The sequence below is a fragment of the Globicephala melas genome, chromosome 6, assembly GCF_963455315.2.
Source record: "Globicephala melas chromosome 6, mGloMel1.2, whole genome shotgun sequence".
Lineage (NCBI taxonomy): Eukaryota > Metazoa > Chordata > Mammalia > Artiodactyla > Delphinidae > Globicephala > Globicephala melas.
In genome coordinates this window covers 108,139,850-108,211,938 of record NC_083319.1, presented here as the reverse complement: position 1 = coordinate 108,211,938, position 72,089 = coordinate 108,139,850, and the positions used below count along the sequence as shown (strand labels likewise).

At 37.1% G+C, this 72,089-nt stretch overlaps 1 protein-coding gene across 1 annotated transcript; it reads left to right on the top strand.

Annotated features, from left to right (window-relative positions):
* The first annotated feature begins 43,684 nt into the window (after positions 1-43,684).
* On the top strand, positions 43,685-45,853 carry ADAM29 (ADAM metallopeptidase domain 29). The gene has a single exon (XM_030879242.2). The coding sequence runs from the start codon at positions 43,685-43,687 to the stop codon at positions 45,851-45,853; it is 2,169 nt and encodes a 722-aa protein (XP_030735102.1).
* The last annotated feature ends 26,236 nt before the right edge of the window (positions 45,854-72,089 follow it).

The window sequence follows — 72,089 nt, the reverse complement described above, 5'->3', positions numbered from 1 at the left end:
GTCTACCAATGTTAGCAGAAAGCAGAACTTGTAAGTGATGAACTTGTTTGTTTAGCGGAGGAGATTTCCAAGCAAAGTGGTAAATGTGCCACCTGGTTTCTTCCTTCTGCTTATAATAAAACTACAAGTGAGAGAAATTGAGGGTAAACTGGTCAACAAAAAGGATCGAGGACTTGATGAATTTGGAAATCCTCACATGTTCAGATGGCAAACGATGCTGCAGTTCAGGCATCACTTCTGAAATCTTGGCATAGGGAAAAAGCCAAGGATGGTGACTACATAAACTTCTGCTAAAACTTCAGCAAAAAAGTATCTATTCTCACACAAAAAACCCTTGAAAAGATTAAGGGTGTGCCTCTTAGATCCTCTTAATCAAACCTCCAGGAGGCTTAAGGGCACTGACCCTTATCCGTCTCCACAGGAAGGTAAAACAGAGAAGGCAACAATTTGGAAAGATCTGTAGAGATGGATTTTGTCAAATGGAGTTAACTCCATTGAAGTCCAGGGAAGTCCTACAAAGTTTTTAAGAAGTTTATTTCAAAAAACAAAAACCCACTGATCATTGGACTGAAAGGGGCAGAGAGAGTGTAAGATGAAAAGAAGTTGTCAGATCTCCAAAATTCTGCTGGCAGGAAGCAGACTGATAAAATAATTCAGCTTTAGAAGTGTGCAACCTTCTATCAAAAAGGAGGAAATCAAAGAGTAGAGCTGAATGACAGGGAGGTTTAACCCCAGATTTTGAAAACTAATCAAGAAATGCAGGGCTTACCTGGTGGCGCAGTGGTTGAGAGTCCGCCTGCCGATGCAGGGGACACAGGTTCGTGCCCCGGTCCGGGAAGATCCCACATGCCGCAGAGCGGCTGGGCCCGTGAGCCATGGCCGCTGAGCCTGCGCGTCCGGAGCCTGTGTGCCGCAACGGGAGAGGCCACAGCAGTGAGAGGCCAGCACACCGCAAAAAAAAAAAAAAAAAAAAAGAAATGCAGAAACATTTGCCCAGCTGTATTTCAGAACTGCTGAACCATTGGCCCCTTTGTACCTCCCAGTGTCCCTCCTTTTTGACTGTTGATGCATAGCAGAATATGCCACCCCAAAACATGACTTTCTGGCATAAGGATCATTTTGACCTGACTCATTTGAATAACTGCAGACACAGGAGAAACTCTGAAAACAGAGAGGTTACCCTTTACTAAAGGAAATCTACACTTATAAACAATTTTTACATTAGAAAGGGGTTCTCTACTAGGAATGAAACCGAGCAGGACCCTGTGGGGCTCCTGGGCATGGAAGCCTGTCTGTGTCCCCCATTTCTTGTTTTTAGGGAACAGACTCCAGTCTCCATGACCTTCTCTGAGTTCCAAAGGGCAGATTCAAACAGTTGCTAATCAGGGAAGGGAGGGGTGGCAGAGACAAGGGAGGAGCAGTCAAGAAACAATAGTGCACGCTTGGGGCAGGTCTTGGTTCTGCCTCAAGGGATACACACATAACAGTATCTTTGAGCTCTTCTGCAGAACTAAAATCCCCACCAAATGGAAGATGTTAGCATTCTTCATTCCAGAGAAGACCACCTGAGGCCAGATTAAAGAAGTGCAGGCCCTGCCCATGCCCTAATCCTTAACAGCAACGCCACCCTTGAACCATTGCTATAGAACTCCTCATCAAATCCCCCCAGGTTGGGACACACAGTTTCTGAGGGCAGGAGCCCACTGTGTCCCCTTTTGTTTGACAAAGCAATAAAGTTATTCTTTTCTACTTCACCCAAAACTTGGTCTCCAAGATTCGATTTGGTATCGGTGCACAGAGTTTTTGGCATCAGGAAGACAGCTATTAACAGAGATAATTTTTTCACCTGAGAGACTTATCTGCAGGGCAGGGCAACCTTTGTTTATCAAACATTTTCTGCACTGGCCTTCCCGCGAATTTCCTCTCCCCTCCCCTTTTTCTTTCTTTTGTCTTTAGCTGAAGATGATATTTAAGCTGGTGGCTTGGGCCAATTCAGGGAATTAGTTTTCCTGGGTATCTCCCATGTATACATGAAGTATACGTGCTAATAAAACTTCTATTTATTTTTTCTCTTGTTAATCTGTCTTTTATTATGGGGGAGGGATGTCTCAGAACTAAAAAGAGTAGAGAAAAAATTATTTTTTCCCTTTCACACAGTCTTTAGCTTTTATTCTATGTTATTCTCACCATTTTATATTGGTGTTGTGGATGTTGACGGCTTGTCTCTAGTTTTGCAGGTGCACAGATGGAGAAGAATTATGCCCTAGGAACAAAGAATTACCTCACATTACAACCAGGAGTCTCCTCTGCACCTGGACCTTATTTAGACGATGAGATTTTGGACTTTGGGTTTGATGGATGAATAACAACCTTGAGGCACTGAATGTATGCTGCATGTAAGGAGGGACACAAATCATTGAGGGGCAGAAAACAGACTCTGGGAGCACAGACTACAGGATGACGCTCACTCAATAATTCCTTCCTCTTGGTGTACATTCCCCTGTATAATCTCTTTCCATTGATCATGGGCATTGTGACAGCAAAGGTGATGTCATCCCATGATTATTTTACAACCTTATATGGCAAAGGTGATGAGATATCACTCCTGTGATTATATTGTGATATCCACATGTTGCTGGCCTTGAAGAAGAAGTGAGCTACTGTGTAGCAAGGAACAGTGGGGTTTTTTTTGTTTGTTTGTTTTTGGCCATGCCACAGCTCGTGGGATCTTAGTTCCCTGACCAGGAATTGAACCAGGGCTCCCTGCAGTGGAAGCATGAAATCTTAACCACTGGACCACCAGGGAATTCCCAGGAACGGTGGTTTCAAGAGCTGTGGGTAACCTCTAGTTGCTGAGGTAGTCGCCAGTAAGAAACTAAAGTCCTAGTCCTACAGCCACAAAGAAATAAATTCTTCTAATTATTTGAGGAATCTTGGGTGCAGACTTTCCCTCAGTCAAGCCTCTGATAATACCACAGCCCTGACCAATACCTGAACTTCAGTTGATGAAACCCTGAGCAGAGGATCAGTTAAGCCATGCCCAGACTCCTGACCTACAGAAATTGTGAAATAATAAGTGGTAGTTGTTTTAAGCTGCTAAATTTGTAAAAATTTGTTATACAGCATAGAAACCTAATACAAGGGTGATGAAGGAAGGAAAGCCTCAGCGTTTTGGGAAGGAACAACACAGACCCCAAGAGGGAGGGAGAAAAAAGGACATTATTATTTTTTTATCTTTCTGACAACCCAAGGAACTTTTCTTATAAAGAAAAATGCCTTGATATGCTCTGTGATGGTTAGTTGTATGTGTCAACCTGACTGGGTCAGGGGATGCTCAGACAGCTTGGTAAGACATTACTCCTGGATGTGTCTGTGGAGGCGTCTCTGGGAGAGATTACCATGTGAGCCAGCAGACTGAACAAAGGAGATGCCCTGCACACGTGGTGGGCACCATCCAATTGGATGAGCATCTGAGAAGAACAAAAGGGGATGAAGAGCAAGTTCACTATCCTTGCTTGTGCTGAGACACCATCTTTTCCTCTCCTTGGACATCAGTGTTCCTGGTTCTCCGGGGTTCAGGCCTTCAGACTTGGACAAGGGTGTCACCACTGGTTTCCCTGGATCTCAGGCCTCCAGGCTTGGACTGGAAGTAAACCCCTGGTTTTCCTGGGCTTCCAGGTTGGTGATGGCAGACTGTGGGACTTTGCAGCCTCTATAATCATGTAAGCCAATTTCTCATAATAAATCTCTTCTTATATCTCTCTATATATCCAGTTGGTTCTGTTTCTTTAGAGAACCCTAACACTTGTTCTCACAGACTGTTGCTAGCATCTTAAATTTTATTGACTGCTGGGAATTCCCTGGCGGTCCAGTGGTTAGGACTCCAATCTTCCACTGCAGGGGGCACAGGTTCCATCCCTGGCCAGGGAACTAAGATCCTGCATGCAATGCAGCTCGAAAAATTTTATAGACTGCTAGGTCTACAAATCATCACCAGGTGACAAACACAATCTGATCATCAATCTCGTTGATAATTCTACTGAAAACTGCAGAGGATGGCTCCAGACCCTTTACCTGCCTCGGGGTAAGTAATAGACTGTCCATCATTTCTGACTCAGGAATTTTGTGCTTTCTGTCTGTATCCATGAAGTTGTGGCAGTCTAAGCTGTGAAGTTACAAGTAGGGAAAACTCAGACCTTTCATAGTTCTCAACAAGGTGATATGTGTCACTTCTGGGCCAAGACAGAGGAGAAAATTGTATGCATGTTCTCTCCCCCCGCCCCCCCCCTTTTTTTTTTACCTCTATTAGGCAGAAGAATGCAATGAAAGGAACTGTTTCTCTCAATCACTTCATGAAAGACAGCCCCCAGGATAACAGGAAAAATTGGTTGTTCTGTTAGATAAGAGAGAAATGATTTTTTAGTATACTAACTCACTGAAATATTGGGATTTATTTGTGATAGTGGTGGGAGGTGTGCATTAATTTGACCAAAAAATGACAGACTGACAAATGTGAGTGGCTGGACAGTACACACATGTGGACTCCTGAAAATACTTGTGGAAACCAGCACTGATGAGTGCTTAAGGCATTCCATTTTAGTAGGCACCCGAAGGAGTGATTCTGTTTACTCATCTGCCAGGTTATATAAGCTGTAATGTCAAGGCCTAAAGTTCCATAGAGTAAAGGCTGTGGGGAGAGGAACCAAGAAAAGACAGGCTTGAGAACGATTTCTAAGAAAGAATTTTGGCATGGTTCCTGGTACTCTGAACTGGCTAGAAGCAAAAACCTTCCCAAGTCATAGGGAATTTTATCGCCGAAGAAACCAAATCCCAGCATAGAAAGCCTTCGACATTTGTTCCTTAAACTGCCACCAGATCCCAAAACTTACCAAAGCAGAAAGCAGTCTGCCAAAGTTACCAGCATGGAGTATATAAGTAACATTCACCCTACCTGTGACTCTACAGGAAAATGAAGAAGGAAAAACTGCAGAACATAGTCAAGGTTCATAGAGAACAAAGTTCTGGGTCATTAGTTTCCAAGAGCAGAATTGTGATCTAATCAAGTAAATTTTCCACCTCTATCAGGGCAGGTCTTTGTGGTGCCTTCCCACAGGATTCCCTTCTCTGAATGTCCAGGTGTTTTTTTCCATATAATGGATCTCTTGTCCTTGCTCTGTAGCTGTATAGTGGATGGGTGAGGGGATAAGGGTATATGATTATACCTGATAGCAAGATCCTGGATTTTGAGCCCAGAGCAGACTGTCTGAGCCAAAATTTAGAAGCAGTCTGAGTGCCTGAATCGTCAAGTAGAAGAAAGAGCCACATGAATAAATTTGTGAGAAATGCAGTTCTAGTATGTTAAGCCACTGAAATTGGAGATTTATTTCTTACAGGACTAGTGTTACCCTAAGTTGGTGATTCTCAAACTTATTTTCATTTTCAGCCCGTAGAAAGCTTTTTTTTAGACTTTTTTTTTCTAATCACAGCCTCTGCATTAAATTTTAACACCATAGATATAATCTATATCTGTTTACTTACTATATGTGTATGTCACTGTGCTTTACAGAGTAAGATTCACCTCCTTCCCAACCCAGAACCAATTTTTGTCCCCTTGGGGGCACTGTTGCCCTGGTTGAGAACACATGCCATAAATGATAGTAAAATGTATCTGCCTCCTGTTCATCTCTCTTACCTCAAATTTCCCTCCTGTCCCTGCATACTGATCATTTATTTTAGCCTTTTTTCAATTCCTTGAACATACCAAGCTCTTCTGAACCTTAAGAATTTTTTTCCTGGCTTCTTTTTTTTCCCCTTGAAAACTCAATTTCAGGATGCACTGCTGCCTTCCTCTAATTTTTCATAATATTTCTTAGCATTTTCTTAAATGATACTTTTGCAGAGAAACCTGCTTTTAAAGTGGTTTTCACATTTGTCTCTTAGTACTATTGTTTTCTTTAATACCACTTATGACAATTTATAATAATATATTTGACTGTTTTGATACTTTTCTCTCAGTATTGTTGTTTTCTTTTAATACCACTTAGGACAATTTATAATACTATATTTAACTGTTTTGATACTTAACGTCTGTTTCACTCACTGAGAGACACTCCATATATACTCAGAACGTAGTGTTGAAATAGATTTCTAAGCCCAAGATAGAGCTGCTCCTACCCGGGGTGCTGTGTCAGAAGACTGAAACATAGGTAACTCTAGTGTCCCTGTAAATGCTCCCCTTGACTAGAAATGCAGTGCATGTAACCAGGCAGCCGATTCCCAACTGCCAAAAATCTGTAATGATTTCCTGGTTCTAAATAAGGTCAGATATGCAACCCCAGCCAACCAACTGAAACCAAATACTCTCTTATTTCCTGATCGGCCTGCTAGCTTTTAAGGAAACCCCTGACCTCCTAGCCATTCACGCCCTGTTTCTGCATACTACTTCCAACACTTTACAAAACTCACTCTTCCTATACATCCAATGACAAATTTAAATTATGAAGGAGTGATCACAGTTCAGGCGGACAAAAATAGAGTCAGGCAGCCATTGAGGATCTGGTCTCAGACACGCCTCTGCACACTGAGAACTTGAACTTTCTCTGAACTGTACCACGTTCAAGGACACCACCAGCTGTATTCAGAACACCTGCCAGCTGCAACCTTGTGGTCTCAAGGTCTCCCCTTATAACTATGGAAGCTTTTCGGACCCCAACCAATTCTTTCTTATCCAGCATCCCCACTTCTTGCCAGGTCCAATTATAATTCTTGGTAAACAACTCATGTAACTCTCTGTAACCTTGCAGTTTTTTGCCTTTATAAGCCTCTCCCATTTTGTAGTCCGAGGGAACATAATTCAAGTGCTTCTTGAATCTGTGCCTGCCATACTGCAATCCTAACAAGCCTCAAATAAACACCTTTTAATTTCAATCAGGTCTCTGTTTCTGAAATTTTGGTTAACACATCCCTTGGGAATGCTCCACTGCTTGTGAGGCACTGTACTCATCCAATCCATGGGTTTTCCCTTGAATAAAGGACATCAAGCTCATTATGAAACTGAGCAGGACCTTGTGGGGTCTTCCTGGGTACAAGCCCCTCCATGTCCTCCACTGCTTGTTTGGCTTTCCCCAAGTCCCAAAGGGCAGACTCAAGCAATACATGATTAGAGAAGTGGAAAAGGCAGAAATGAAGGAAAGCAGTCCAGCAAGAGAAGTAATAATAGCTTGAACAATAGTCACAGGACTCCTAGTTCCTCCTGAAGGGATATAAATAACAATCTGATGCATCTCTTTGAGTTGTTCTGTGAGACTAAGACCCTCACCCAGTGGAGGATGATGACTACATGCAGACCACAAACATGTAGACCCCAGACTGGTTGGAACCGGAAAGTCAATGATTAATATTCTCTAAACATCACCCTATTACCTTACCACCAACCAATCAGAAGAATGTCCATGAGTTGATCACACATGCTGCAACCCTCACTCCAAACCCTTCCCCGGAAGCCATTTGGAAGTTCTGGTCTTTTGAGCATTAACTACCCATTCTCCTGGCTTGGCGCCCTGCAAATAAATGCTGTACTTTCCTTCACCACAACTGGTGTCAGTAGATTGGCTTTGCTGCCAAATCTGGACCAAGTTCAGTTCTGTAACAATTTCTAAAAATTTTTTTGCTATTTGACCATAGCTAATTAATATTGAAGAGTGGATATAAAAAAGTATAAGTGAAGAAACAAAGGCAGGAAGGAAGGAGGGATAAGAGGAAGAAAAGAAATCGACAGCAGGTCAATTCCATTCTTACTTTTATAACCTTCTCCTTCCATTTTCTCTTTGCTCTCTGGAGTTCAAAGCTCATATCTTGAGTAGAGGAGGAGAAATAATTTTCCCTCTGCCCTTCTGAGTTCTTGACTGAGACCCCTTGTAATAAAAGACAGATTAACAGAGAAAAGCAAACAGAAGTTTATTAACATGTATAACTCATGCATACACAGGAGATACTCAGGGAAAGTGCATAAGTCCCTGAGATGGCCCAAGCCACCCACTTAAATACAGTCTTTAACTAAAGACGAAAGAAAGGTGTGTGTGTTTGGGGGGGCTATGGGAGGTTACAAGGAAAAGCAAGGTAAACAAGGCTAACGTTTGTTATGCAGTTAAGTCATATCCTTCTCCATTGATAAAGAGCTTCAGGTGTTACAGAGTTAATTCTTCTCCTGGTACAGAGAGGGAGACACCCTCAGAAATGGAGATTCCTTCATAAATGTAAATTTCCCTTACAAAACGGCAACTTCTATTCTTGTTTTTAGAGCTTCTCTTGTGTCTGCAGTTTCTCAAACATGATAATCTAAAAATAATCCTTGTGCCAAAGAGGCATACTTTGGGGTGGAATATTCTGCTACTCTTCACTACTTATGGTGGTTTGTCGCTAATACTGCAAAAACATATGACGTGATGGGTCTAACAATAATCAATACATGCTGGACAGTTTCAACCACATAGTCATTTGATGTTTCACAATCAGACACTCAGCCTCCTACAAGGTCCCCAATCCAGAGGTTGTACACAAGTGGTATGCAGTTCCCTGCTGAACATGGGAAGGTCAGATTCCACAACCCTAGTGGTCTGTGCTGTGACTCTCTTATTCAATTATTCCAAAGACTCTATGCAATATTCTTTTCTATAGCAGGGGTCAGCATACTCTAGCCCATGGGCCAAATCTGACTCAGGGACTGATTTTATAATTAAAATTTTATTGGAACACAGCCCTATCATTTATGTATTATCTGTGGCTGCATCTGGACTACAACCATGGGGTAAAGTAGTTCTGGTACAATAACAGGGTTAAATAGCTGCACATCAGCAGAATTTAGTAGTGGTCACAGAGACCCAATGGCCCTCAAAAGCCTAAAATATTTACCATCTGGCCATTTGCAGAAACAGTTTGCTGACTCCCGCTCTATAACATCATCGAATCCACTAGATCACATGACCCAAGTGGTAGAGCTCTTTGTACTGTAGCCTAGTGGTCTCCAACATTTTTGGCACCAGGGACTGGTTTCGTAGAAGACAATTTTTCCACGGACGGGGGTGGGGGTGTTGGGGGGGATGTCTCAGGCAGTAATGCAAGTGATGGGGAGCAATGGGGAGCGGCAGATGAAGCTTTGCCTACTCGCCCGCTGCTCACCTCCTGCTGTGTGGCTTGGTTCCCCAACCCCTGGCACTGGTCCACAGCCTGGTGGTTGGGGCCTCCTGCTGTTGCCTACATCTGATGCAGCACCTTCTGCTCTGTACCCCACTTGAAATTGGCAGCCTTCTAAGTCACCCTATAAATGAATTAGAGCAATATTCCTAAGTATGGTATATGCTCTTCCAAAAATCCAAAAATATCTACCAAGCACAGTGACTCTTTCTTAGTGGCAGAAAGTTCCAATGTCTTGGCATGTACCAGATCATCAGATCCTTCAAAAGTTTTACGAATGTGGCATAAAACTTCAAAAGTTTTATGAATGTTTTATGAATGTGTCTCGCAAGCCCTCAACTTACCAAGTCATACAGAGTATTTACTACTTCTTGCTTACTAAGTCCTCAACAAAGAATCAGAGAGATGTCCCACAGAATGTTCAGGTAATTGAGACCCCTTCAGACTATACTCTGACAGAATGCAGCAGAGTTAACACAGTCTAGAGCAGGACTGTTTTCTTTCCTGATGGGGAATGAAATGAAATGCAGATTATGTAGATGAATAGCTACTGTATTAATTTTCCATTGCTGCTATGACTAATTACCACAAACTTAGTGGCTTGAAACAACAGAAATTGTCATCTGTAGATCAGAAATCTGACACAGATGTCACTGAGCTGAGAGTAAGGTGTCAGGTGGAGGGCATTCCTTTCTGGAGGCAGTAGAGGAAATTCCTTTACCTTGTCTTTTCCTGTTTCTATATTCTGCCCATTTTCCTTGGCACTTGGCTCCCCCCTTCCACATTTTAGATTCAGCAATGTTGGGCCAAGTTCTTCTCACTCTGCCATCTCTGTGATTCTGTCTTCATCTTTGCTCTTCTACTTTTAAGGACCCTTGCAATTACATTGGGTTACTCAGATAATCTCCCTATTTTAAGATCTGCTGCTTAGCAAACTTAACTCTCCTTTGCCAGGTAACCTAACATATTCACAGGTTCTGGGGACACAGACATCTTTGTGGGGTCCTTATTTTGTTTCCCACAGCTAAAAATCAAGGGCAGAATCTATGTTGCTCTGTTCTAGGAAATATACCACATCTGGCACAGCAGCTGTGAGAATGGGTCTATCTCTTGGTTAAACGTGTGAAACTCCACTGTCACCTGCCATGACCTATGTGAATTTTCTTGTATGTGGCTATTGGTGAATTCAATGAGGATATAAATGAGGATCACAAAACTTAATTTTTTAGTCTTTTGAGTTTGGCATTAATTTCTACCGTTTGACTTGAAATGCAGTTGTGCTTCTCATTTACTAGCCTGACAAGGAGGAAGAAACAGTATCAAAGATTTCTGCTTATTCTTTTCTTTCATAATGGTCCTCATTCTGATGCCGAAAGCTCAGCCTCTGTACACCAGTGCCAAATCGAATCTCGGAGACAGAGTTTTGGGTGAAGTAGAAAAGAACAGCTTTATTGATTTCCCAGGCAAAGGGGGACACAGCCAGCAGGCTCCTGCCCTCAAAAACTATGTGTCCCAACCCAAGGGAGTTTGGTGAGTTTTATGGCAATGGTTCAAGGGTGGGGTTGCTGATAAGCATTAGGGTGTGTGCAGGGCCTGCACCTCTAATCTGGTCTCCAGTAACCTGATGAGTTTCTGTGGTTCCTTTAATCTGGCCTCAGGTAATTTTTTTTTTAATAAATTTATTTATTTTTGGCTTTGTTGGGTCTTTGTTGCTGCGGGCAGGCTTTCTCTAGTTATGGTGAGCGGGGGCACGCAGGCTTCTCATTGCAGTGGCTTCTCTTGTTGCGGAGCATGGGCTGTAGGCACATGGGCTTCAGTAGTTGTGGCTCGTGGGCTCTAGAGCACAGGCTCAGTAGTTGTGGCACACAGGCTTAGCTGCTCCGTATCATGTGGGATCTTCCTGGACCAGGGCTCAAACCCATGTCCCCTGCATTATCCGGCAGATTCTTAACCACTGCGCAACCAGAGAAGTCCTCAAGTAATCTTGATGAGCCTCTCTGGTTCCTTTAGTCTGGCTTCAGGTGGTCGTCTCTGGTATGAACAATGCTGACATCTATCTTCCTTTTGCTGGGTTTTAATTCTACAGAAAGCTTAAAGACATTGTTACGTGTGTCCCCTGAGGCGGAACCAGGACCTGCCCCAAGGCTGCACTATTGTTTCTTGGCTGCTCCTCCCTTGTCTCTGCATCCCCTCCCTTCCCGGACTAGCAACTGTTTGAATCTGCCCTTTGGAACTCAAGGAAGGTCATGTTGGCTGGAGTCTGTTCCCTACAAAAAACGGGGTACATGGAAAGGCTTCTGTGCCCAGGAGCCCCACAGCGTCCTGCTCGGTTTCAGTCCCACACACAGAACAGGGAACCAATATGAGGGTTCTCTCAACTGCTTAGCATATTGATGTCAGCACACTCAGGAGCCAGGAGGATGACCACAGAGGGTCTGCTGATCTACTACTGTACATGAACTGGATCCAGGCATGCAACATCTAGCATCTATGCCCTCAACCCACTTTAACAGGTGAGTTATGATAATGTTTTGTTTTTCTTTGGCTGAACTTAGCTCAGACTTTATTTCCAACGGCTCTAGGAAGATCTTCAAATTCTTCTTTCTACAATATACAATTACTTTGCATATTGGATGGAGGTCACTTAGGGAAAGACTGGGAGACTATCTCCTGTACATATTTATTGTGGAATCAGGATCCTTCAACCTAAGGACCTGATTTGCCTTTCAAACTCCATTAATAAAATTCCTGAACGGGAGGTAAACCTGCTTTGTCAAGAGCGGTATTTCTCTATAGAGACATTAGTGTTGCAGAACACATTATTAACAATAGACTTTGTGGTAGCCAGAATTCCAAGTTGGTCCCCAAGATTCCTTCCCCCTGGTGCATGCATTCTTATATAATTCCCTCCCCTTGAGTGTGGGAGAACCTGTGAATATGATGGGATTTCACTCTTGTGATCAGGTTCTTATCAGTGGACTTTGAGTTAATCAAAAGAGAGATTATCTGGGTGGACTTGATCTGTTCAGGTGAGCCCTTAAAAGGGACTGAGAATTTCCTGAATTCAGAGAGACTGAAGTATGAGCAGGCCTACGGAACACCTGAAGGCAGCATCTACAAACTAAGAGCAACCCCGGGCCAACAGCAAGGAAGAAAAAGGAAACTCAATCCTGCAACTGCAAGGAAATAAATTCTACCAACATCTGAATGAGTTTGGACAAGAACCCCTAGATCCTCCTAAGAACCCAGTCCTGGCAAACAGCTTGTTGTCAGTCTGTGGGGACCCTGAGCAGAGAACACTGAATTTATGGTAATTTGTTATGCAGAAATAGAAAACGATGGGTGCACATGTCATTCATTTAACAAATATTTATAATGTTCTTGCCAATAAACTAAACAAAGTGTTACAAAATTTTCTGCTTAAATTAACCAAAATGAGTCTGGCAGTCTGCATTGGTGTGTGTGTGTGTGTGTGTGTGTGTGTGTGTGTGTGTGTGTGTGTGTGTGTGTGTGTGTGTGTGTGTGTGTGTGTGTGTGTGTGTGTGTGTGACAGATATTTTAAGTACTTTTCTATTTATGGGAAATCTTTTTAAAATTAATATGATTGCTATAGTCTGAAATGCTTGTGTCCCCCTAAAATTCATATGTTGAAATCCTAACCCTCAAAGATGACGTTGTTAGAGGTGGGGCCTTTGGGAGGTGTTTAAGTTATTAGGGCAAAGCCCTCTGGATGCGACTGGCGCCTCGTAAAAGAGGCTCCAGAGAAGTACCTAGCCCCTTCCACCATATGAGGACACAGTCAGAAGGCATTCACGGTGAATCAGGCAGAGGGTGCTCACCAGACTATGACCATATTGGCTCCTTGTCTTGGACTTCCAGCCTCCAAAACCATGAGAAATAAAATTCTGTTGTTTATAAACTTCCCAGTCTATGGTAATTTGCTATGACAGCCTGAATGGACCAAGATGATGATCATAATCAAAACCATTGGGACATTTCTTCGTGGTGGTCTTTATGAGCATATGAAATACCTGGTTTCTGTTGACATACATTTTCTTTTTACTCATATGTATCTAAAGTAATAATGTTTGAAGATCTATTTCATATTTTAATTGCCAGCATTTTCCTGTATAATGAGTGCAATTTTTTTTTTTTTTACTCTTATGCTTAACTAGGAGTCTGAGATAAAAATGTCAACTTCTTGTTTCAAGGAAACTATTTTGCCTTCTCATCTGTGATACACATTTCAAAGAAAACCTGGCGTTATTTTATTTGCTCTAATTTTAGAAGTAAATATATAATACTTTATTTGTATTAATTTAAACATATAATTTCCATTCTATGCTCTATTTTTATGTTTGGTTTTTTAAACTTTGCTTGCATTTTCATAAAAATTTACTTTTAGAGTACCTATCTTTTTATCTTTAAAGATTGCTATCACCTATAAGAAGTAAGAAAGGAATATTTAAGGAATACACTGTAATCCTTGACTTCCCCCACGAAATCTCCTGCCTGGTGATAATTGGAGTAATATTGCTTCAGGTGACTTGCTATATAAGGTAACACAGCGAGTCAGTGGGAGAACCAGATTGTCTTAAACATAGTTCACTACTTTTGACCATATCAATGGCTTTTTAAAAATAGAAACGACACATATGACAGAGAAAAATTAACTTATCTGTCCCTAATAGTCAGCATGCTATATAAAATAAATTGTCCTTTGGAAAGTGAGATGCTGATGCAAGACATCGCAAAATAAAATAAAACAAAACAAAAACAAAATTCTGAGTTTCCAGCTAATAATTCAATCAGACCACATCACGTTAAATACCTGAGGTATCCTGTAAGCTCAGAATTGTTGAATATTAAATATATGGAGTCTCTCTCATAGCTTCTAATTCACTATCCGCTACGTGTATTATATGCAGATTTTTCTTACTTCACCAAGGATAAAAAAGTAGGATGAAGCATCACTATCTTTAGAAAGTACTTTACTCACCATCCTTAAGAGTCTGGGCATGCTGGACAGAGGGTTTGCCTTTGGAAAGGGATTTCTGATCTCTATCAAATGGAGGTGCCCAGGGAATCTGAGCCCCGGGTGGCAGCAACTCACTGGAAGCAGAGTAGTAGAATCAGTGGTGTGCTTGGGCAGCCTCATCTTGGCTTGCAAGAGCTGACTGTTAACATTTTCAGAAATATTGTGAACAGATTGTTAAACTGTGTGTATCTGTGTGTGTGTTTATATGAGTGTGTTATAAATATATACATGTATATATAATATGCATATATGTTTATCTGTGCTATGTATATATAACATATATGTGTATCTATCATATGTTTATATATAGTGTATATATGTATACATAATTATATTAAAAACAAAACAATTTGGAAAAAAATTTCTCCCTCTCTATAATACAACTAGGCAGAAACACAGATATAAGCAAGAACATATATATATACACACATACATACATATATATATATATATAAATACATATATATATATATAACTTGTTTTGCTGTGTCTCAGGTAAGAATTCCTATAGCTGAGCTTTTATAGATGCAATGGCAGGCAGTGTAGAATTGAACAGGAAGTATTGCGAGAGAAGACATTCACAAGAGGAAATACATAATTCATGAAGGAACAGATGGGTTTGTAAAGTTCAGAGAAAATAAACAGCTTTGTTGACTTCAGTGAGAAAAGAGGAAAAACTGGGAACTAAAAAGATGAAATTGTTTAAGTAAAAGTACATACTGGAGTATGTATTTGACGCTTGAATATTTAGGCCATTTAAAGTATCCTCCAATGAATAAAATGTAGACTATTTCTCTAATACTCAGATAAGCAGGTGCAAACTGGAAAGTAGGAGGGGGATTTTAAAAAGTTACTAAAAAAAATCTTTTCAAAAAAAAATAATTTTCCCTCATTATTTATTCTAGGTCCCCATCTCAGCTGTTTATTTTTTAACAGATGATTCAAACGTATACAAGGTAAGTACATCATGGATGGTGGGAATGGGGTTTGTGGGTTGGGTGTGGTTCTCACATCAGGCCCAGCAAACTGCGGGAGGGTACCATCTCTAGAGTCCATCTTCCTGGTTCCTAATGCCAGGTTAAGCACCTATTACAGTAAGTCCCCTACTTACAAACTTTCAAAGATGCAAACTTGCACAGAGAAAGGACGAAGAGAGACAAGAGGAGGAAGAAGTAACTGAAGAACCGAAGAGATTCACGACGCAGGAAATGGCATGGGATTTTCTTGATTTGAGGAGGCACTGTTAGTTTCTAAGGCACAGGACCTGAACATAGAATGGTACACGAAGGTTGCAGCAGCTGTTCAGAATGCAATCCAGTGCTACTATTCCATCTTCAACAAGAAAAAAAGAGCTACTACCCAGACATCACTAGATTGTTTTTTTCAAGAGGTTAGACAGCATTGAATCCAGCAAAGAACCAGAACCTGTGCCATCAATGCCAAGCGTGAGTGAAATTGCAGCCTGCCCTCCATCTTCTATTGCTGACCATCCTTCAGCTCTACCATCTCCCACCTCCCCTCCCTCCTCCACTCAGTAACTCTTCTTGCCTGTTCACTTGATGCCAGCCCCTGTATGTCAGCTGTTGTACTGTACTACTGTACTTTTCAAGGTATTGTACTGTAAGATTAAAAATGTTTTATTTTTTGCCTTTGTTTTTTATGTATTATTTGTGTGAAAAGTATTATAAATCTAGTACAGTACAATATAGTATAGTACTATATAGCCGATTGTGTTAGTTAGGTACCTAGGCTAACTCTGTTGGACTTAATGAACAAATTGTTCTCAACGAACGTGCTCTAGGAACAGAACTCGTTTGTATGTAGGGGACCTACTTGTAGTGTCTCACCTGGGGAAAATTACTTAACCTCTCATTCCTTGTCTATAAAATGTGGATTGTAGGATCTACCTCTCAGGGTTATTGTAAGGATCAAATGAGATAATATCTTCAATGCCTGTAAAAGAGTACCTGGTGCATATTAAGGTCCATATGAAGATGTATTAAGTGCAAATAACTTGATTTGCTGCTTTTACATTTAACAGACCCCATAGGGTAGCAATCACCATATCACATTCCCAGAAAAGGAACAATATGAAATTTTTGGAAAGGTCATAAGACTTGAAATAACTCAGTATGAAAGTATGAAATTAGTTAAGTAAGTTTGTAAAATGTGTCATAGTTATTATGTAGACAATAGTAAATGTACATTAAGAGAAATACTATAAAGAAAGGAAACATAATCATACCAAACCTGGTGGTACTAATTGGTTTACCACTATTTTATACTCTCTCCTAAGTGCCACATATATATATACATAGATGGAGACGGTGACCTCAATCACATTAGCTGAACAATTTATAATCATTATATCCAAGTGACATAAAATATCAGCAGAAAACGAAATTAAAAAATGAGGATGCGGGCATCCCTGGTGGCGCAGTGGTTGAGAGTCCGCCTGCCGATGCAGGGGACACGGGTTCGTGCCCCGGTCCGAGAAGATCCCACATGCCGCGGAGCGGCTGGGCCCGTGAGCCATGGCTGCTGAGCCTGCACGTCCGGAGCCTGTGCTCCGCAATGGGAGAGACCACAACAGTGAGAGGCCCGCGTACCGCAAAAAAAAAAAAGAAAAGAAATGCAGATGCTTACCCAGTTGTTTGATCTTCTTTATACCAAACATACAAATCTGTTAATATCTTTGCATGTGTCTATATTTTAAAGTTATCTCACATTTTGACAAAGTATAGAGACAAACATTGAGAGCTTTGAAAAATTACAGGGATTTGGGAGTTAAAACAATTTCTGAAAAGTGTTCCTATTATGTAACAATTGTTTGGCATCAACACTAAACCATACTCAATACAAAACAAAGATTTAATCATAGGTCAAGACTATAATCTTTATTAAAGTTCCACTAATGAGCAACTGCTAAGGTAGTATTTCATTCCCAAAACAAGAAAGTTCTAGTTTCCAATTTAAATGCATTTAAATTAGCATGTAAATGTATCCTATAAACATGTATCAGGCTGAGATATTATTCAGTATGATCACTGTTGTGGTGATTATTATGTGCCATTTAGTGAACATTCACTGTGTACTTGGAGACTTGCTAAACACAGTGTGTTTAATTCTGTGGATTTCTGATGACTTTTTTCCCATGGGAACACAGAATACATTATAACATCTCCCTTCAAGCATAACACATAGTGTAAAAAGGTTAAAGGAAACTGATGCATTTTTTATTTTTGTTTCTTAACAGTTTTGTCTATTCACTGGAATTTAAGAACTCAGGAAAATTTAATATTTTTAAATTATAACTAATTGGCTGCCTGGCTTGCTATATTTCTTGTGAATTTTATGGATTTTATTCTGAGACTGTATCTTTTTTAAAAACTGAAACATTTTAAATATTTTTATTTTTTATCTAGTTATTTGATTAGTATTCTCTGTACACAATGCAATTTCTGTTTTTATCTAATATATATTATTTATATTTTACAATTTTAATTCAAATATATTTTTATTAATTTTGAAAAAAGCACACTACAATTATTATATAATGTTACTCTACAAAACACTATTGAATATCATAACTGGAACAGTATTTTGTGTATCAAAAACTGCTTTTTATTTTGATTAAATTACAGAATATTTTTGTTGGTGATCTTTCAGTGCTCTCCTTCAGTTACTTGGATATCAATGCATTTGTTTATAGACAAAAACTCACTGAAGAGCTGAAACAACCACATTCAACCACTTCCCTTGTTCCTGTGAAAGTCTATAAAAAAACAAATTGAGAAATAAACAGTCATCACAGAATTAATGTCACTGAATACCAAACACTGTTTAATATTAAATATTGTAGTTGGAAGTATATTAACTTGGACATTTCTTCAAAGTTAGGAACTTTGCTAATGTCAAATCATTTGACTGGAACCATTATCGTTCAAGGGTTTTGTTTAAAAAAGAAATCTTTCAAAACCTAGCTGTTGTGAATCTTCTCAGTGAAACAGTGATCACATGGTTCATAAATAAAATATTTTGTGGTATGAGATGTTAGGCTAAAAATCCACAAATGCAACAAATAGCAACTCAGTAAGATACAGAATTGTGTTACACTTGATCATCTTGTAAGTAAAAATCATTTATCACTGCATTAGGGTGCATTTCTTTATTTATGTATCAATGAAAATAAATAACACAAATGTATACGAAAAGGCATTATATATTTTCATTAATAGCTATTTTGGGGGCTTCCCTGGTGGCGCAGTGGTTGAGAGTCTGCCTGCCGATGCAGGGGACACGGATTCGTGCCCCGGTCCGGGAAGATCCCACATGCCGCGGAGCGGCTGGGCCCGTGAGCCATGGCCGCTGAGCCTGCGCGTCCGGAGCCTGTGCTCCGCAATGGGAGAGGCCACAACAGTGAGGGGCCCGCGTACCGCAAAAAAAAAAAAAGAAAGAAAAAGAAGAGTTTATTTGAGCAGAAAATCAGTTCAAATTGTGCAGTGCCAAACCAGAAGTGGTTAGGAGCATGCCATCGACAGGAGTTGGGAATGACTTAAAGGAAAATGTGGAAGCAAAGAAATTATTTAATTGGCTCTAGCTTAAAGCCTCCTTGGTTGTGATTGGTTGTCCTTAAGTTTTGATTCCGTAATCTTGAGGCATTTACAGGCTTAGATTTTGGTTTACTCACAAAAGCCACCAACGTATTAGAGCCGCCTCAGTTTAATGGCCACCTTGTTTAATTAATTTAACAATTCTTCCTTTTTGGTCATTTTCTCATACATGAGAGATTGACCAAAAATTTGGTATTAGTGTCACTCCCAGTCACCATCAGGTTTAAGTTGTTCTATCATGAACAAAACACATAATTAGTATTCCTGAAAAGAGTCTTACAAGGATAAAATCAAGATGTCAGCAGAGCTGTTTCCTTCCGGAGGCTCCAGGGTAGGACACTTGTCCTTGCCTCTTCCAGCTTCTAGAGGCTGCTGGTGGTTCCTTCCCCCATTGTCAAGGCAGCTGCGCAGCATTTTCTGTTCTCTCTGACCAACTGCTATTTTTTACAAGGACCCTTATGACTACACTGGACCCACCCAGATAATCCAGGCTGGTCTCCCAATATCAAGATCCTTAAACACACCAGCAATCCTTTTTACAATATAAAGTAACATTCACAGGTTTTCCATGGATTAGAATGTGGACATCTTCAGAGAGACATTATTCAGTCTATCCTAGTTATAACAGAGTTTCTTTCCTTCATAGCAAAATGCCCTAGTAGTACATGAAAAAGCTGCAGACATTTGTTTATTTAGCATCCTCTAATAAAGGGAAATGGTCTTTCTCCCTGCATATACTGACCTCCAAACAAAATTATTCAGTTTTTGAGAAGCAATTTACTTCAATTTTTCACGTTGAACTCTGTTAGCTTCCCTTTTGTTCCTAATTTTTTTTTTTTTTTTTTTTTTTTTTTTTGCGGTACGCGGGCCTCTCACTATTGTGGCCTCTCCCGTTGCGGAGCACAGGCTCCGGACCCGCAAGCTCAGCGGCCATGGCTCACGGGCCCAGCCGCTCCGCGGCACATGGGATCTTCCCGAACCGGGGCACGAACCTGTGTCCCCTGCATCGGCAGGCAGACTCTCAACCACTGCGCCACCAGGGAAGCCCTGTTCCTAATTTTTGATTAGTAGGTGGTAGCAATGAAAGCAGAATGGAGAAAGTGTGTGTGTATCTGTGTGTGTGTTGTGTAAAGGTCACACTCATTTTTAGCCTTCTAGGATGTAAGCAGGAAATATAGATATACCTTCTGTGATAGATCATAGAAATAATGTTATTTGATATAATTCCTTGTAACTGTGTTCAGATTCTAGATGACTGCTAGCAGTACAGATTTATGAAACTACAATTTTGTCATTTAGAAGTTGCTATAGACTGAATGTTTGTGTCTCTCCTAAATTCATGTATTTAAATCCTAACCCCCAGTGATATGGTGGTAGAGGCTTTGGGAGATGCCTAGGTCGTGAGTGTGGAGCCTTCATGAATGGGATTACGGCCCTTACAGAGAGATTCCAGAGAGCTCCCTTGCCCCTTCTGCCATGTGAGGGTGCAGAGAGAGGACAGCTGTCTGTGAACCAGGAATTGGGTCCTCACAGACACTAAATCTGCCAGCACCTTGATCTTGGAATTTCCAGCCTCCAGAACTGTGAGAAATAAATCTCCGTTGTATTTAATAATAGCCTCAGCTAAGACAGGTGAAAATAATTGGGCAGACTATAGCATGCGATAGTATTGACAATTTCATTACTATACTGTTTCACCTTATTTCTGCTCTGAACAATCTGACATGCATCTCTTAATTCTTTTTATGTCCCCAAATATTAAGGTTAAATATCAAGTTTAAAGAAAGTGAAAGACTACGTAATCTATCATTCTTACTCCATGTAAAATACAACAATAGACTTGGTTCTTTACACATGGCAATCAAATATATTTTATACATAGTCTTTATTCACAAACCTGAAGAGATCAAAGAAATGCTTTCACATTCAAATTTGAAGAATAAAATTATGTTAACAGCTTTCTTTAGAAGTCCTTCTGATTTCAGACTACTTTTGCTCATCAGGTGCTCAGATATTCAATTCATGGGGGTCCCCTTTATGCCAAATGAGGCACCCGTGTTTCTTGTCCCTCTCATGATTGTTCATTCTTCACACCCTCTAATGATTGTTCATTCTTCACACTTGGGGTCATCATTGAAGCTCTCTGTTTTCTGGATCTACTCTGAGGATTCACTGTTATTTTTTCTCCCCTATAATTTCCCCACAAAATGCTGTCTGATATCCTTTTTTGTTTTCTTCCAGTTTCTATAATCAATACTTTAGCCTGTTGAAACTGCTTCTTGACTGTGTTTCCTGCTTTCAGTATCAACTTCATTTACCAGTTTGATTACTCCTTCTGGACTTGTGAAGGCCTCTTCTAGCCTGTCATAAGGAGCTTTGATCTCAGTGTACGTAGATTTTCATGCCTATTGTAGTAATCATGAGGATTTAGTTATAGTTCAATAGCAGTGGAATTTTTCAAAACCTTGACTAAATATCAAAGGATATAACAACTCACTACTAAGTTGTCTGTAGTCATCACATGTAAATATATAATAATAATGTAACAGGTGAAGTTACAACTTGATGTTTGGGGATTGACTGATGGACATGCTGCATTTCTGGTCAAGTGGGGCATTCACAGGGACATGAAAGTTATCTAAGTTTTGGTTTGCTGATGCAGTACCTCTGGCAGAGGTGGTTCCATCCTGGGCCTAGGAAGTTATTTCAGCAGATGCAAGCTAAATGCCACATTAATTACTGAAGGCTGCTTAAGGCAGAATTTTGTTTTTGCAATTTAATTATAGTGCTGTGATTGGTTTATTTTGACTAGTATGGTTGCAAAAATGTAGAGTTTATTTTGTAATGTTTTCTTATAAACTTGTATAGAGTGATTTTCTCATAAAAGTGGAGAAAATGTATTTCCTATTGATGGGAAATTTATTTAGAAGAATTATGTAAAACTCTCAAAAACTTAACATAAAATAACTGCTTTAGGTAAATAATAACTGTACTTTGTCATATGATAAAGCTCAGCTTATTCAAAGTATGTTTAAGAAATTATTCATCGAAAATTCTTATAGATTAGAAAGCATAGCTGTAACATATAACTCTTTTGAATTAGACCTTGTAAATAATTACTAATGGTGACAAAAATAAAATGATAAACTTGAAATGTTTTACATTTCTCTGAACATTTTGTAAGCTCATTTTACATTTTGAAAGTTTATTTATCTTTGCTTACACATGAAATTATAAATGACAGAAGTTATTACTCTGCAATACCTCATAAATTATTGAACGGCTACAATTAATAAATTAAAGGTAAGAATAAGAAAATTTTAAATAGATTATAATGTGTCAATAGATGCTACTCTTTCATATTATAAATTTATAATTATTTGATTTCAACACAAGAAACCTGTAATTAACTTCTGTTTATTTATTTATTATTTTTTCATGGTATAACTTCTTTTATTGAAGTATAGTTGATGTACAATATTATATGTTACAGGTATACAATATAGTGATTCACAATTTTTAAAAGTTATACTCCATTTGTAGTTATTATAAAATATTGGCTATATTCCCTATGTTGTACAATATATCCTTATAGATTATTTTATACATAATAGTTCGTACTTCTTATTCCCCTACCCCTATATTTTTCTTCCCACCTACCTCTCCCCACTGGTAAACACTAGTTCATTCTCTATATCTGTGAGTCTGTTTCTTTTTTGTTATATTCACTAGTTCGTTGTATCTTTTAGATTCCACATATAAGTGATATCATAGAGTATTTGTCTTTCTCTGACTTGTTTCACTTAGCATAACACCCTCCAAGTCATCCATGTTGTTGCAAATGGCAAGTTTGATTCTTTTTTTATGGCTGAGTAATATTCCATTATATATATATACATACACACACACCACATCTTCTTTATCCATTCATCTGTTGATGGACACTTAGGTTGCTTCCATATCTTGGCAATTGTAAATAATGCTATAAACATTGGGGTCCATGTATCTTTTTGAATTAGTGTTTTTGTATTCTTTCAATATATACCAAGGAGTGGAACTGCTGGGTTGTACAGTAGTTCTATTTTTAGTTTTCTGAGAAACCTCCATACTGTTTTCCACAGTAGCTGCACCAATTTACATTCCCACCAACAGGGTACAGGGGTTCCCTTTTCTCCACATCTTCAACAACATTTGTTTTTTTGTCTGTTTTTTAAATTTTTATTTATTTATTTTTAAAATTTATTTTATGGCTGTGTTCGGTCTTTGTTGGTGCGCGCAGGCTTTTTCTAGTTGTGGTGAGCAGGGGCTACTCTCTGTTGCAGAGAACGGGTTTCTCATTGTGGTGGCTTCTCTTGCTGCAGAGCAAGGGCTCATGGGCTCTAGAGCACAGGTTCAGTAGTTGTGGCGCACAAGCTTAGTTCCTCCATGGCATGTGGGATCGTCCCGGACCATGGATTGAATGCATGTCCCCTGAATTGGCAGGATTCTTAACCACTGCGACACCAGGGAAGTCCCTTGCCAGCATTTGTTACTTGTGGGGTTTCTTTTGTGTTTTTTTTTTTTTTTTTTTGCGGTACGCGGGCCTCTCACAGCTGTGGCCTCTCCCGTTGCGGAGCACAGGCTCCGGACGCGCAGGCTCAGCGGCCATGGCTCACGGGCCTAGCCGCTCCGTGGCACGTGGGATCCTCCCGGACCGGGGCACGAACCCGCGTCCCCTGCATCAGCAGGCGGACTCTCAACCACTGCGCCACCAGGGAAGCCCTGGTGAATTTTTAACAAGAAAGAAATCCAGTATCTTTCATCTAGAATTTAAATGTGGATTTGTTAAAATTTAGTTGGATAACACATCACATGCAGGTAAATAACCCGTACTGCTCATTATACTCAGTGTCACTCTGGGTCAAATATTTTAACAAGGAAGGGACTTTGTATAAACCCTATTTTTTAGTATCATAGCCGTGTTAACTAAAATATTTGGCCTCTTAAACATTCCCCAGCTTCACAAACCAACATTGCACATGGTTTGATGATTTAATAAAGGTGATCTCATGCACACACACACACACAAACGCACACACACACACCCTTTCTGTTTCCCCTTGACTTTTTAGATAAGCCTGTGGGCTAGTTGAGTTTGAGAAATGAAATGACAGATTTTAGTTCCTCTGAGGACTTCTTACACTTCAAATTATTTAAGAAAAGGGAAATATAAACCTATTTGAATTACTGTGTTTAACCTGAGAATAACCCATAAAAAAGACCCAGATAGATATGTAGAAACTGACATATAGAGCTACAGATATTTATATATAGATACGAATGTATATGTAAATAAAACCCACTGGTAGAATCAGTGGGAATTATCTCTCAGTGTCTTACCAATGATTTTAATCTGAAATGACATTTTCCCCTCTGATATTAACATGAATTATTGAGGCTAGGATTTTAGTCAAACTCTCAGTTTTACAGAGATATTAATTTTAAAAATTGACTTATTATATGGACTTGTAGTCTCATAAATAGAGCCACTGTTAACAAATTACCCACTACCAAATATGGAATGAAGAATTAAAGTATAAAATTATTATTTCTGGTTCCATCTAAACAAATTCATTGGTTTTTAAATTAGTGTTGAGTCATATAATTAATAAAAAAGCAAGTTCATTTTTTGATGTATAAGCAATCTCTTCATAAAAATTGATTACAATAATCATGCAAAAATGAAAACAGGAGCTTAGAATTTAGCACTACTTGCTAATTTACTCTATGATTTATTATAATCTCCTAACCACTCTACACAGCTAGTGATCAGCTGACTTGCCAGAGAAAATGGCTTTGTTTAAGACACAGTACTAGAAAATACTTTAGATTCAACCAAAATGGTAGGAAAATTGCATAAAAACCAGCTGCTGCTAGGTTCTGATGTCTTCTCAGAGATGTGGAGAAATAGATAGTGTTCCCCCCCTTACAATAAGAAAAAACCTTGAAAAATGGAAATTAATAATTTTTTCAATTAGATAATAAAAATTTCAATGGAAAACATTTTAACTAAAATCAGGAATGTGAAAAGCACTCTCGGGGAGACGCAGGATCCAGCAATTTGCTTAGTTGAGACATAAGATGCTGAGTGGCATATAAGCTGGTAAGAAGAATCAACCAGATTTTAACTAATTGCTCAAGTCTGAGGATAGGTGAGCCTGAGAGCGACACGAGCAAATTAAGTTTGCACCCTTCTGCAAACTTCCCCTCCAGGAACCCCACAGGTACTCACAGGGAACACTGGAAAAAAATCCTAAGAAAGTTTCCCTCCAGGTGCTGTCTGGGGAGTGAAACAGGAAATACCAATATGCAAATACCAAATACCTAATGTCCACCCATCTCATCTTTCTTATCTGTCCTATGGAAACAAAGCCTTAATATGCAAGGTCCTCAAAACCTGATGCCCAAGGACACAGATGGGAACCCACTATAGTTACAGAAAAACGAGGAGAAAAAAAACCCTACCCCTTGTGAAGGGTGAACTCATACTAAGCCCAGCATTACCTCTCAAGAAGGGCCAGGATCACTCATGAAGACCTCAGATCTGGGTCCCACTGTTTATAGTACCTGCTTAGGACTGCAGCTTAAGGAGAACTTCAGAGAATGGACCTTCCTGCCCACCCCCCTGCCCCAGCAACCAGCTACCATATTCACAAGATTTGAGTAAAAATAAAAGTGGAATATAGCTGAGAGAGAGGCAAGAGAGAGATCGTTTCTGGTGAGAAAAAGTGAAGAATAAAATGTGAAATTTCATATAGAAAAAGAGTGAAGCTAGAATTTGACAGTAAAACTGTATTAAATCCTGCCTAGCAAAGGCAGGAGACTGCCCTTGAAAATTCTTTCTTAAAGACTCTTCCTTAACTCCTCAAATGTGTACACTTTGAACAGAAAGAGTATTGGAAAAATAGCTGCACCGTTTTTTTAGCTAAGATACAAAAGGAAAAAAAAAATAAAGTGGGGCAATTAATGAAGTTTCTCCAAGGGGGAATCAAGTGACCAATTTCCTTTTATTTCAAGGGCCAATTTCTCTAAATACTAAAGAAAAATCTTGCAAATTTTTGACTGATAGGTTGTATGACATCTGTCATATTTCCTGAAACTCTTCTCCAGCCTCTCACAGGGAACCAACAGCTATCATGTGCTAGGTACTTTCAATACCCTTCAAACACTTTGCCTGGCCCAGCTTGTCAACCTCAGACCTTCAAGAGAGAAAATTCTTTCCTCCTTTGTGACATCACACCCACTAACTAAATGGAGTGAGATGAAGGATTTACTTTAAAATAGATGCTCTCCTGATGGCCTATTCCTGGACATTCATGAGGACTCCTAGATCATAATCAGGTCATAGATAATTTAAACATTGGTTTCCCTGTACTCTTAATAGAAATTAAATGTCTAAGGAATAATCATACTTCTGGGCATAAATTATGCTGATCTTCCAACATTATTTGAGCTGAACCTATCAGACTAAACTCTCCAAATATCTCCCCAGGTTTGGGCCATACCCTCTAAAACCAGAACCAAAAGAAGTACTAAAATCAAAAAGATAAAAACCTAACAGAGAAATGAATCATTAACCCTTGTATCATTCTTTGTAATACTTCTATTCTCTAAGTTAAAAAAGGAAAGGAAAAAATAATCCAAAGGGCAGGGATACAGATGCGTTCAAAATCTCAGGAGTATAAATCTGATAATCATTTCCTACTTCCTTATAGTACCAAATCCAAATATTCTCTTATTTTGGTGCATATGTTATAGCTATAAATCTGTTTTCTGTTCTTTAACATCTTTTTTATTTAGTTATTTCTTTGCTCTCTCTTCGGAAAATCAATAAAGTCCTCAACCAAGACCTGAGTTACATTCCTTATATTTTTATCTCATATATTGGTCATCTTTTTTGGACTCAAGTTCAGTTGAGCTCTAAAACTGATTCCATCTATCTATTTATTGTTTCTTCTCTATTAGGCTATACACTTCCTGAAGAGAAGTAAAATTTCCGTCAAAGTAAAGTATATTTCTTGGGTCGTAATTTATGTTGAGGAGGCAAATTTCTCAATTCTGAAAAATTGTAACGATTCAGAATTTTTCCTGGTTAGTAACCAACATACATTTATAATATCACAATGCCCATGGATTAGGAATCCAGGCACAGTTTAGATGGGCCCCCTGCCCAGGGTCTTACAAGCTGAAATCAAGGTATCGGCCACACTGCTGTTCTTGTCTGGAGCTGGAAGGCCTCTTCCAAGCTCGTTAGGCTATTGATAGGATTTAGTTCCTTGTGGTTATAGCATTGATGTCCTCAGCTCTAGAGGTTGGCACCCTCCACTGGCAGCTTTCAACCTGGTTGTTTCTTTCTCTTTGAGGAAGAGCCTCTTGCTTTTATGGCTTTCACCTGATTAGGTCAGTCCCACCCAGAATAATGTCCCTTTTGAATCACTCAGTCAACTAATTAGGGATCTCAATTACACCTGTAAAATATTGTCCCCTTTGCCATATAACAAAATCTAGTCACACAAGTGCCATTTATCATGTTCACAGGCCCTACCTACATGTAAGTGGGAAGGACTATACCAGGGTGTGAACATCAGCGAATCTGGGGGAGGGGCTATTTTAAGCATTCTGCCTACCACACCAATTTACAGGAATTGCTCCAATACTGTAAGACTTAACCATGTCTTTGTTAACCAAATCTCTTACCTGGGAATTTAAGCATGAATAGGCAGTTTGTGCTTTAAAAAATCAGCTCTTCAACAGCCTCTCACTATGGGCCTACCTTGTCATAAATCTTGCTACGTATTTGTACATAAGAGATTTGGACAAGCCCTTGGTGTTCTGACTCAACTTTATGGAATCATCACAGATCAATACCAGGCAACTGTTTTTCTAGTATTAGCCCAGTATCAAGATCCTCCTCATTTAAAGCTGATTGCCAACATGGTGGAGACTTCTGCTAACATAATTTCTTTTAGAGTCTGTCTTAAACCTAATGGTTTAAGTTGCCAAACTTTGCCACCCACTGAAACAATGCAATATTTACCAGTAAGAAGGCTTATTTCCTATCAAGTCATATTTCTTACTGCATTTCCATTCATCCTTGTAATACTTTAAATTCTACTTCTCTTCTTCCACAGAAGGGAAGTTCATGACTCCCTAATTGCTGTTTTTCAAATATCTAATAGATTTATCAAAACACTCCTAATAAGTTTATTAAAACATCCCTAGAAATCTAGATTTAATCTTGCTCTTCAGTCATCTCTTAATAACAGAGCCAGAAAATATCAGGCTGAATATATTATAGCAGATCTCAACTCACCACTAGAATATGACTCCTTTCCAGAGGCAAAATCTTCCCAGATGACAGAACTTGTTGCGATCCCAATAGCTTCCTGGCTAAATAAAAAGAATAGGGTTTTATACACACACTAATAGTAGAAATACTTTGGAAATAGTCTATTATTTCTGAAAGCTTTAGAGAAAAATAAAGCTGCTTAACCTAAGTAGGAACCCTAGTTTAGAATGGCCAGCATATTAGGGACATTTTTTTTTAACATCTTTATTGGAGTATAATTGCTTTACAATGGTGTATTATAAAAAAGTGAATCAGTTATACATGAACATATGTTCCCATATCTCTTCCCTCTTACGTCTCCCTCCCTCCCACCCTCCCGGGACACTTTAATAGCTATAATTTTTTTTAAGGAGTTGGCTATTTTCAAGATAGAAGCCCATTCAAAGAGAGATATCTAAGCAAAAGGAAATGACCTTGTCGATCATTGTGCCAAACAGGCAGTCACCACCAAGATCCCAAACCTCACAATACTAAAAGAGACCATGACTTTGGAGAAGTTCAAAGAGAATATCATGAAATACTGTATGATGCCAGCCTTTGGTCCAGAGTAAGAAAAAGCCATTTATTACGTGGAAATAACTCTTTCCACACTTAAAGTGGCTGCTTGTGGCCTCAGAGAAAATCCTGAAAATTTTTACATGATATATATTACCCACACATCTAGGATAAATTGGCCACTGTATTCAATCAACGTTAGTGAGGAAGCAAATTTCATTGCCTGTTGTTAATGAGTGGTACCCAAAATTTAAAATACTTCTGGACAAACCCATGAGGGCATTTTAATAAAAAATCGTTGAGTGCTCCCCAGCAACTGATATTGAGTTGGGAATACAAAAGCCTACTGGCTATAATCCAAATTATTATCCAAAAACTGAATAGGGATGTGTTTCCTTGTTAAAGATGCCTGCCTTAAGGATAGTAGCTGAGGACATCACCCAGCATCCATTTTAGCTCATCAATTTCCACTCTCATAAAGACTTAGTTAAATGAATTCAAGAGTGAGATAATCTGGACCTGGATTTTAGGACCAAAATCCTAATCACCTAAGGGGAATTTTGGATTTTTCTTCTCTGCTCAAGCCTCTTCATTTCATGCTTTACAAAACAACCAGAAATAGGATGAATTCTATATGCTATGGTTCAGAGGCTAGCCAAGGGCAACTAGACAAAGCCACCAACTCTTATCTAAAAATGTCACTCAGTTGGACAGGTAGGTAGTAGTTGAAAATACAGCCACTTTAGATATAATAGTGGCTTTTGAGGGTGAATCTATATGATTTGAGGAGAAAATGTTTGAATCCCTACAAATCTCTCTGGCATTTTTAATATTACTAAAGTAATCTGAGAATGAATGAAACCCAGCAAGGAAGTACAGACGGTTCCCAATATATGATGGTTTGACTTATGATTTTTTGACTTTACTATAGTGAGAAAGCCATACAAATTCAATAGAAACTGTATTTGAATTCTGAGGTTTGAACTTTTTTCAATATTTGGTCTGATCCTCTCTTGTGATGCTGGGCAGTGGCAGCCACAGCTACCCATCACCCACGTGATCACGAGGGTAAGCTAACCGAAACCTACTCACCACCATTCTCTACCCACACAACCATGCTGTTTTTCACCCTCAGCGCAGGATTCAATAAATTACATGATAGATATTCAGCAAATGGGCATTGTGTTAGACGGTTTTCCTCAACAGTCGGCTAATGTAAGTGTTCTGAGCATGTTTAAAGCAGGCTGGGCTAAGCTATGATGTTGGGTAGGTTAGGTCTGTTAAATGCATTTTTGACTTAAGATGTTTCCAATTCACAGTGGGTTTATCAGGACATAACCCCACTGTAAGCAAGGAAGATCTGTATTTCCTTTGAAGACAAGATTTATATATGAGAATGCTCTGGAAAGAAACCTATTTTTTTAACAGTAGCAGTGATTTCAAAGGTAAATATATAGCATTGCTCAAAATGAAATTGTGAAGAATGAGGTTAAAATAAGACTAAAAAAGGTGAAGAGCATATTTGATAATGTGATATCATTTTCAAATATAGGATATTTAACTCCCAGAAGCCACTTTAAACAGAAATGGTTAATGGTCCTTAAAATTCTCTTCTACATAGTGTAATATTGTTATACACTTAACTGTAGTACCTTTTTTTCATATTAATATGTTATATGGTGCTTTTCGACAGAGTACTAAAAGATATATATAGAGTGACATCAAAAGAAAAAGTTACAAAAACGACTATGTATTATACTAACTACATACATGTTCCTGCAGGAGTAGTTGTTGTGGTTTTAGTAATTATTTATTAGAAACTAATGTAAGCCACAGAGCAACCAAGGCTCTCCCCAAGTGTTCCTTTGACTCATTCTCTAGCCTGAAATCTCCTAGACCCAGCACACACTTTGTACTGTCATACTCAAATACTTTCAATTTTCTATTCTTGATATTCTTTTTTTTATTAAGGCAAATTTTATTTTATTTTTAAAGGTTATTTTTATTTTTTTTTAATCTACTTTATGTATTTATTTTTGACTGCATTGGGTCTTCGTTGCTGCACACGGGCTTTCTCTAGTCGCGGCAAGCGGGGGCTACTCTTTGTTGCGGTGCACGGGCTTCTCATTGCAGTGGCTTCTCATTGTGGAGCACGAGCTCTAGGTGCGTGGGCTTCAGTAGTTGTGGCACACGGGCTCAGTACTTGTGGCTCATGGGCTCTAGAGCACAGGCTCAGTAGTTGTGGCGCACAGGCTTAGTTGCTCTGAGGCATGTGGGATCTTCCAAGACCAGGGCTCAAACCCGTGTCCCCTGCTTTGACAGGCGGATTCTTAACCACTCCACCACCAGGGAAACCCAAGGCAAATTTTACTATTTTTTTTTAATTGAGGTATAGTCAATATAAAACATTAGTTTCAGGTATACAAAATAGTGATCTAACCCTGCAAAATGATCACTACAATAAAACTAGTTAACATTGGTCACCATACATAGCTGTAATTTTTTTTCTTGCGATAAGAACTTTTTTTAAAATCAATTTATTTATTTATTTTTGGCTGTGTTGGGTCTCTGTTGCTCCGCGCGGGCTTTCTCTAGTTGCGGTGAGCGGGGGCTACTCTTCGTTGTGGTGTGCAGGCTTCTCATTGCGGTGGCTTCTCTTGTTGCGGAGCACGGGCTCTAGGCACGCGGGCTTCAGTAGTTGTGGTGCACAGGCTCAGTGCTTGTGGCTCGCGGGCTCTAGAGCACAGGCTCCGTAGTTGTGGCGCACGGGCTTAGTTGCTCTGCGGCATGTGGGATCCTCCTGGACCAGGGCTCGAACCCATGTCCCCTGCATTGGCAGGCAGATCCTTAACCACTGCATCACTAAGGAAGTCCCGCAATAAGACCTTTTAACATCTATTCTCACCATCTTTCAAATATGCAATATGGTATTATTAACTATAGCAACAATGCTGTATATTACATCCCCATGATTTATTTTGTAACTGGAAGTTTGAACCTTTTGACTCACTTCACCCATTTCATTCATCCCTCACCCCCTGCCTTTGGCAAACACCTATCGGTTGTCTTTATGTGAGCTTTTTTTTTTCTCTGTATTTTTGTTGTTATTTTACCTTGCACATATAAGTAAAATCATGTAGTGTTTATCTTTATCTGGCTGACAGTTCACTTAGCATACACACACACACACACACATACACACACACACACACTTCTTTATTTGCATTTTCTTTATCCATTCATCCATCAATGAACAATTAGGTTATTTTCATTTCTTGGCTACTTAAATAATGCTTCATGAACATGGGAGTGAATCTACTTTTTGAGTTAGTGTTTTCGTTTTCTTCAGAAGTGGAATTGCTGGATCATATGGTAGTTCTATTTTTTGTTTTTTCAGTAACCTCCAAACTATTTTCCATAGCGGCTGGACCAATTTACATTCCCACCAACAATGCACAAGGGATCCCTTTTCTTCACATCCTTGCCAACACTTGTTATTTCTTTTTTTTTTTATTTTATTTATTTATTTATTTATTTATTTTAACATCTTTATTGGGGTATAATTACTTTACAATGGTGTGTTAGTTTCTGCTTTATAACAAAGTGAATCAGTTATACATATACATATGTTCCCATATCTCCTCCCTCTTGCGTCTCCCTCCCTCCCACCCTCCCTATCCCACCCCTCCAGGCTGTCACAAAGCACCGAGCCAATATCCCTGTGCCATGCGGCTGCTTCCCACTAGCTATCTACCTTACTACGTTTGTTAGTGTGTATATGTCCATGACTCTCTCTCGCCCCGTCACAGCTCACCCTTCTCCCTCCCCATAACCTCAAGTCCGTTCTCTAGGAGGTCTGCGTCTTTATTCCTGCCTTACCCCTAGGTTCTTCATGACATTTTTTTTTCTTAAATTCCATATATATGTGTTAGCATACTGTATTTGTCTTTTTCTTTCTGACTTACTTCACTGTGTATGACAGACTCTAGGTCTTGTTATTTCTTATCTTTTTGATAACAGCCACTGTAACAAGTGTGAGGTGATATCTCATTGTGGTTTTAATTTGCCTTGCCCCATGATGAGTGATGTTGAGTACCTTTCCACGTGCCTGTTGGCCATTTGTTCGTCTTCTGTATGTATGTTTAGGAGCTACTCGGTCAGTTTTTAGGTTTTTTCCAGAGGATGTTGTTCCATATGTAGCTGTATATTCAGTGTGTCTGTCAGAGGAGGTGAGTTCAGCATCTTCTTGCATTGCTGTCTTGAACCCCACTGTGAAACTTTTTTATATGCTCTGTGCATGAAATTTTCTTCGAGCAGAAGCTTTTGATAAATTCAATTTCTCTGACAGATCAATAGCAATTGAGATTTTCTATGTAATCTTAAATTACTTTTGATAAATTGTATGTTTCCAAGGAAATTATTCATTTCATGAAGTTATTCATAATATCCCTTTTATCCCTTTAATGCCTGTAGGGTCTGAAGTGATATCACCTGTTTCTTTCTTGAAATTGGTACTGTATGTTTTCTCTTTTATTTCTTGATTATCCTCACTAGAGGCGTATCATTTTTATTAGTTTTTCCAATGAAGAAAATTTGGCTTTGCTAATTTTCTGTTTCCTCGGTTTCTACTCTTTATTATTTCCTTCCTTCTGCCTGCTTTAGGTTTAATTTACTCTTTTTCTTCCCTGATTGAGTCTTTCTTATTAGAAATTTTCTAATAATAGCATTTTCTAGTGTTTTCTAATAGCATGTGTCTAGTATTTCCTAATAATAGCATTGCTTTAGCTGCAAACTACATAATTTAGATGTTTTATTATTCATTACCATTCAGTTTGAAACAGCTTTTGAATTTCTCTTGAGATTTCTTTATTGACACATAGATTATATGGGAGTGTATTGCTCAGTTTGCAAATGTTAAAGGCTTTTCTAGATATCTTAGTATTAACTTCTAATTTGATTGTTATAGTAGATAACATACTTTAACTATTTCAAAATTTTGAAATTGATTGAGTCTCAGTTTATGGTCCTATAGATGGTATATCTTACTGAATGTTCCATGCACACTTGAAAAGAATGTGTGTTTTACACAGATAGGGCATAGTGTTCCATCAGTGTCAGATCAAGATGTCTGACAGGGTCATTCATATTTTCTATGTCTTTACTATTTCTGTGACTATCAACTTCTCATATAAAGTATGTTTTCAGACCACTACAGAGTTAAGCTAGAAATAAAAAATAAAATAGAGGGCTTCCCTGGTGGCGCAGTGGTTGAGAGTCCGCCTGCCGATGCAGGGGACACGGGTTCGTGCCCCGGTCCGGGAAGATCCCACATGCCGCGGAGCGGCTGGGCCCGTGAGCCGTGGCTGCTGAGCATGTGCGTCAGGAGCCTGTGCTCTGCAATGGGACAGGCCACAGCAGTGAGAGGCCCGCGCACCGCAAAAAATAAATAAATAAATAAATAAATAAATAAAATAGAAAATTAGCTGGGAAATTTCCAAATATTTGGAGATTTAAAAATTTGCCAATAGCTCAAAAAGATGAAAAAAAAAACTTAGGTTTAAGTATAACAAAATATGTGCAGGATCTAAGTGTGAAAAACTAAAAGACTCTGATTAAAAAGATCAAAGAACATCTATGTAAAAAGAGAAGTATTTCATGTTTATGGATTGAAAAAACTAAATATTATTAAAATGTCCATTCTTCCCAAATTGATCTATACATTCAACGCAATTACAATCAAAAACCCAAGAAGTTATTTTGTAGATATTTATAAACAGATTCTAAAGTTTTTAAAAAAGGCCAAAGACTTAGAATAACCCACATAATTTTAAAGAACAACAAAGTTGGAGGACTATGCTATCTGGCTCACTTTATAAAGCTATAGTTAAAAAAAAAAAAGCACATGGTATTGGTGAAAGAATGTGCACATTAATGAAACAAAACAGAGAGCCTAGAAACAAACCCACACAAATATAGTCTACTGATTTTTGTTGCAGTAATAAAGTCAAATCAATGGAGAAAGATCATCTTTTGACAAACGTTGTTGAGAATATTGAACATCCAAAGACACAAACCTTACAACTTCCGTAAGTATTAACTCAAAATGGATCATAAACATACATATAAAACACGAAACTATAAAACTTCCAGAAGAAAACATAAGACAATGTCTGGATGCTTTGACAACAAATTTTTAGATATAACACCAATAGCATGATTCATAAAAGAATAAAAATGACATATTGGATTTTATTACAGTTAAAAATTCTGCTCTGTGGAAAACACAGTAAAGAGAATTTTAAAAGTTAGTCACAGATGGGAGAAATTATAACAAAACATATATATGATAGAGGATTTGACCCAAATACAAATCACCCTAAAAACTCAACAATAATAATACAAACAACCCAATTTAGAAATGGGAAAAAAATCTGAACAAACACTCAGAGAAAATGTACAGATGGCAAATAAGCAGAGGAGGGGATTCTCAACATCATTTGTCATGAGGAAATTGCAAATTAAAACAATGAAATACCCCTACATACCTGTTAGAATGAGTAAAACCCAAAAAGCAGACAATACAAATTGCTGGTAAGGACACAGAGCAAGAGGAACTCTCATTCATTACTGGTAGAAGCACAATGGTACAAACACTTTGGAAGACAGTTTGTAAGTTTCTTGCAAAGTTAAACATAGTTTTGCCATAAAATCCAACAATCGTACTCCTCAGTATTTATGCAAGTAATTTGAAAACTTATGTTCGTACAAAAACCAGAACATGAATGTTTATAGCAGCTTTATTCACAATCACCAAAAACTGAAAGAAACCAAAATGACCTTCAATATGTGAATGAATAAACATACTGGTTTTATCAACACAAGGGATAGCATTCAGTAATAAAAAGAAATGAAGCAACAAAAAGACATGGATGAACCTTAAGTACATACTACTAAGTGAAAGAAAATCTGAAAAATCTACCTAATATATGATTTCAGTTATATGACATTCTGCAAAAGGCAGTAAAAAAACAATAAAAGAACTAGTGGGTGTTAGGAATTTAGAGGAAGTGCATAATTCCCCATTCCTTAGATGTGGGCTGTGCAAAGTGACGTCCTTCCAAAGAGTACAATATGAAAAAAGGGAAAAAAAGAGTAACTGTACAGTGGAGAAGTTGGACAAACACGAACAAGCTAGATGACCACCATCAACAGTGATATCAAGTTGACAGGAGGCACACTTGATATGATGTGATGAAACGGAACTTCACCTCTGTGGCCTTCCTTACAAAAACTTATAATCTCAATCTAATCATTTAAAAACTCAGATAAGCCTCAATTGAGGGGTATTCTGCAAAACATCTGCCCAGTACTTCTCAAAACTGTCAAGGTCATCAAAAACAACAATGCCACAGCCAGAGGAACCTAAGAAGACATGATGTCTTATCATAACATGGTGTCCTAGATGGGGTCTTAGAACTAAAAACAGACATTAGGTAAAAATTAAGGAAATCTGAAATAAACATGGACCTTAATAATGTGTGAATATTGGTTCAGCAGTGAAAAGTGTACCATTTAATGTAAAATGTTCCTTATGGGGAAAGAATGGGCATGAGCATATATGGGAACTCTGTACTATATCTGCAGTTTTTCTGTAAATCTAAAACTGTTCTAAAAAGCCGTTTATTTTTTTTAAATACTATTAAAATATCATAGCTGTCTTGCCCATTTCATATGTTCATGCCTCCAAGGCTAAGAAATATAGAATTAACTAAATGGATCTTTTGTTAAAGATGAGCTGAAAGGAAAATACCTCACAATGAGACAGGGGAAATGACTTTAAACTATGCAGTTTTCCCTTTTAAAACTGTTCAACTCAAATGTTCTCAGAAAGATTTTGTTTTACATTATTAAATCTGAAAGAGTTTTCATACCTCTTGTACTTATGCCAAAATTAAAGGAGCCAGGAAAAGTATCCATTTCAAAGGAAAAAGGAAGTGACTCTCCAGTTTGTTATGCAAAATCCTGTGCTCCTGAAAAACAGAGAAGTGAACAAAACAGAAGATAAAATGTTAGAGGAAAATTGATGACAAAAATTACCTTAAAGGCTTAGAAAAAGCTGGAAATTCATAGTGTGTATTTTCTGTTTTTCTTGCTTGCTGAAAAAGAAACAAAGTATTAAGGTGCAGATGTTTCTAAAGATACAGAATCACACACAGAAACGCTGCTTCAAACAGACTCTTTAACGAAAATCCATTTGTTTAGAAAGTTATTTCCTGTTCAGTATAAAAGAAAGAATAGTTTGTAGACAGAATTAACTAGAAACTTGTGAAATCATTTGTTGGTTTTATTTAAAAATAATAAAACTATTATTTATCAAACATTTAATATGGTAGGCATTGTCCCTAATATTTAACCTGGGTTATCTCATTTAACCACCAAAACCATCCCAGAATATATACATTTCATTTCCATTTTACAAGAAAAGAAACCAACTCCATGAGAATTTAATCAACATATCTAGTAAGAATAAGTCCTGGTATTTGAACCTAGCAATAATGCTTCAGACTGATGCCTACTTTGTAACACTGTCTCCTAGTCATGGGTATAAATAAGACTACTTAGCCTACAGAAACTTTGCTTCAATTGAAAGAGGATATAAATTTGTAAATATTTATGCATGCATATAAATCTATAAAGCAAATATTAACAGACCTAGGGAGAAAAGGACAGCAATACAAAAATAGTAGAGGACTTCAATACCGCACTTTTATCAATGGGTGGATTATCCAAACAGAAAATCAAAAAAGAAGCACTGGACTTAAAACGACACATTAGACCTATAGGCCAATATCCCTGATTAAGATAGATGTAAAAATCCTCAACAAAATATTTACAAATTGAATTTGGCAATACACTAAATGGATCATACACCACGATCAAGTAGGATTTATTTCTGGGATGCAAGGATGATTCAATATACACAAATTAATTAGTGTTTTACACCACATTAACAAAATGAAGAATAAAACTCATACGATCAACTTAATAGATGCAAAGAATCATTTGACAAAATTCAACATCTATGTATGATAAAAACTCTCAACAAATTGGGTATAGAAAGAACACACTTCAACACAATAAAGGCCATATATGACAAGCTCACAGCTCTTATCACACTCAAAGGTAAAAAGCTGAAAACTAAAAGCATTTTCTCTAAGATCAGGAACAAGACAAGGATGTCCACTCTTGCCACTTTCATTCAACATAGTACCAGAAGTCTTAGCCGGAGCAATTAAGCAAGAAAAGAAATAAAAGGCATCCAAATAAGAAAGGAAAAAATAAAACTAACAAAACTATCATATTTGCAGATGATATATGTAAAAAATCCTAAAGACTCCACCAAAAATTGTTAGAACTAATAAGTAAATTTGCAGGATACAAAATCAATACACAAAAATTTGTTGCATTTCTATACACTAATAATTAACTTCTGATAGAGAAATTAAGAAAATCTCATTTCCAATTACATCAAAAAGAATAAAATACCTAGGAATAAATTTAACAAAGGAGATGAAAGACCTGTACACTGAAAACTATAAAGACATTGATGAAAGAAACTGAAAAAGACAAAAAAGAAATAGGAAGGTATTTTATGCTTATGGATTGGAAGAATTAAATTGTTAAAATGTCCACACAGGTAAAATGATCTAGAGAGTTGATGCAATTCCAATAAAAATTCCAATGGCATTTTTCACAAAAATAGTACAAATCCTATAATTTTTATGGAACCACAAAAGACCCACAATAACCAAAGCAATCTTGAGAAAAACAAAAGAGCTGGAGGCATCAAACCTCCTGATTTAAACTATATTACAAAGTCATAGTCATAGTTTTCAAGAACACAATGGGGGCTTCCCTGGTGGCGCAGTGGTTGGGAGTCCGCCTGCTGATGCAGGGGATGCGGGTTCATGTCCCGGTCCGGGGGGATCCCGCATGCCGCGGAGAGGCTGGGCCCGTGAGCCATGGCCGCTGGGCCTGCACATCCGGAGCCTGTGCTCCGCAACGGGAGAGGCCACGGCAGTGAGAGGCCCGCATACCGCAAGAAAAAAAAAAAAAAAACCACAATGGGGAAAGAACAGTCTCTTTAATAAATGGTGTTAGAAAAACTGGACAGCCACATGCAAAAGAATGAAGCTGGACCACAATCTTTTACCATAAACAAAATCAACTCAAATTGGATTAAAGACTTGAATGTAAGACCTGAACCATCAAACTCCTAAAAGAAATCACAGGGGGTAAGCTCCTAGACATCAATCTCGGCAATAACTTTTTGGATTTGACACCGAAAGGAAAGACAATAAAAGCAAACATAAATTAGTGGGACTGCATCAAACCAAAAAGTTTCTGTACATCAAAGGAAACCAACAAAATGAAAAGGCACCCTACCAAATGGGAGAATATATTTGCAAATCATGTATCTGATAAGTGGTTAATATACAATATATATATAAAACTCATACAACTCAATTAAAAAAAAACCCAATTTAAAAATGAGCGTGGGAAGTGAATAGACATTTATTCCAAAGAAGACATACAAATGGCCAACACATACATGAAAAGGTCCTCAACATCGGTAATCATTAGGGAGACACAAATCAAAACCACAAAACCTCACACCTGTCAGAATGACTATTATCAAAAACACAAGCAATAACAAGTATTGGCAAAGATGTGGAGAAAAGGGGACCCTTGTATACTTTAGTAGGAATGTAAATTGGTATAGCCACTATGGAAAACAACCTGAAGTTTCCTCAAAAAATTAAAAATAGAACTACATAATCCAGTAATTCTATTGGGTATTTATTCAAAGAAAACAAAATCACTATACCAAAAAGATATCTTCACTCTCATATTCACTACAGCATTATTTACAATAGCCAAGGCATGGAATAGTCTAAGTGTCCATTGATGGCTGAATGGATCAAGAAAATGGATGTGCGTGTCTGTGTATCACATATTTTTATTTTATTTATTTTTTATTCAAAAAATAAGCTATCTGTACTGTATTTTTAGTTTCTATTTATTTCCACTCTGATCTTTGTTATCTCTCTCTTTCTACTAGTTCTAGGCTTAGTGTGTTCTTCTCCAGTTCTTTTAGGTGGAATGTGAAGCTGTTTGAGATTTTTTCTTGTTTCATGAGGTAGGCATCTATCATGATAAACTTCCCTTCTAGTACTGCTTTTGCTGCATCCCATAAGTTACAGTATGTGCATTTTCATTTTTGTCTCAAGGCATTTTTTAGTTTCTCTTTTGATTTCTTCTTTGATTCAATGTTGTTAACAGTATGATTTTAAATCTCAACCTATTTGTAAATTTTCCATTTTTCCCTTTGCCTTTGATTTCTAGTTTCATTTAATTGTAATCACAAAAGATACCTGGTATGATTTCTATATCTTTAAGTTTATTAAGATTTGTTTTGTAGCTATGTGATCTATTTTGAAGAGACATCCATGTAATCTTGAGAAACTGTATTCTGCTGCTGTTGGGTGGGATATTATGTATATGTCTTTTAGATTGATTTGGTCTATAGTGCTATAAAATCCTTTATTTCCTTGTTGATATTCAGTCTAGATGTTCTATCCTTTGTTGAAAGTGGGGTATTGAAGTCTACTTTTATGGAATTGTTGTCTATTTCTCCCTTCAGTTCTGTCAATGTTTGCTTTATATATTTATATCGCTCTGATGTTGGGTGCGTATATATATTTCTTATACTTTCCTGGTGGATTAATCCATTTATCATTATATAATGTTATTCTTTATCTCTTTTGACAGTTTTTGACCTAAAGTTTATTCCGTCTGATATGTCTAGTCATTTCTGCTCTTTTGGTTACCATTTATAGGGAATATCTTTTTCCAATCTTCACTTATAGCCTATGTGTTTCCTTACATCTAAAGTGAGGATTTTTTCTAGACAACATATAATTGAGTCTTATTTTTTTACATCCATTCAGCCACTCTATGTCTTTTAATTGGAGAGTTTAATCCATTTATGTTTAAAGTTATTATTGGTAAGGAATGATCTAATATTATCATTTTGTCCTTTGTTTTCTATCAATCTTTTTTGTTCTTTTATATGTCTTTTTTCCTCTCTTGTTGCCTTCCATTGTGTTTTGAATTTTTTTGTATTTTATATGCATTAATTCCTTTCTCTTTTTCTTTTGTGTAACTTCTATATTTTTTGTGGTTACCTTGGGGCTTACATAAAATATCATAGTTAACGTAGTCTATGTTAAGCTGATAACAACTTAAGTTCAATTGCATACAAAAACTCTACACTTAACTTCTCTTTAGCTCACACTTTATGTTGTTGTTGTCACAACTTATATTTCAATTTTTACTGTGTATTCTTTAACATGTTTTTCAGTTTTAGTTATTTTTAATACTTTTATCATTGACTTTGATACTAAAATTAAAAGTAATTTACCCATCACAATTAAAGTTATAATGTATTCTGGTTTTATCTATAGATGAGTTTACATTTATATGTTTATATAATATATATGTACATATATTTCATACTTTCTTACACTATCATGTTGCTGTTTAGCATCCTTTCAACTTTAAAAAATCTCATTAGCACTTACAGTGCCTTACAGTTTATTACAGTTTACAGTGATAAACTCCTTCAGCTTTTGTTTGTTTAGTGATGTCCTTATGTCTTCTTTATTTTTTGAAAGACTGTTTTGCCAGGTATAGCATTCTTAGTTGATAGTTTTTTCTTTCAGCATTTTAACTACATCATCCCACTTCCTCCAGACTTGCAAGATTTCTGCTGAAAAATCTACTCACAGTTTTATGGTGGTTCTTTTGTATGTGACATGTTGTTTTCTCTTGCCACTTTCAGAATTTCTTGTCTCTGACTTTTCACAGTTTTAATGAGTCTTCATCTGGGTTTCTTTGGATTCATCTCATTTGAGACATTTTGGGCTTTGTGCATGTGGATGCCCATTTCTTTTTTCAGATTTGGGAAATTTTCAGCCATTATTTTTTTTTTAAATAAGCTATCTGGTCCTTTCTCTCTCTTTTTTTCTCTCTCTTTCTATGACTTCCATCATGTGTATACTGGTCTTCTTGTCGGTGTCCTATAAGCTGCTTGCTTTCTTTATTCTTTTTTTCTACTTTAACTGAATAATTATCAATGACCCATCTTTGAGCTGAGTGGTCCTTTCTTCTGCTTGATCTACTCTAACATTCTGGATTTAACTGGTGTCACTGGTCCATATTCATATCTGGAGATGTGAGAAACAGAAGCCAATAGGCTGTGTCTCCTATGTCATTTGGTGAAGGGGTGGGCTATATCAGGCTTTATGAATGATACTGCTATGTTTAATATAGGGTTCCATTCCCTGCCCTAGTGTTGAGCTGAGGATGGGTCAAATTGTTGGGATTTTGTTGCTGCCTCTGAAGGCAGATCAGGTAGTTAGTTACCTAGATATTGAATCAGTGTTAGGCTGGCCTGCCAGGGATTTTATATTGCCAATGTAGGCGGATTGAACAGCCCACCAGTGCACTGATTGTGGAGTGTGTTTTGGGTTGGCCTACAAGTCTTTGAGGTTGCTGCTCTGAGTGAATCAATCCACATGTGTCTTGGCTCAAGAGCAGACGCTGGAGCACCTTACTGGTTCTCTGTTGAGCTTTTCCATTCTCTGTCATGTGAACAGAGAAAGAAAACTATTTTTGAGGCTTTTTGTTTGTTTGTTTTTGTCTACGCCTGCTGGTGATTCGGTGTTAAAGACCTCTCCAGCACCCAGTTTGGGATATCTGAGAGCAATTAAAAGAAAACCCAGGGAACTCACCTTGTTGCCATTCCTCAAGTCTAGAGGACTCTAGCCAGTCTGTCTTTTGCTTTTTAGCTTTCAGAGGTATTTTTTTGTCTTCCACTTAATTATATCCAGAGCATTTAGTTGTAAATAGAGAAAATAAGCAGGGAAAACTGAGTCTATAACACTTTGTTCCAAAAACAAAATTGGCCACAGGTGTTGAATAATATTGTACATTAAAATGTAATCAAGTGTAAATACCTTTTGAGTAACACTCCAAGGCACAATAAAAGTCAAGTTGACCATTCTTTACTATATAAAGAATTAAGCTAGGCACTTTGGGGATACTAACATTTGTGAAAGACATAGATAATGCTCTTGAGTACTTCTAATATGACAAGTCTAGTGAGGAGAGTAATGTAAGAAAGATAAAACTAAACATTTTGTTCTAGGGAGGTAATAAGTACTATAAAAGAGATTTTAAAATAACAGGAGAGTGTTATTGTTGTTGTTGTTGCTTTTAATATGTATGTTAGGTAATTGAGTAATTTAGGACTTGAGGTTGAAAAAAACAGGTATTATTACTTATACCAATTTAACGTGAGTAAATTAGGAAAATCCCAGCAATCCAAGACATATGGTCACCTTACCCTTAAGATTTTTTTTAACTATTTATTGTGGAAATATTTAACATATACATATATTTAGAGAATAGTATAATGAATCCTTAATTGCCCACCATCCAAGTTCAATAACTATAAATCTATGGCCAGTTTTCACTCTTCCATACTCCCCCAATGCCCCTCTGCCTTATCAATATCTAAAAGCAAATTCTGTGCAGTTTCTAGAGTCAACCCTTGATCAAAACACTAATCACTTTTGTTGTATGACTTTCTCTTTCTCCCTATTAGGCCCTTTTCTAATCACCCCCATCCATATGTTATATTCTGTTTTACTTGTAGGGCTTATGCTCTAATGGTTCAACTCTGCCAGAAGACAGATACTTAATGATAAGCTCTGTACACTAAGCAGCTCAGAATAAGGAGCCAGACCATCTGTGACTCCCAACCCTGCCTGCCTTCTTCTCTGGACCAATAATGGTAGCTTCATAATGACTGTGATTAAAGCCCTGTTGTACATGAGGATCATACTCTTGCTACACTGGCTTGGGGTGTTTCTGTCTTTTTCAGGACACATCCGGGCTGAACACCCCCAATATCACAGTCCTCCAGAAGTGGTGATTCCCTTGAAGGTAACACACACTGGCAGAAGCATGAAGCCTCCAGGCCGGCTCTCTTACAGCCTGCATTTTGGGGGCCAGAGACACGTTTTCCACATGAATATCAAGAAGCATTTGCTGTCCAGACACCTCCCAGTGTTCACCTACTCAGACCAGGGCGCTCTCCTGAAGGACCAGCCTTTTGTCCAGAATGACTGCTACTACCATGGTTATGTGGAGGGGGACCCAGAATCCCTTGTTGCCCTCAGTACCTGTTCTGGTGGCTTTCGAGGATTATTACAGATAAACGATGTTGTTTATGAAATTAAGCCCATGATTTTCTCTACAAAATTTGAACACCTGGTATATAAAATGGACAGTGAGGAGACCCAATTCCCAAACATGAAATCTGATTTTATGCAAGAGGAAACTGTACACCAATTTGAGTTTCAAGAGACTGATAATTCTATTCTGAAACAAAGTCATTATGATGGCTGGTGGATCCATTCATTCTTTGTTGAAATTGCACTGGTGGTGGACAACACTCTATATAATCATTATAAAAGGAATGTCTCAAAGTTGCAGGAGGATCTATTTCTTATTGTAAATATAGTGGATTCCATTTATCAGGTAATGGGTATGAAGGTGTTATTGTTTGGTATGGAGATCTGGACTAAAAGAAACCAGGTTGAAGTGGATGCTACAAGGAGGTCTCTGGGAGATTTTTGCAATTGGAAGGCTAATACCATTGATGCCCGCATGGCACATGATACTGTACATCTTTTTATAAATAAGACCTTGAGAGGATTAACTGGTTTAGGCTATGTTGCAGGAATGTGTAGGTCACACTTTAGTTGTGCAGTTGTTACTTTTGCAAACAAAACCTTGGCCATTCTTGGAATTGCAGTAGCTCATCATATAGGTCATAATTTGGGTATGTCTCATGATAATGTATTGTGTGTGTGTTCTGCAGGTTATTATAAATGTATAATGCGTCATGACAACCCACCAATAGCCCAATTTAGCAATTGTAGTTATTCTTATTTTTGGGGATATTCTGTACAGCAGGCAAAATGTTTGCAGTACACTGTATACACAAAGGACATGTTTTCAAGGAAGCGCTGTGGAAATGGTGTTGTTGAAGAAGGAGAAGAGTGTGACTGTGGATCTTTTCAGGATTGTTTAAAAGACGCCTGTTGTCTGACAAACTGCAGTCTGAGTTTTGGGTCTACTTGTGCTTTTGGGCTTTGTTGCAAGGACTGCAAGTTCTTACCATCAGGAGAAATATGTAGAAAGGAGGTCAATGAATGTGATCTTCCAGAGTGGTGCAATGGATCATCCCATATGTGCCCAGACGATGTATACGTAGAGGATGGAATTCCCTGTAATGACAACGCCTACTGCTATGAAAAGAGATGTAATGACCGCAACGCACAGTGTAGGCAGATTTTCGGCCAAAAGGCAAAAAATGCAAACGACAGTTGCTACAAACAAGTAAACACTCAAGGTGACCGTTTTGGTAACTGTGGAGTCGAAGGCCCTACATATCTAAAATGCAGTATGTTGGACAGCTTATGTGGGAGAATTCAGTGCGATAACGTGGCAGAAATTCCCCTTCTGACAGAGCATTCTACTGTGCATGGGACTCGCTTCAACAATGCCACCTGCTGGGGTACAGACTACCACATAGGGATGACCATACCTGATATTGGTGATGTGAAAGACGGCACAGAGTGTGGCCCAGAACATGTCTGCATCGGAAGGAAGTGTGTCCATCTCTCTCGCTTGGATAGTAATTGTTCACCTAAGTTCTGTAACATGAGGGGGATCTGCAACAATAAACATCACTGCCATTGCAACTATAAGTGGGACCCTCCCAACTGCCTAAAACAAGGCAATGGAGGTAGTGTTGACAGTGGCCCACCCCCTAAGAGAGAGAGGATAAAGAAGATTTACCTGGCCCTAACATGTCTTATTTTGTTGTTAATTCTATTATGCTGTCTTCTATTGCTCTGTATGAGGAAAAAACGTAAGGAAAAAAAGGAAGAAAAACCCAAGCAAAAGACTCAGACTCGACATAGGAAATAAAAACAATTAGTACCCAAAAATGTATCTGAATAGATATGCATTAAAAAAGGTAACTCCTATAATGTTTCTACTTATTCTTCTTTATTTTAAACAATTAGAAATTTTATTTTTCCTGAAATGTATTTCTTTATATTTTCTAGAAAAAGGCATGGTACCTGGGTGGTGTACCAGTTTTTAAGTTACTGCTTTTCAGTGTCAAAGCCCCTTCCCATTTTGTGCTCTGCATTATAGGAACCACACTGCTGCTGTATCAGCCCTCTTTCTACAGAGATCTGCAGTAGGGTGAATGCAAGGGGATTTGGGAATCTGGGAGATCTGCTTCCTGTATGTCAATCTTAATAACAAATTTTACACTGGCAGTTATACTTAGTTTCAATATCCTTTTAAAAAAAAATTCAATCCAGACCAACCTCATTGTCAGTCTAAAAGATACCAGCATAGCTGTCTGGGTCTGAGCCCCAGGTCTTTGATCTCTCTACCAATGTCTCAGATCCTCTGCACCAGCTTAGCAGTACCTGCTGTGAGAGTTTTGAGTCTCATTTTTGAGATTCATGGGGCCAGCCTTACAGTTCTCCAGATTCAAGTAACCCTACTTCTTCCCTTTGCTCTTCAGCTCCATGAATGAAATCACCTTCTTGCAATTAGTATTTTATGGTTATTAACCAGTTACTAGCACAATGCCTCCCTTAACTTGCTGTGTTCTTTAGTAGCTGGTTACCCAATGCCTTATATTTAATTCCATCCCCCTAAAATCACTGATTTTTTTTTTCTGACTGAATTCTGTTACAGTACTCATCTTGGTATAATGAAGTACTTATTCATTAAGTACCATTCATTGGGAGTGACGAAATATCAATTTTTTTCCTTTGTTTGATTGAGTTTTTCTTTACCACTGCCCTTAACCATCTTGGGAAAATTACTTACATTTACTGCAAGTTTCCAACAAAATTTTAAAAAGTACAGAATGATAATAATAGTTGTCTCTAAATTTCTGGGTTTCTTTGGTTATAAAATAGGGTAAAAAAGATACTTTCAATTTTAGTTAGGTCTATGCAGACAAGCAATTTTTCTGAAAATGACAGCTATACAATGCCAAGAACATTTCTTAAAATTTTATTTTAAAAGTATCATAGAACTGTGGAGAAAACGAAGATTAGAAGACTTAAAAATTACAAGGAAGGGAAAACAATTTAAATTATCAGTACTTTTTCCCCTGGAACAAAAATCTTTGTCCCCTGTAACATGATGGTTTTGAATATAAATTAATGATCAAGCTTGGCCTACCCAGTTAGAATTCCTCTGTTGAAGAAAGAGAAACCTGAAAAACTCTTAGTGTGCAGAATAGACTAGATTGATAAATTAGGCACTTAAGGGCATCAAATTCAAAATGAGTTTTTCCCACACCACTTTTGCTAAGTTTAGATCCATTTGCTGGGAAATAGGTTAAAGTCTTTAAAGACAAAGATATCTGCAATCTATTGTAGTTAGGAAGCAAAGACCTAGTGGAAAGGAGTTTGCCTCAAGGACATATAATGCCTTCTCTTTAAAACATCTGGCTGATTTTCAAGGAGCTTGGAATATAAGCTAGAGAACTTGGTTTTGAAGATTTGAGTATCAGAACATAGTCACCCATTGCTTTCAGCGCTGAGAAATAGAGGCTTATGGGCTCCCAGTATAAAGTCCAGTAAAGTATATGTGTCTCACTAAAACTACACTATCTCTGACCAAACTCAATTCCTTATTGAATTAAAGTCATCAGTCACTCAGCCTAACTTCCAAACAGAGGAAAGATAGAAACTTCTCAAGTTGAAGGTAACTCCTATGGTTCCTTATATAGAACATCTAGCATACAATAAAGCATTATCACATATATCAAAAGGAAGAAATTATGGCCAATAATAAAGGGAAAACAACAACAAAGATAGTGAAAGAAAAGATAGAAGCCAGCTAAAAGATCCAAAGAGTGGAAAAGATGATAATGAACAAAAATTCCCTATGGCTAGTATTTTAGAGAAACTGGAAGAAAAATGAATAGACCATGTGAAAGAAGGTAGATTCATTTCACCAGAAAATTGGCATCTATGCGAACTTATTAAATTCAGAAAATCAGTAAACAGTTTGAATTATTGACTGCATTGTATAATTAGCTAAATTAGTTAACTATAAGAAAAGTTAATTTTAAAAAAGTCAACGACTGACATAGAAAAAAGCATTAAAATAGAGAAGTGATATGTGAAACACATCAATAAATCTGAAATCATTCAAATAGAGTATCATTTGAGGAAGAAGAGAATTCAATAGAAGTAATAAAAAACATAATGGCTGAAAATTTCCCCTAAGTATGGAAACATATTATGCCACTGCTTTAAGAAAATCAATGAATTTCAAGCAGAATAAGCACATGGAAATACACACCTAACCATATCATAGTAAAACTGTTGAAAACCAGAGACACAGAAATCTTAAGAGCAGCCAGAGATAAAATATCCATATCTTAAAAGAAATGACAATAAAAATAGATGGTTGACTTCAGTAATTGAATGCAGAAGACACTGAAATAACACATTTACTCAATAAATTGTAGTTGCCAAACTAGAATTCTTTATTTTGTGAAGATAACATTCAATAATGGAGAACAAAACTTTCCTTTGGCAAACAAATCATTGCCAGCAGGCCAGCACTCAAAGAAATATCATTTCTTTTTCAGTCAGGAGAAACATGATACCAGAAAGAAACATGAATGTGCAGGTGGGTGTGAAGTACACAAGAAGCAGTAAATATGTGGGTAAACTAATTAAAATTAACTGTACAAGGATACTAGTAGTATCTTATGGACCGTAAATATATGCAGAACAAAATGCAAATATATATTTGTCACAAAAGCTGGGAGGTATGTAAATAGAGATAAAAGGTCTAAACTTCTAGCAATATTGGGAAGAGGTAAATTAATGATGTGGATTATACTATATGATGTTGCAGATGCATGTTGCAAATCTAGGGTAATCATTAAAATAATAAGACTACATACATATAAGAAATGTACTGAAGGAACAAAAGGCATAATAAATGATATTTGTTTCTACAAGTATAGGCAATTGAGGAGAAACAAGCATAACGCAGATGTGAAAATAAAAAAAACCTGGTAGATATAAGATCTATGTAAAATGGATTACATTAAGTAGAAGGCTGACATATTTCAAGTGAATAAAGTATAAAGTCTAGCATTATGCCATTGTTTATTAGAAACAATTTAAAAATAAAGACGTGGAGAGTGTAAAAACTTAAAAGAATTTTCATGCATGTATTAACCAAATTAAGTTAGTGTAATCTTTTTAATATCTGATGACAAAGACTTTAAGGCACAAAGCATTACTATAAATAAGGAATATTTTGTAATGATAAAAGGCAAATCAGTAGAAGATATGACAATCTTAAATGTGTATGCATCCACTAATAGAACTTCAAATACAGAGAAGAAAATATAGAAATAGACAAATCTACAATTACCAGTAGGGATACTTTTAGCCCACTTCTCTCAGTAGTAACAGAAAGAGTAGAAAATAAATCCTGCAGGATCAGGAGACTTTCAATACATAATTAACAAACTTGATATAATAGGTATACAAAGAGAAGGGATAAACCCAAAAGTGGATAAATTCACTTGGTTCATCTGCGTATGGACTACTACCAAAGTCTACCTTATGATGAGCCAAAGAGAAAGCCCCAACAAATTTCACACGGTTTTAATTAAAAAGAGTATATTTTCTCTAGACCTTATATAATTAAGCTGGAAGTCAATAGCATTAAATATAACTAGAAAAACTCCAATTGCCTGGTACAGTTCTGACTCTGATCCCACATCTGACACCAACTAAGATTCTGCACCCAATTTCAATGTGTGTTTGGGGGGTTCCTTACACCTCCAAGAAATTCTCCTACACCAGCTGGGTGTTCTACAATTCAACTCAATTCTAATACTACCTGCAGACAGTGTCAGATCCCAGAGGTTAAGGGCTCAGCCCAACATGACTGCTCTCCCCTCTTTCAGATACCAATCACAAGTCCAGGTTGTCACCTGTGCTTCTGACCAACAAGCTATAGGTTAGAGGTTCCAATGACCCCCTACTTAGGTTCAGTTAATTTGTCAGAACAGCCCACAGAACTCGGATAAACATTTTACTTACTAAATTACCAGCTTATTATAAAAGGATATGACTCAGGAACAGCCAGATGGAAGAAATGCACAGGGCAAGATACGTGGGAAAGGTGCAGAGCTTCCATGCCCTCTTCATGTGTATCTCTCTCCCTGCATCTCTACGTGTTCACCAACCCAGAAGCTCTTCAAACTTCACCCTTCTGGTGTTTTATGAAGGCTTCATTACTTAGACATGATTCATTAAATTATTAGCCATTGGTGACTGAACTCAATTTCCAGTCCCTCTTCCCTCCACGGAGGTAGGGGGCAAGGGAGGATGAAAATTCCTACCCTCTAATCACATGGTTTGCTCCACTGGCAACCAGCATCCTTCCCTAGGTGGTTTCGAAAAGTCACCTCATTAATGGAACAAAGGACAACTTTATTGCTCTCATCACTTTAAAAATTCCAAGGCTTTTAGTAGCTCTGTGACAGGAACAAGGTTAAAGCTCAAATATATATGTCTTATTATAAATCACAATATCACAACTGGAAATAAAATATATATTTCTAAATAATATATATGTCAAGGAGAAATCAAAACAGAAATTAAGAAATAATTTGAATTGAAACACAAATAACTACAATATATGTATATTACATAGTAGTCAACTAAAGCAGTGTTTTAAGGAAAATGTATAGTCTCATATACCTATGTTAAAAAAAAGAAGACTGAAGATGCACTGATTTAACTTTATATGTCATGAACTTAAGAAAAGGAATAGCTCAAAACTCTACGAGACTTGGGGTAACTTAATTCTCAAACCTGACAAGGGCATTACACCCCCCAAATTTTCCTATCTATTTCTTTTATGAAAGTAGATATTGTAAAAAATAAACAATAACCTCAATTAAATAGAGTTGTGAGACCAGAAGGAAGAGTTCTCACACCCTGAATGATAACAGAACTCAACAGGAAGAAGAAAGGTCCTTCTTCTTTCTTGGCAGCAACTTAGCTAATGAAACACCATGGACTCTTTGTTTAGTATGGCCCACCCAACTTCCTTTTCCTATCTACAAAAGAGTTCTCCTTCCCTGTGTGTGGGAGCTTGCACATGGCTTGCCATGGTTGCAGACTCTGAGCTGCAATTCTTTGCTGATCCCAAATAAACCCAATTTAGCTAGAGAAAAAACTGGCAGTATATTTGTTTCAGGTCAACAATATTCTTAAAATGTTTGTAAAGAAAATAAATTTCGGCATGTTTTGTAGACAATAATGCATCCTCATGATCAAATGGTTTATATTTTAGGTATTTCTAAATTATCAGAAGAGCAATCTCTATAATTCACATTAACAGAGTACCTGAGAAAATCATATCTCAATAAACACAAAAATTATTTCACCAAAGTCTACATTTATTAATAAAATTGCTTGGTCTACATGGAAGAGAGGGGGATTTTCTTAATATAATCAAGTATATCTAGAAAAAAAAAATGACCTAAAATGCCCCACAGGAAATATCATACATGATGGTGAGCTGTATGAGACTTTCTAAGGATATTGATGAAGAGACAAAAATGGCACCCTGTCACTACTTCTTATGAACATGTTACTAGATGTGCTAGACTGAATAAAATTAGAAATAAAATGGTATAAGAATAAAGATGGAAGAAATAAAACTGCTATTATTCACAAGTGGCATTATACTATACCTAGAAAATATAAATTAACAGAATAACTAAGTTAATAGAGCAAGGTTGCTGATTACATGGTCAGTATTCCATGCTCATTATCTAACTACCAGTAACAAGCAGGTAAAAATGAAATTGAAAATTCATTTCATTTACATTAGTATCAAACATAACATTTCACAATATATAAATATATCAAATCATTGTTATACACCTGAAACTAATGTATTATTTATCAGTTATATCTCAATTTAAATAAAAAAGAAACCAGCTGAAACTTTGCCAACAGTATAAGCTGGTGGGAAAGACTTGGGTCTGCAAGGATTCCAATCATAAAAATAAATGACTTAGGCCTACATCCCACTCCTAAGATTGCTAAGAAAGCAGTAGTAGAGGAAATACTTCGGTAAGTAGAAAGAATGTAATTAAATCTTGATCTTTCTCATGGTGCTTGGATTCCTGGGCCCTGCTGAAGTTGAATCCAAGGGCAAACCAAAATGTTCTAAACTATAGCCCATCACGTTCTAATTTAAACACTGACCCCCCCCCCCCATTCAAACATTGACAAGATCACAGAGTTTAGTCCTTTGCAAGAGGTCAGGAGTTGTGTTAAGTACCAGTGAACTCAAATACGGCAATGGAAAGTTAAGCGAGGAACTGAGCATTCACAATCCTTCACAACTTGAGTTGAGATGGTGTTGGGCTACAGCTTTAATTAGAGTTTTATTTAGTTTAAATTAGAACATATTTGAAAACATAATAACTGAAAACTCTCCTAACCTGGGAAAGAAAATAGATAGGCAGGATCAGGAAGCACTGAGTCCCAAATAAGATCAACCAAGAGAAGACCACACCAAGACACATTGCAATTAAAATGGCAAACATTAAAGGAAAGAACATTAAAAGCAGAAAGGAATAGCAACAAGTTATATACAAGGGAACTCCCATCAGGCTATCAGCTGACTCTGTAGGCCACAAAGGAGTGGCATAATATATTTAATGTAATAAAAGAAAAAACCCTAAAACAAAGACTATGCAGCAAGGCTATAATTCAGATTTGAAGGGGAGATCAAAAGTTTTACAGTCAAGCAAAAGCTAAGAGAGTTCAGTACCACAAAACTGGCTTTATGAAAAATGTTAAAGGGACTTCTCTAAGCAGAAAAAAAAGACAATTTGAAATATGAATATTATGAAAAGAAAAATCTCATTGGTGAAAGCAAACACACAGTAAAATAACAGATCAACCACTTATAAAGCTAGTAAAAAGGTTTAACAAAAAAAGTAGTAAAATCATCTATAACATCAACATAAAACATGAAAGGCTGAGTAAAAACATAGTGCTTTTAGAATGTGATACAACTTAAGCAACCCACAACTTAAAATAGCCTGTTATATAAATAGGTTATTATATATGAATCTCAAGGTAACCACAAACCAAAAATCTGTAACAGATACACAAAAAATAAACAGAAAGGAATACAGACATAACACGAAAGAAAGTCATAAGCTCATGGTAGAAGAGAAGAAAAGAAAAGAGGAACAGAGAGAACTACAGAAACAACCCGAAAATAATTAACAAAATGGCAATAAGTACATAACTATTAATAATTACTTTAAATATAAAGGGACAAAATGGTCCAATCAAAAGACAAATTGGCTAAATGGATTAAAAAACAAGACCCATATATATGCTGCCTACAAGAGACTCAATTCAGACCTAAGGACACACACAGACTGAAAGTGAAAGCATGGAACAAGGTATTCCATGAAAATGTAAGTAAAAAAAAAGGCCAGGGTAGCAACACTTATATATACAAAATAGACTTTAAAACAAAGTCTGTACCAAGAGACAAAAAAGGACATTAAAAAATAAAGAGATCAATCCAAGAAGATATGATTGTACATATATATGCACCCAACATAGGAGCACGTAAATACATACAGAAAATATTAACAGACATAAAGGGAAAAGTTGTCAGTAACATAGTCATAGGGATTTTAACATCCCACTTATATCAATGGAAGATCTTACAGACAGAAAATAAGAAAACACTTGTCTTAAATGACACATTAGATCAGATAGAGTTGATATATATAGAACATTCCATTGAAAAGCAGCAGAATACACGTTCTTTTCAAGTGCACATGGGACATTCTCCAGGACAGATCACATTTTAGGCCACAAAAAAGTTTCATTAAATTTAAGAAGACTGGGCTTCCCTGGTGGCACAGCAGTTGAGAGTCCACCTGCCAATGCAGAGGACACGGGTTCGTGCCCTGGTCCGGGAAGATCCCACATGCCACAGAGCAGCTGGGCCCGTGAGCCATGGCCACTGAGCCTGCGCGTCCGGAGCCTGTGCTCCACAATGGGAGAGGCCACAACAGTGAGAGGCCTGCATACTGCAAAAAAAAAAAAAAAAATTAAGAAGACTGAAATCATATCAAGCCTCTTTTCTGACCACAATGCTATGAGACTAAAAATCAGCTATAAGAAAAAAAAAACTGCAAAAAACACAAACGTGTGGAGGATAAACAATATGCTACTAAGCAACTAGTGAGTCACTGAAGAAATCAAAGAGGAAATAAAAAAATACCTGGGACAAATGAAAACAAAACCATAATGTTCCAAAATCTATGGAATGCAGCAAAAACAGTTCAAAGATGGAAATTTATAGTGATACAAGCCTGCCCCAGGAAACAAGAAAAATCTCAAATTAAAAACCTAACCTTACACATAAAGAAACTAGAAAAAGAAGAAAAAACAAAATCCAAAGTTAGTAGAAGGCAAGAAATAAAAAAGACCAGAGCAGAAATAAATTAAATAGAGACTAAGAAACAATAGAAAAGATCAATGAAACTACAAGCCAGTTCTTTGAAAAAATAAACAAAATTTATAAACTTTTAGCCAGACTCATCAAGAAAAAAAAGAGAGAAAACCCAAATCAATAAGATCAGAAATGAAAAAGGAGAAGTTAACAACCAAAACAACAGAAATACAAAGAATCAGAAAAGATTACTACAAACAATTATATGCCAATAAAATGGACAACCTAGAAGAAATGGACAAATTCTTAGATATGTACAATCTCCTAACTGAAGCAGGAATAGAAAATATGAACCGACCATTTACCAGTAATGAAATTGAATCAGTAATAAAAAAAAAAACACCCAACAAACAAAAGCCCAGGACCAGATGGCTTCACAGAATTCTATAAAACATTTTAAAACAATTAACACTTATTCTTCTCAAACTATTCCAAAAAATACCAAAGGAAGGAACACTTCCAAACTCATTCTACAAGACCATCATCATCCTGTTACCAAAACCAGACAAAGATATCACAAATAAAGAAAATTACAGGCCAATATCACTGAAGAACATAGATGCAAAATTCCTCAACAAAATATTAGTAAACAAAATTTAACAACACATTAAAAGGATCATACACCATGATCAAGTGGGATCTAACCCAAGGATGCAAGAATGGTTTGATATTTGCAAATAAATCAATGTGATACACCAACATTAACAAATTGAAGAATAAAAATCACATGATCATCACAATAAATGCAGAAAAATCTTTTGACAAATTCAACATCCATTTATGATAAAAAAAAAACCTCTCCCCAAGTGGGTATAGAGTGAACATACCTCAACATAATAAAACCCATATATGACAAGCCCACATAAATTATAATCAACAGTGAAAAGCTGAAATTATTTCCTCTAAGATCACGAACAAGACAAGGATACTCTCACCATTTTCATTCAACATAGTATTGGAAGTCCTAGCCACAGCAATCACTAACAACAAACTATCAGAAGGAGAAATTAAGAAAACAATTCCATTTGCAATCATATAAAAAACAAAATACCTAAGAATAAATCTAAGTAGGTAAAAGTAACTGTACTTTGAAAACTATAAGAGAGTGAGAAAAGAAATTAAAGATGGCAGAAACGGTTGGAAAGCTATACTGTTCTCATGGATTGGAAGAATTAATATTGTTAAAATGATGATATTCCCCAAGACAATCTACAGATTCAATGTAATCCCTATCAAAATGCCAACAGAATTTTTCACATAACTACAACATCTAATTCTAAAATTTGTATGAAAACACAAAAGATCCCAAATAGCAAAAACCATCTTAAAAATAAGAACAAAACTGGAGATATCACACCCCATGATTTTAAACTATACTACAAAATTACAGTAATCAAAACAGTACAGTACTGGCACAAAAACAGATACATAGATCAATGAAAAAGAATAGACAGCCCAGAAATGAATCCACGCTTATATAGGCAATTAATCTATGACAAAGGAGGCAAGAATATGCAATGGGGGAAAGACAGCCTCTTCAATAAATGGTGTTGGGAAGACCAGGAAGCTACATGCAAAAGAATCAAACTGGTAAAAGAATCACACCATATATAAAAATAAACTCAAAATGGATTAAAGACTTAAATGTAAGAACTGAAATCATAAAACTTCTGGAAGGAAACATAGGCAGTACACTCTCTGACATTGGTTTTAGAAATATTTTTTGGATCTGTCTCCTCAGGCAAGGGCAACTATTTCACTTAGTGTAATATCTTCAAGGTTTCACCATGTTGTAGCATGTGTCAGAATTTTATTCCTTTTAAAGTCTGAATAATTTTCTGTTTTATGTATACTCCACATTTTGTTTATCCATTCATCTTTTGATAGACATTTTTATTTTTCTACATTAGGGTCTTTTTTTTTAATCTAACAAATATTTAAAAGGATATGTGAGGTAGTCAGCCAAAATGACCCCAGAGATTAAGTGAAAGATCAGACGGGTGAAAGTCCTGTCATAGGTCTTGATGACATCATATAGAAATAGAGTGTGGTCACAGGGACCAAGTTCAAGCCACCAGAAATACCTTCCCTGGTTCCTGATTTCACAGAAGAGAGACAAGATATTTGTGTGAATATTGACCAACAAAGACTGATCCAGTCCTTTAGGAGATTTTGCCTGTGTGGATACTTTGACTCTCAACATAAGGAGTCAAATTTCTTGGGGATTGCTCTAGTCCTCATGCAGGGTTATTATTACACAAAAATGGTGTTTGCTGAGCCAAGAAATGGGAAGAACTGGTTATATTTACTCTTGTTTCTAAGAATAATTGTGGTTCCTGGGACATATCTGTCAGACCTGCTAAGAGCTAACATTAGGCAGCATCAACTCTTGGCCAAAAAGAGAGTCCAATCCACCATGTATGGCCCAGCTGAATCCAGGTCCCCTCAGAAGCAAAGTAAATTTTAGAAATCAATAATATTAATGTCATTTTTGAGTACTTACTATGCACCAGGCACTCTATAACAGCTATATATAATTATCACAAGAGCCTTGTGAAGTAGGGATACTGTCTGGCATATTGTAAGTACTCAATAAATACTACCTAGTCAGTAAAGAGAAAGAGGGAGAGGGAGAAGGAGGGGGAGGGAGAGAGAAACAGAGTGTGGTCAGCAGACAAGGGTGTCTCGTTAGGAATATTCAGGAACTTCAACATGAGATCAAGAAACAGCTATTATGTCCTGGCACTGGTGGGCACCATTTTTGACATACATCATCTACTCTGCTAGCACTGCTCACCCCACCCTGGTGTTCCCCTGCAGACTTGCCCATCCTGACCAGCACCTCTCCAAAGCAGCTGCCCCCCCCCCCGACACATCCAGTGGGCGGCCAAAGTGGCTCCTGCCCCACCACATCCGGTGGGTGGCCACAGCTGGAACAGGCACCGCCTCCAAAGAAATTCTTGCTTTGCACACACAGCAGACAGCCTAGACCTGTCAAGTGCCTCTCCAAAGCAGCTCTTACCTTTCATACCTAGCAGGCAACCTTGCCAGAGACTGGGTCCCACCCCACCCAGGGCACCCAAATAAAAACCACCCCACCCAGGGCACCCAAATAAAAACCACCTTGAGACAAATGAAAATGGAAATCCAACCTGCCAAAACCTATGGAACACAGCAAAAGCATTTCTAAGAGGAAAGTTTATAGCGATACAGACCTACCTCAAAAAATAAGAAAAATCGCAAGTAAACAATCTACACTTAAAGGAATTAGAAAAACAAAAACAAACCAAGCCCAAAGTTAGTAGAAGGAAGGAAACAATAAGGATCAGAGAAAAAATAAAAGAAATAGATACTAAAAGAAAACAATAGAAAATATTAATGAAACTAAGAGCTGGTTCTTTGTTTATCTGAAAAGATTTTAAAAACTGACAAATCTCTAGCCAGACTCATGAAGGAAAAAAGAGAAAAGGCTCAAATAGTAAAATCAGAAATGAAGAGAAGTTATAACTGATACAACAGAAACATAAAAAATCATAAGAGACTGCTGCAAAAAATTATACACCAACAAATTGGAAAACCTAAAAGAAATGGATAAATTTCTAGAAACATACAAATTCCAAAACTGAATCAGGAAGAAATAGAAAATCTGAAGAGACCAATTACTAGTAATGAAAATGAATCAGTAATCAAAACAATCCCAACAAATAGCTAGGACCAGATAACTTCACAGGTGAATTCTACAAACATTTTAAGAAGTGTTAATACCTATACGCCCCAAACTATTCCATAAAACTGAAGAGAAAGAAAAATTTTCAAACTCATTCTACAAGGCCAGCATTATCCTGATACCAAAACCAAAGACAATACTATATATATATATATATATATATATATCCAGTATTTTTGATGACATTGATGCAAAATTACTCATCCCAATATTAGCAAACAAAATTCAGCAATACACTAAAAGAATCATACACCAAGGTTAAAGTGGGATTTATTCCAGGGATGTAAGTATGGTTCAATATCTGCAAATCAATCATTGTGATATACCAGATTAACAAAACGAAGGTTAAAAATCATATGATCATCTCAATAGATTCCTGTGTGATACTATACACAGGAAACCATAAAGACTCCACCAAAAAACTATTAGAACTAATAAATGAACTCAGTAAATTTGAAGAATACGAAATTAAGAGAGAGAAATCTGTTGCATTTCTATACACTGAAAATGAACTAACAGAAAGAGGAATTAAGAAAACAATCCCACTTACAATCGCATCAAAATGAATAAAATACAGGACTGATGTCAGTATCTTGGTGGCATGAGATGTTCCCATTGTCTCACCCCTTCTATCTACAACCAGTAAAACATCCATAACTCAACCAAAGTACCTGTGCCCAACACACCAGGTCATGAGAAAATCCTGCACATCATATATCTAAAGGTGGGTGAACTGGACCACACAGAGGAGGTGGGACCATAGAACAATGGAGGTAGTGCTTGTAATCCAAGACCCCCAGCAACGGTGGCTGAACCTGCAATCCCAGAGAGCTGGGCAGCTTCAGGGGAGGCACCACACTGACCTCACAGCCAAAGTGGTACCTGTAGCCATGGGGAACTTGACAGCAGTGGCAGTGGAGCCTGCCAACTTTGTCCCTCCAGTTGTGGAGGTGCCCATGACTCCACCCCCTCCTGCTTACAGTGGCAGAGCCTGTGAACCTGACAACCCTGCTCACGGCTGAGACACCTGCAATACTGGCTCCCCCTCCTTCTCTTCCTCCCCTTGCAGTGGCAGAGTCTGTGACCCAGGAGACCCCAGACAAGGTGGAAAACACCCACCAGCTTGGTGCCCCAGGCAGTGACACCTGTGACACCAGCAGCAGCGAGGCACCAATGATCTGGTATCACAAGCAGCAAGGAGGGCGCCAGGCAACACATCTGACAAAGGTGGTAGAGGGTAAAAGATGCCAATTCTAAAATATAACCACAGGCAGCGCAGGTATGAGAAAATAAAAGCTTGTGCTATAGCACCACCTACCGGAAAACAAAAAAGTCATCCAATTACTAATCTGTTGAGTCAGTATAATCAAGTTTAAAAAAACAGATATATTTAAGAAGAGCACTGTTCACTACTTCAAATATGACAGTTCTCCAGGAACCAAATTTAAACTCATGGAATATTGCGATCTGAGAGAGAATTCAAAATAGCTGTCATGAAAAAAATCAAAGAGCTACAAGAAAACTCAGAAAGGCTGTTCAAGGAGAATATTGGTAAGCAGAAGTAATACTTTACTAAAGAGATTGAAATTCTAAAAGAGAACCAAACAGAAATTTGGGAGCTGAAGAATTCAATAACTGAGATGAAGAATGCACTAGAAAACAATGGAAATATTGCATACCATATGGAAGAGAGAATTAGCGATCTAAAAGATAGAAATCTAGAAATTATACAGGTAGTAGAGGAGAGAGAATTAAGATCCAAAAAACATGAAGAAATTCTATGAGAACAATCCAACTCTATTAGGAAGGGTAACATTAGTATGCAAGGAGAAGGGAGGGAGAAGGGGGCAGAAAGATTATTTAAAGAAGTAACAGGTGAGGGCTTCCCTGGTGGCGCAGTAGTTGAGAGTCCGCCTGCTGATGCAGGGGACACAGGTTCATGCCCCGGTCCGGGAAGATCCCACATGCCGTGGAGCGGCTAGGTCCGTGAGTCATGGCCGCTGAGCTTGCGCGTCCGGAGCCTGTGCTCCGCAACGGGAGAGGCCACAACAGTGACAGGCCCGTGTACCGCAAAAAAAAAAAGAAAGTAACAGGTGAGAACTTCCTAATCCTGGGGAAGAAACTAGATATACAAGTCCATGAAGCTACAAAAACAACTAATTACCTCAAGGCAAAAAGACCTTCTCCAAGACATATTAACAACTGTTAAAGTCAATGGCAAAGGCACATTATATGAAAAACTGTCAGGGACAAAGGAAAAAATTTAAAGGCAGCCCGGAAAAAAAGGGTGGCAACCTACGAATAAATCACCATTGGGCTATCAGCTGATTTCTCTGCAGAAGCTCTACAGGCTAGGAGAGAGTGTGGTTCCATGCTTAAATTATTGAAAGATAAAAGCTGTCAGCCAAGAATATCCAGCAAAGTTATTCAGATATGAAAGAGAAATAAAAGCTAAGGGAGCTTATCAACACTAGACCTGCCTTACAGAGATAAACAATTGTTGAAAAGAGCTCTTCTACCAGAAAGGAAAAGGCAAAAGTACACAAAACTTTTGAGTAAGTTGATAAATAGACAGAAATAGAAAATTGCAACTCTAACAGGTTATTAAACAATTATAGCATGAAGGCTAAAGGGTATAGACAGTAAAAATCACTACAGCTGCTTCAATTTGATAGCAAACTCACAATATAAAAAGGAATAATTTGAGACAACAAAAACCCAACAGGGGAGGTCAAAAAGGATGGAACTCACATAGGCAAATGAAGATAAAACACTATCACGACAGGAAAAGGACTATTTTATCTATGAGATATGTTATACAAACCTCATGGTAACCACAAAATATAAATCTAGAGCAGAAACACAAAATGTAAAAAAAAAAAAAAAAAAGACAACACTAAGAAAAACATCATAGAAAACCACCAAACTAAAATGGCAGACAGAAACACAGGGGGAAAAATGGAGATATAGAGCAACCAGAAAAAAAACAAAAGATAAATTGGCAGTTCTAAACTGTCATTTATCAATAATCACCCTAAATGTAAGTGAACTGAATTCACCAATCAGAAGACAGAGTGGCTGAATGGATTAAAAAACAAGACCCAACTATATGCTGTCTGGAGGAGACGCATCTCAGTTCTATAGACAATCATAGGCTCAAAGTGAACAGGTAGAAGACAATACTCCAAGCAAATGGCAACCAAAAGTAAATGGCTGTAGCCATGCTCATGTCTGACAAAATAGGCTTTAAGCCAATAAAGGTAACAAGAGACAAAGATCGACATTATATAATGACAAAGGGGAAAATTCATTAAGAATGCATAACAGCTATTTTAATATATGTGCACTTAACACAGGAGCAACAAAATATATAAAGCAATTATTAACAAACCTATAGAGAAAAACTGACAGCAACACAATAATAGTAGGGGACTTTAATACACCACTTACATCAATGGATAGATCTTCCAGACAGAAAGTCAACAAGGAAACAGCAGCCTTAAATGAAACATTAGACCAGATGGACATAATAAATTTGCATTGAACATTCCACCCCAATGCAGCAGAATGCACATTCTTCCCTCTCAAGGACAGACCATAAATTGGGACACAAAACAAGCCTCAATAAATTTAAGAAGATTGAAATCATATCAAGCATATTTTCCAATCACAATGGTATGAAACTAGAAATCAATTGCAAGAAGAAAGCTGGAAAAATAATAAATATGTGGAGACTGAAAAACATGCTACTGAACAACTATTGGGTCAATGAAGAAATCAAAGGAGAAATTTTTAAAATACCTGAAGACAAATATAAAGGAAAATGTGATATAGCAAAATCCATGAGATACAACAAAAGCAGTACTAAGAAGGAAGCTTAGAGCAAAACAGAAAAACCGAGAAACAAGAAAAATCTCAAATAAATAGTACAACCTTACACCTAAAGAAACTAGAAAAAGAACAAACAAAGGCCAAAGTTGGCAGAAAAATAAAGTTCATAGTGGAAATAAATAAAATAGACACTTAAAAGACAACAGAAAATATCAATGAAACTAAGAGCTGATTCTTTGAAAAGATAAACCAAGTTGACAAAACTTTAGCTAAACTCACTAAAAGGAGAGAAGGCACTGAGAAGTAAAATCAGAAACAAAAGAGGAGAAATAATAATGGATTCCACAGATATACAAAGGTTTGTAAGAAAATATAATGAACAGCTGTAAGCCAACAGATTGGACATATGACTGGTGTCCTAATTAAAGAGACAATTTTGGACCAGGAGAGAGCATCATATGAAAACTGAATCATGCTGCCTCAAGGCAGGGAACTACCAGAAGCTAGGAGAGAAGCCTAGAATAGATCTTTCCCTAGTGGCTTCAGAAAGAATAAGACCCTGTGGACACTGACACTGGACTTCCAGTCTCCAGAACTGTCAGGCAATAAATTTCTGTTATATCACTCATTTTGCCTTCTTTGTTAGAACAGCCCTAGAAAACTAATAGAAAGATGAACAAAGTCATAGCCAAATTTGGTCGTTTAAAAAAGTAGCTGTGATGAAAGCCAGAGAGAAAGTGAAATTTTGTACTGGAATATATTGTATTGGAAATAGTACAGATATGGACGTCCTAAGGTGGAAAGGCAATAGAAAGACACCAGCAGACACCAGACTTACAGACGTTGCCAACCTCCTCTTTGTCCCATGCATAAACTCTCAAGGATAATAAATACCTAATCTTGCTTCCTTGGTCTACCCAGGCCAACTTGCTAATTACCATTAACTTATAATATCAATTTTTAAATGCCAGCTAGTCAATTTACCTACTAAATTTATTCCCATGCTGTTCTTTACTCATTTCTTCCTCTAAATTTAGCTTTCATTTTTTTCTTTTTTTTTTTTTTTTTGCGGTACGCAGGCCTCTCACGGTTGTGGCCTCTCCCTTTGCAGAGCACAGGCTCCGGACGCGCGGGCTCAGCGGCCATGGCTCACGGGCCCAGCCGCTCTGCGGCATGTGGGATCTTCCCGGACCGGGGCACGAACCCGTGTCCCCTGCATCGGCAGGCGGACTCTCAACCACTGCGCCACTAGGGAAGCCCTAGCTTGCCTTTTTAATGACAAAGTTTCCACAAGAGATGAACTGTATGTGCACACATGAAGTGCCTCTGAGTTATTCATTGACCTATAAAGAAATAATAGTATGATCAAAATTACTGAAACTAAAGTGCTTATACTGTATGTTGGGAGCTCAGGGGTTGCAGATAAGGAATGTAGTCAGATTTATCCAGATTGAAAAGTAATTAGAATTAAAGTTTGATGGAGATGGTGGAGCCACAATGAGGAGAGACTCTAGCCAGTTGTTATGGTCTATAGTACTAGGAGAATCTTGTTGCTAAGCAGCTACATCTAGAATTTAATCAAATTAGAGACAAAACAGAAAGGGGTTTAGATTTCTCTTTGTCATGTGAGCTCTGGAATAAAAACTTTGTTCACAGAAATAGGCAGTACAAACTCTATGAATATGGCTATAGCTAGAAAGGACCATGGGAATTACTAATTCATCTGGTAAGTCATTCAAAGAATTTAACTGTAAAGGACCCAAGCACTAGCATTTGTGTATGTCTGAAAACACACACACACACACACACACACCCCCCAAGAGTCTTTACCAAGTATTCAGATCTTGAGAGGGAACTATGACATTTATTATTTCATATTCTACTCTAATTTGCTTGGTTGAGAGCCACAAAGTTATGTTACTCATATTCTGGATAACAGTGAATTAAGCTACAAACGAAAGAGAGGGACATGGTAACTAGGGTACAGAGATTGATGACTTTGATGAAACTGTAGGGAGATAAAAAGAATTTGTAAAAGATGATGTACAACAGTCTACTTGGCAGCCTCTGTACCACTGTACACTATAGCATGTTATTAGTGATAACGTTATATTCTCTCAGGAGGTGTAGCCTCTGTAGTCATTGTATAAATAACGTAATAGGGGCAAATGTAGTATTGCCTTAGTATTCTTTGGAGTTTGTTTTCCTATTACCTGCTTGCAAGCTGAGATCTTAGGAATTAATTCTGATGATATCATGCTGTTTCAGTTTACTCTCAACAGTACTCTATTATTCATAAATAATTCTTTTTTTATCACAATAACAATTCATACTCCATAACAATTACCAAATATATATCAAGAGAGACATGGAGAGTAAACCCTTGTATTAGGATTATACTAATAATCCTAAGAGGTATTGGCTTCTAAATGTTCATTTAGTGACCTTGCTGTCTTCTCCTGGGCTCTTAACATCAGTCTTCCTATTTAGTCCTAGAAAAGTACCCAAGTACCCTAGGAACTCAGGTCACTTTAATGGTAACGATAACGTTTGGCATGAAACAAGTCTCCCACCAAGTAACTGCAACAATAAAACAAACACAAGGTAACATACCAGATCCTGTGTTAAACATCACAAAATGGAGAATTACTGGAATTACAGTTGAAACTAACATTTTTGAAATTTAATAAAAACAACGTGAAAAAACAAAGATAATGTAGCTTTCAACTGAGGGCACTATGCATTGATGAATAAATTTAGAATCAGAAAGTTAAGGAAAATGTGGACAACATATCTCAAATTACTACAAGCATAGTGTGTTGAAATAAAATATCTGTTCAGGACTTCATCCTAAAGTATCAGGCTATGTCATCCCAACTGGTAGTTTCCTCCTTTTATGCATCCCCCTGCAAGTACTCAATTTATTTTCCCAGCAGTGTTGGCAGTTTGTTGTAGGAATGGAGAAAGCAAGCAAAACTCTAGTTTGAGTTGAGGATTTTAGGTGACAGTGATTGAAATGATGGAGTCTAGAACTAGCTGTGAAGGTTAAAAGTAAGATGAACAAAACCTAAAATGTGCAGTAAATCACAGAAAGAATATTTAAGTCCTTTATTAACTTGAAGAGTAGATATATTAAGAATAATAGCTATGATTAAGTTTTATATGTAAGCATGAATGTAGTCATGGGTTCTAATAAGATAAAGTTCACAGTTAGAGGTGAATGGCTACACATTGTTGAAACTGAGTTCCAAAGGTAAAATAACCTGAGTGTTCCGTGGGTTGTCCACATGCTTGCTTAAAACAAGAGACAGCGATAATTATCGCTGGAGAATAAATTAGTAAATCAGATGCCCAGACTCTGAGGCTTCCATAGGATTGACTGAGAGTGGGTATAAGAGTGAAAAAGAAAGATAGTGGTGTAATGAGATGGCTACTTGTTTAGTGGACTGAAAGTGGTTTAGGTAATCCAAGCAAATTGCAACCAGAGATCCAGTGTGTACGGCATATGGGAATTCTGAGAATGAAAATTTTCCTCTTTGCTGGGCTTCACATTGTTGACACGTTTAAAAGAATTAAGTAGGAATAAGGATAGAAGTGTGAGGAGAGAGGAGGTTTTTGTTGCTTTCCATGAAAGTAAGATTCCAAAAGGGAAAGAAAACTGATTCCAGAGAAAAGAGGTCAACGTATGTAGAACCAAGATTTTTAAAAAATTGAGCAGACATGGGTACATGGTCCAGGAGATGATAGGTCCTGAATCAGGCAATTATCACTTTTATATGACATACTATGGAATCTGCCCACTGCCAGGGGCACAGATCCTATCCCTACTGCTTTTCCTCCCATCCTACACAATTACATGTATATCTTTTCTACAGCCTTGTTTGTACAGTAGTCCTTCAGCCAATTTTCAGTAAGTTAATTCAAATAGATATATGCACCCCCAATGTTCATAGCAGCATTATTTACAACAGCCTAAAACCTGTACTTGGATAACTATAAGACACTGATGAAAGAAATGGAAGGCAATACAAACAGATGGAAAGATATATGGTGTCTCTGGACTGGAAGAATTAATATTGTTAAAATGACCATACATCCCAAGGCAATCTACAGATTCAATGCAATCCATATCAAAATACCAATGGTATTTTCACAGAACTTGGACAAATTTCAAAATTTGTAAGGAAACACAGAAGACCTTGATTAGCCTAAAAATCTTTAGAAAGAAATTCAGAGCTGGAGGAATAACAACTCCAAGACTTCAGACTAGACTATGAAGCTACAGTAATCAAAACTGTATGGGAGGCTTCCCTGGTGGCGCAGTGGTTGAGATGTATGGGACGCGGGTTTGTGCCCCGGTCCGGGAGGATCCCACATGCCGTGGAGCAGCTGGGCCCATGGGCCATGGCCGCTGAGCCTGCGCGTCCGGAGCCTGTGCTCCGCAACGGGAGAGGCCACGGCAGTGAGAGGCCCGCGTACCGCAAAAAACAAAACAAAACAAAAAACTGTATGGTACTGGCACAAAAAAAAACAGACAATGGAACAGAACAGAGGGTCCAGAAATAAATCCATGTACTTACGGACAATTAATCTATGACAAAGGATGCAAGAATATACAATGGAGAAAAGACACTCTTTAATAAGTGGTGTGAGAAAAACTGAACAGCTACATGTAAAAGAATGAAATGAGAACATTCTCTAACATCACATACAAAAATAAACTCAAAATGGATCAAAGACCTAAACATATGACTGGATACCATAAAACTCCTAGAGGAAAACAGGCAGAACACTCTTTTTGACATAAATCGTAGCAATATTTTTTTTTGGCTCTGTCTCCTAAAGCAAAGGAAATAAAAGCAAAAATAAACAAATGGGACTTAATTAAATTTAAAAGCTTTTGCAAAGCAAATGCATCCACTGACAAAATGAAAAGACAATCTACAGAATGGGAGAAAATATTTTCAAATAATATGACTGATAAGGGGGTAATATCCAAAATATAGAAACAATTCATACAACTGATCAGCAAAAAAAACCCAAAAGCAAAAACCAAACAACCTAATTAAAAAATGTGAAGAATTGAATAGCTATCTTTTCAAACAGAACACTGTGACAGTCAACAGGCACATGAAAAGATGTTCAACACCACTAATCATTAGGGAAATGCAAATCAAAACCACAATATGATATCACCACACACCTGTCAGAATGGCTATTATTAAAAAGAATACAAATAATAAATCGTTGGTCAGGAAGTGGAGAAAAGAGAACCCTCGTACACTGTTGGTGAGAATGTAAATTGGTGCAGCCACTGTGGAAAACAGTATGGCGATTTCTCAAAAAACTAAGTAGCGCATTAAGAGGTACAAACTATTATGTATAAAACAAGCTACAAGTACACAGTGTACAACACAGGGAATATAGCCATTATTTTATAATAACTAAAAATGGAGTATAACCTTTAAAAATTGTGAATCACTATATTGTACACCTGTAACTTATATAATATTATATATCAACTATACCTCAAAAAATAAGTAAATAAAATTTAAAATTAAATACAATTAAAAAGTTTAAATGCATCTTCAAATACTTGTAAGAGTGGTAAAATATTATTCTCCCAACTGGCTTGTTTTCATCACAAAAAAGATCACATTATGTGTTTCAAGCATGCAAATCTCAATTACTTTAGATAAACAAGATAAACCAGAATTAAATGTCTCCATATAATTGTGAATTTCTCCTGAGTGTAGATTTCTATTACTGAATTTTTAAAGAAAAGAAAAAGGAGGACACACAACCCTCTGATAGTGTGAAACAAATGACAAAACATTAAGAAAATTCTCATTATAAACATGCATATTAATTCTTGTTCGTCTTAAAAGTAAGGTGAATAACAAACGTAACCATACAGTGGGCTCTATGTGAAGCCCTTCATATAAAGTTTTTCATTTAACTTTCACTACAGCTTCATGGGAAGGTAATTGTTTCCACCTCTTGCATGTAAGGAACCTAAGGTGTAAAGAGGTTTTACTCCTTCCTTAAAGTCATGCATTTACTGGATGGAAATATATTCATTTTAAAAAAAGCACAACAGGCCAACTTCCAGAAATATAGATGAAAAAGACATAAAACCACCAGTAAAAATATGTCATGAAAAATTATAATATTTTTATATATATAGTGTAGCATATATTTACAGCATTATAAATAAATGCTGTGAACAAATTACTTAGATGGAATGTATCATTTTAAGTAAAACTATAAATGAATAATATCAATTTGTTAAAGATAAAAATCTGATTGACAAAATGAAATTAATAATAGATGTATTATTTTCCCTATATTTTACCCAAAGACAGCAGTCCCCAAAAGTAAACTGTTAAGTGTTGAACCTTAAGGAACAGATCTTAATTATTAACATGCAGAAATTATTTTATAGGAAAAAACTAAAGGAAAAGGTATTCAACTAATATTATGGGTCTAGTAAAAATCTGGACAAGAACCAATACCAGAAAGAAAGACTGATTTCACAGGGATTGATACAAAAATCATAAATAACAAGTATAACAAATACAGCAAAAATGAGGAAATAACATTTTAAGCAGGGGGGAAATAACATTTTCATAAAGTATGGTTCATTTTTAAAAGGCGAGGGTAGTTTAATACCAGAAAATATAATTTCTTACTGGATTAAAGGAAATAAAACATATGCTCATTCCACTACATGCAAAAAAATAATTAAATAACTTTTAAGCTCTATTGATAATGAAAAGAATTTCTTAGCCAAGTAGGAATAAAAGGAAACTTTCCTAACCTGATAATAAATATTGTGGAGAAACTTAAAATTGAACCCTTTAAAATGAATTTTTCAGAGTTCACAGTGAAATTGGGAATAAAGCAATGTTGTTCTTTATCACCACTTATATTAACTTTTTGTTTGAGAGCCCAGACAAATTAGATTGAGAAGTAAAAACTATGGAACTGGAAAACAAATATAAAAACTGCCATTAAATGTAGTTTACATGAATTTCTACATAAAAAATTCTAATATACAAACGAATTCTAAAAGCTAAGAAGGAAATTTAGAAAATATAAAATATTATAAATAATAAATAAAGGATTCTTACAAATCAATATAAATGACAACCATAAATTGGTTTGTCATATATATTAAAAATCAATGAGTAGAGAAACAAGAACTCACATTAGAGAGAAAGGCAAATGCTTATAACCACTTTGGAAAAGTATTTGGCAATATCGCAAAGCTGGACATATGCATATAAGCCATATATGCTAGTAATTCCAATCCTAGCTATGTACCCATCCAAAATGTGTATTTATATTCTCCAAAAACATGTACGTGACTGTTCATGGCAACACTATCCATTACAGCCAAAAACAGTAAAAACTCAAATATGAGCTATACAGATCTTCCTCAACTTACAATGGAGTTATGTCCTGATATACCTGTTGGAAGTTGAAAATATCATAAGCCCAAAGTGCATCTGATACACCTAACCAAATGAACACTATAGCTTAGCCTAGCCTACCTTAAAACGTGCTCAGAACACTCACATTAGCCTATAGTCAATCAAAATCATGTAACACAAAGCTTATTTTATAAAAAAGTATTGACTATCTCATGTAATTTATTGAATGAAGTGCTGAAAGTGAAAAACAGAATGGTTGTCTGTGTACAGAATGGTGTAAGTGTATTGGTGCCTACCCTCATGATCACATACATGGCTGACTGGGAGACGCAGTTCGTTGCCACAACATGAGAGAATATCTTACCATGTATCACTAGCCTGGGAAAAGATCAAAATTCAAAGTGCAATTTCTACTGAATGTGTATTGCTCTCCCACCATTGTAAAGCTGAAAAACTGTCAGGGTGAACCAACAGAAGTCCAGGACCATGCACCCCAACATTCACAGCAACATTATTTACAATAGCCAGGACATGGAAGCAACCTAAATGTCCATCGACAGATGAATGGATAAAGAAGATGTGGTACATATATACACAATGGAACACTACTCAGCTATAAAAAAGAATGAAATAATGCCATCTGCAGCTACGTGTCTGGAACTAGAGATTACCATACTAAGTGAAGTCAGAAAGAGAAAGACAAATACCATATTATATCACTTACATGTGGAATCTAAAATGACACAAATGAACTTATTGCAGCTACAAACTACTATATATTAAATAGACAGGGTCCTACGGTATAGCTCAATATATATATATATCCAATATCCTGTAATAACCCATAATGAAAAAAAATTTTTTTAATGTATGCATAACTGATTCACTTTGCTGTACACCAGAAACGAACACAACATTGTAAATCAACTATACTTCAATTAAAAAAAAAAAGTCAGGGACCATATGTATAACAAGTGATGTTAGAGTAGTTAATGTCCATATAGAAAAACAAAATATAAGAAAATTAGAATTCCACCTAAGTCATACATAAAATTAATTCCTGGTAGGTTAAAGACTAAAATTTGAGAGACAAAAAAAGACTAAATCTTGGGAGTTTTTTTATAAAAAAAAAAAGTGTGTGTGGGGGGGGAAATATCTGATCAGTCTTGGAGAAGGGAAGCATTTCTTGAAAAAGATGAAAAAGATAAAGTAAAAAGTATAGATGTATAAATTAGACTACATTAAATTAATGCATGTTCAACTAAAGACACCATAAAATTAAAAGGTTAGTCACGTGGGAAGCTGCCACATAGCACAGAGACATCAGCTCAGTGCTTTGTGACCACTAGAGGGGTGGGATATGGAGGGTGGGAGGGAGACCAAGAGGGAGGGGATATGGGGATATATGTATACGTACAGCTGATTCACTTTGTTATACAGCAGCAACTAACACACCATTGTAAAGCAATTATACTCCAATAAAGATGTTTAAAAAAAAAAAAGCTTAGTCACAAAGTAGGACAAAATGTTTGCAAGAATTATGTTATTATTGAGACTATATAGAGCATTCACATACATCAATAAAAAAGACACACAGTCTAATAGAAAATCATCTCCAAGTTTTGGACAGAAATATGCAGAAAGAAAATTCTCATACACTATTCTGAAAGTTTGAACTGATACAACTATTTTGTAGAGTTATTTAGCAATAGCTACTAAAAGTAATGGTTTGCATTCACTTTGGTCTGGCCATTTAAAGTATGTATAGTACATCCGATAAATTGTTGCACATGTGCATATAAAAAAAGAGTATTTATTACAGAATGTTTTAAAAAATTGGAAACGTTTTTAACTGTCCATTACCTGGAAGGGAATATACACATTTTTGAATACTTATATAATGCAACTTTGGTAAATAAATTAGAGGTGCATGTAGCAGTAAGGTTAAATGTCTGAAATTACAGCATTGTATGGAAACACAAGTTGCCAATAGTTTGTACAGTATTTTGTCATCTATACACAATTTGAAATACACAAAACAAGTCTATACTGTTTCTAAATACATACCAGTGTACCATGGAATAATATGACTCTAAGTCACTATCAAATTCTTAATATTAGTTACTTCTGAAAAGGCAGAACACAGTGTGATGCAGTGAAGTAAGGGAGTGTCAGGGTATAGTACTCTGGAAATTCAACCATCTCTTATATTTGTTTTTAAAAACATGAAGCAATGTGATAAAATGTAGAAACTTCATGGAAATATAGGAGATGCATGTTTTATATACAATCTCTACATTTTCTGATAAATTAAAATAATTTCATCACTTTTTAAAGAAAGTATTCTACTGAGATTTCAAGTAATTATTTGACTCGGGTCAGAAGGAACATAAAATTGTGTTACTGAAAACAACTACAAAAGAAGTAATTATACTTTGGGGTGATATTAAAACAATTTATTTGCATCAGTCCAGCTTCAGTTGTGAAATAGAAAAACTTCTCTACTACATTAAAAGGGAATATTTAATACTAGGAATTGGTTGATTACAAAATTCACAGTAAGGGCTAGAGAAAGAGAGTCTAAGCTTGA

Coding starts and splice junctions, on each gene's coding strand:
- ADAM29 (XM_030879242.2), top strand. CDS start 43,685: ATGAGGATCATACTCTTGCTACACTGGCTTGGGGTGTTTCTGTCTTTT.